This window comes from Hemitrygon akajei, chromosome 22, assembly GCF_048418815.1.
Source record: "Hemitrygon akajei chromosome 22, sHemAka1.3, whole genome shotgun sequence".
Classification (NCBI taxonomy): domain Eukaryota; kingdom Metazoa; phylum Chordata; class Chondrichthyes; order Myliobatiformes; family Dasyatidae; genus Hemitrygon; species Hemitrygon akajei.
Genome location: NC_133145.1, coordinates 58,253,600 through 58,320,689, shown reverse-complemented (window position 1 = coordinate 58,320,689; position 67,090 = coordinate 58,253,600). Strand labels below are relative to the sequence as shown.

Sequence of the window (67,090 nt, the reverse complement as noted above, 5' to 3'; positions counted from 1 at the left end):
ACACAGAATGGAAGTTGGCAGCTCATTGTTAATGAACTGCTGGCCACTGAATGCCAATGCTGTAATAAAAAAAAAATCATTTAAAGTGCTGCGGAGTTTTCCTGCTCAGTGCAATGGTTGGTCCATGCAGCTGTCAAAAAATAATAGAGGGAACGCTGCTTCAATGTCAACCTCTGTCTGATAATTCTTTTGTAAAGCAGCTTGGAGCATTTTACCAGAAGTTGAAGTTGTTATGAATACTGTTACATGTACAGGACCATGCTTTGTATATTTATAAATGAATAAAGTTATACATTTTGTTACAAAGGGTTGTGAAAGTTGACTTGTTTCGTTGGCGGTGCATGGTTTCTAAGTGGTTCCCATCAAGCCCACATTGCTGTGAATAACTGGGACTGAGTGTACGTGCAAAATCTCTATATAATTACCCTCCATTTTGCTGACAAAACCGCTCTACTTTAATGGGGAGAAGTAGCTGTAGTTTCTGCCACTAGTTCTGTTGCCGCAGTGTTTTAAACACACTCTGATCTCTGACTAAAGGCAGTTAGTGTAATGCTTTACAGCACCAGTGGCCTGAGTTCAATTCCCGTTGATGTCTGTAAGGAGTTTGTATGTTCTCCACGTGACCGGGCGGGTATCCTCGGGTGCTCGTTTCCTCCTGAATACATTTTAAAGTTGTTTGGGTAGTAAGTTGTGGGCATGCAATATTGGGGCTGGATGGGCTGCCCCCCAGCACAATCCTCAGACCGTGCTGGCCATTGACACAAACGCTGTGTTTCACTGTATGCTTCGATGTACGTGAGACAAATCAACCTTCAGTCGTTAAACTGATATTGTTTGCTGCAGAATTAGCTATTTCCCATCAGCCAGGGAAAGTAGCCGAGCCCATTGAATGGGTTTGTGTTGTCCAAAACCTCCCTGTAATTAGCATCTTGCTACGCATCTGACAACTCAAAATTGTCTGCTGAGAAGGATGTTCCTCATTATGTCTGTGTCCCTTGTAATGACGATTGTGGTAATAAATCTCAGGTTTATTATTTCTCTCTATAGCGCCTGTGCAATAATCTTTGCAGGTTCTAAAGCAAGCAGCCTCCATCCAGGTCAATCTCTCTGCATAATTACAATACATCAGCGCTGATAGAATTATAAATCCACTCAGCATCCTCCCTCGTACTATGCCCAAGTCCTGTTCCTGCTCCCTACTCATGAGGCTTCTTTTGACAAAGCACCCATCACCTCCTCCCACCCCCATGGTGCCTCTCCTCCATGCTCCAGTCCAAATTTACAGCAAATTCAGATATTCATTACATGTGCACGGAAACATACAGTGACGAGTGTCGTTAGTGTTAACAACCAGCGTAAGCTAAGGATGTGCAGGGGGCAGCCTGCGAGGTACCGTCAGACATGATGGTATTTGCTGCTCCGGCTTCCCTTCCGGCAGGGAGTTTTAAACTGCCACGCTATCGTGGTTGACCCTCCAGGAAGACCACTACCTCGTCGTGGCCTGGAGGCTTGCGTGCCTCCGTGACCCGGTGAGCGATGCTGGCTGGAGTCAGGGCCTTGTGCTTTGGCTCCTGGTAGGGTCTCTTTCAATATTTTTATTAGTATTATATAAATTGCATGGATATAAATACAAAGTTCATAAGGATACAAGCAATACGAGTTGCATTTAAATCACCGTATCCCATACTCCAAATCAGTCATGTAGAAACAAAGATTGAATTATGAAATGAAATAAAGTAGAATGATTGTATTTTATTTAAAAAAATCTACCCCCATGACCAAAAAGAAAAGAGAAAAAAATACTTTACCATATAATATAATAATGATGGCTCAGAACCATACTCAATAACAGTTCAAAGATTATGACGATAACTCAGAAAGGGTCCCCCTAACATTAGAAAATCGTGTTTAGAATCAGAAATCAAACAACGAACCTTCTCTAGATCGAGGCACAGCATAACTTCAGATAGCCTTTGAACATGAGTGGGCGGGGCAGTCTCCTTCCACTTGAGCAAGATCGCCCTCCTGGCCATAGGGGACATAAAGGCCAAAACCCGCAAATTAGGCGGCTTCAGTTTTGAAATACTATCCTCAACAATACCAGACCTGGTGGGGTCACCCATGGCAAACAGGTCAAAGGGTAGAGGCCAGACTAAGAGTGGTTTCTCCCCTCACTTCCTCAAGATTCGGGGGCTTAGCTTAGGGCTCAAAACCCTGAATGGTCAAAATAAGGTTACAGAAAGGGCAATGAAGAATCTTCTACACCGGTGTGTGACGGTAAGGACAGACGGAGATGGAGCACCCTCACTGCTGCCAGTGAGTAAACGATGGTTATATTACAGCTCGGGGCGTGGCGGAGTCCACAGTTCAATTCCGGCACTGTTCTGTAAGGAGTCTCTGTGGAATGCATGGATTTCCCCCGGGTGCTCAGGTTTCCTCCCACAGTCCAAAGGCGTACCGGGTAGGTTAATTGTCCCTTGGTTAGGTTAGAGCTGATCGGGTTTGCTGGGGTTTGATGAGGCAGCGTGGCTCAGAGGGCTGTAAAGGCCTACTCTGTGCTCCATCAATAAAATAAATAAGTAAAATCATTTGGGTGTAAAGAATTTCCTCTCATCAATGAACCTAAAACCGCCTTCCCTCACTAACTCAGTTCCCTTCCACCAACCCTCTCCTCCAGCCTCCCCACTGACAAGTCCCCAGCCCAGCTGCCTGAAGCCCTCCCCCCCACCCAGCGCAGGAATGTCGCGCAATTCTGAAGCAAGCCTCAAACTCCAGGACTTGGAGGCGGACGCTGATTCCGCACAAGTGACAAGGGTTATGCGGGGCGATGCCGAAGATGGAGGTGGCCTGACTAGGGGCGCTAACGAGGGGAGTTAAAGCCGGCAGATCGCTGTGGCAGCCGCGGACGTGACAGTGCCTATGAGGTAAGCTCTTGGCAGGCAGCAGAGAGTCCTGGAATGGAACTGGAATGCGGTCCTCCATAATCCTCACTTGGCCAGTGGCCCTGCTAATGGACAGTTCACTTCTAACATGTGAAACCATCGTCTTTGTGGGACAAGGGTTCCCGGTTTGGTCTAAGCTCAGGAATTGTAGCGGTCACCGAGGTGAGTAACTGACTTATTGTTCTCACTTGTATCAAACAGTGAAAACTGGTGTTTAAGTGCAATCGAGAGATCACTTCCATACTGAAGAATATTGACATAGTGTGAAGAATAACAGAATGCGGAAAATAGAACATAGAACTTGGTGGTGCGAGTCCTGAGGCTCCTGTACCTTCTACCTGATGGCAGCAGTGAGAGGACGGCCTGGGTGGTGAGCACCTTTGATGGTGGATGTTGCTTTTCCACATAGATGTGCTCAATGCTTTGGGAGGGCTTTACTCTGGATGTACTGGGCCAAATCCACTACCTCTTCCGCTCAAAGGCATTGGTGCTCCCATACCAGGCCATAAAGCAATCAGTGCTGGATGTCCAGCATCTGCAGAATCTCTTCTGGAAATATTCCCCTGGTCATGAAGTTTCAATCTGTGCCTTAAACAATCACCAGTATCTTAACGAGCAGAGAATCAGAATCAGATTTATCATCACTGACATATGTCATGAAATTTGTTGCTTTGTACAGTCGGATACATAAATAGTGAGGTAGTGTTCATGCACCATTCAGAAATCTGAGGGTGGAGGAGAAGAAGCTGTTCCTAAATAATTGACTGTGGGTCTTCAGACTCCTGAATTTGGATCTGGACAACCATTTAAGGGAGAGATGAGAGTCAATTTCTTCAGCCAGAGGGTGGGTTGTTGATATACTGTTGTTTAGTTGAGTCTGACTCTTCAGGACCTCAAGGTCCATAGGGTTTTCTTGGGCAAGATACTTTGCCAGGCCTTTCTCCTGCGCAGATACTGGTTGGGACCCGGCTGGGCTTGAACTCAGGACCGTCTGCCTTGAAAGCCAGTGCTGATGCCACTACACCACCAGCCAGCCCAGAGAGTGGTCAAGTCAAGTCAAGTCAAGTCACTTTTATTGTCATTTCGACCGTAACTGCTGGTACAGTACATAGTAAAAATGAGATGTTTTTCAGGACCATGGTGTTACATGACACATTACAAAAACTAGACTGAACTACGTAAAAAAAAACAGAGAAAAAAACACACAACAACTACACTGGACTACAGACCTACCCAGGACTGCATAAAGTGCACAAAACAGTGCAGGCATTACAATAAATAATAAACAGGACAATAGGGCAAAGTGTCAGTCCAGGCTCTGGGTATTGAGGAGTCTGATAGCTTGGGGGAAGAAACTGTTACATAGTCTGGTCGTGAGAGCCCGAATGCTTTGGTGCCTTTTCCCAGATGGCAGGAGGAAGAAGAGTTTGTATGAGGGGTGCATAGGGTCTTCATAATGCTGTTTGCTTTGCGGATGCAGCGTGTAGTGTAAATGTCCGTGATGGCGGGAAGAAACACCTCGATCATCTTCTCAGCTGACCTCACTATACGCTGCAGGGTCTTGCGATCCGAGATGGTGCAATTTCCGAACCGGGCAGTGATGCAGCTGCTCAGGATGGTCTCGATACAACCCCTGTAGAATGTGATGAGGATGGGGGGGTGGGAGATGGACTTTCCTCAGCCTTCGCAGAAAGTAGAGACGCTGCTGGGCTTTCTTTGCTATGGAGCTGGTGTTGAGGGACCAGGTGAGATTCTCCGCCAGGTGAACACCAAGAAATCTGGTGCTTTTAACAATCTCTACCGAGGATCTGTGGAACTCCTTCCCCAAGAGGGCTGTGGAGTTTCAGTTGCTTAGTGCACACAGGACAATGATGAGTGGATTTTTAGATAGCAAGGGAATCAACGTAGACAGTGTTGGTGCAGGACGGTGTTACTGAGGTAGAGGGAAGCAGGTGCCAGAGGCTGAAAGACCTGCATCTGATGAAAGGTTGCAATTGAACGGGATCATGTTAATAGACTTGGGCAATCTGGCAGGCAAATGGGTAACGAGCTCTGACTGAGAGATTGCACTCGATCTTAAGCGGTTGCCGTGTTTGTGGGTAAACAGCTATCAAAGACCAGTGAGTTTGCATTGTTGACTCAATCAGCAACAGCAGTGTCAGTGCCTGCCACACTTCCAACGCCTAGCCACGTGAGTCGTTGCCACCAGATACAAGTCAGAATGGTGGGGCAAAAGCAGAATGCCGCAGATGCTGGAACCCTGAAATAAAAATAGGAAATTCTGGAGATATTCCCCAGGTCACGAAACATCTGCGCAGAGAGAAAAAGGCCTGCGATTGTTTATTAAATTGTCAGAGTCAGGTTTATTATCACTGACATGTGGCAAAATGAGTCCTGATGTAGGGTCTCAGCCTGTTAATTCCTCTCCATAGACACTGCCTGGTCTGGTGAGTTCCCCTAGAGCATTTTGTGTGTGTTGCTGTGGATTTCCAGCAGCAGCAGAATCTTTTATGTTGATGTTGTAAAATGTCTTGTTTAGCAGCAGCAGTACCATGCTAGAAATAAAAATTACTATAAATTACAATAAGAATATATATATGTATACCTCTACCAATTGCTCCTCATTCTTCTGTGCTCCAAGGAATAAAGACCGAACCTATTCCTATAACTCAGGCCCTTAATTTCCAGCAATGTCCTTGTAATTAATTAATTAATTATGTTTAAACTACGGTAACTCTTACGAATTACACTGTATTGATGCCACAAAACAACCAATAAGTTAATTTCACGACATATGACAATGATAATATTCTGATTCTGAGATATCTAAGCTCCCCTCCTCCCCTGATATATTTATTTTTTTCCCCCTCCTCTTTTTTTTCTCTCTCTCTGCCCATCACTCTGCCTGCTCTCCATCTCCCTCCGATGCTCCCCTCCCCTTTTCTTTCTCCCTCGGCCTCCCGTCCCATGATCCTTTCCCTTCTCCAGCTCTGTATCCCTTTCACCAATCACCTTTCCAGCTCTCAGCTTCATCCCACCCCCTCCGGTCTTCTCCTATCATTTCCCATTTCCCCCTCCCCCTCCTACTTTCAAATCTCTTACTATCTTTCCTTTCAGTTAGTCCTGGCGAAGGGTCTCGGCCCGAAACATCGACAGTGCTTCTCCCTATAGAGGCTGCCTGGCCTGCTGTGTTCCACCAGCATTTTGTGTGTGTTACAAAAGACAAACTGCACAAACAAAATTAACCTGAGAATGTGAATCCTTGAAAGTGAATCTGCAGGTCGTGGAATCGGTTCAGATCAGAGCTGTGGCAAGTGATGTTATCCACTTGGGTTTGGGAGCCTGATGGTTGTAGGGTAATAACTTTCTGCCTTGGTGGTGTGGGACCTAAGGCTCCTGTTCTGCCTACGTGATGGTAACAGTGAGCGGTGTCTGACAGCCAGTATCTTGCCTGTCAGGCCCTTGAAGAAAATTGTAAATTTTAATGAGATCACCTCTCATCCTTCTAAATTTTACAGAACACAGTCTCGGTTCACTCGGTCTCTTGTAGTACAACAACCCCACCTGCAGAAGTTCCTTAAAGACGGACCGGCTCTGAGGATCCTGAAAGCGGAACAATTAGCTGGTGACCGAGTTCAGGGGAGCGGAGAAACAAGTGAAGCTGGCTGGAAGGGCTGGCGACAGCTGCATACTGGCTGTACAGAGGCGCCCGTGGAATGCGCTGCACTCCCATCGTTAAACCAGCCCCTGCGAGCCACTAGGCAACGGGCTGTTTGCTGTGACAACGTTGCATCACCGTAGCGCTGGATGCAGCTGCTTGTCCAGTAGGCCCGCCACTCCCAGCGACTGACACGCGGAACTCTCTCTCTCATTACCAGACGCCTGAAATAGACCGAGCCACGCAGGGAGAGAGACCTTCCTTTCTGAATCATTACTTCACTGGTGTATATTTTGCCTTGGGAGAGAGGGCACCTCTTCCCCTCCGTCCTCCTGTCAGAAGGGGGGAGGCAATGGAAGTGATGGGACACATCGTGCCTTAAAAGGTGTGGTACTCCCCTGATCTCGTTTCAGGTTGGAGTTCAATGGGCACCCTTGACCCCTGGGGGGGGGGTGGGGTGGATTTTCTCCCATTGGGATGAGGCCCTGCAACCCAGGTCTGACCCTGATATTTATAGACATATTTTCCAGTTGAATTCATTGGATAGCAGCCCTGTCTGGGTCTCTTATTTTGGTCTTTCCCAGGTGGTGGCACTGAGGCCAAATGTGCTCAGGCCAGGCTGAGGGTCAGCAGGCTAACTTCTTCCCCCCCCCCACCCCCACCCACGCCAGTCATCCGGAGAGTTCTTGCCTCTGTCCATCATCCTGAGAGCACCTTGACTGCAGAATGCAGGAAATCAGAAACACAGCAGGTCAGGCAGCATCTGCGGAAGGAGAAACAATATGGAGGGTTGCAGACCTGAACATTCACCGTTTCTCTTTCCCTGGATGCTGCCTGACCTGGTGACTGATTTACCCAGTCCATCACTGCATCCTCCCCACCACTGAGCACCACCCAGGGCATGCTCTCTTCTCGCTGCTGCCATCAGGAAGGTGGTTGGGAGCATTAGGTGCCTCACCACCAGGTTATTACCCCTCAACCAACAGGATCTTGAGCCAGAGGGGATAACTACACTCAACTTCACTTGCCCCATCACTGAACTGTCCCCACAATCTATGGACTCAGTTTGAAGGATTCTTCATCTCATGTTCCTGATATTTATTGCTTATTTATTATTTATTTTTGTATTTGCACAACTTGTTGTCTTCTGCACACTGGTTATTTGTCCATCCTGTTGGGTGACGTCTTTCACTGACTCCATTGTGTTTCTTGGATTTGTTGTGAATGAATCTCAGGGTTGTAAATGGTGACACATATGTACTGTGATAATAAATTTACTTTAAACATTGACGAGCTTTTTCCTCCTGTTTTCTATTTTTAATCCTGTGCCTCCCCCTGCCCTTTCAGGGAACGAGACAGCCGGTGCCTGAACTCAGACAGAGCTGGAGAGCTCTTGGAATGACCCACCATCGAGGAGCCCCAACAAGCAGGCCGTACTGTCCTCTCGCAGCCACCGTCAGGCAGGAGCTGCAGAAGTCCCACACCGCCACGTTCACGGACAGCTACTTCCTTCAACTATTCAGTTCCTGAGCGACCCCAATCCCTGCCTCAGTGCAGCAGCACCATGACCGCTTTGCACTTTAATGGACGTAGTTTGTTCGAATCAGGTTCACTCTTGTAAGTTTTGTGTTTAAGTTATGTTTCTTGGGAATGCTACTCATCAAGTCAAGTTTATTGCCATTTAACTACACACATGTATATAAGGTATATATGATAATCATGTATATTGAAATGATGCAATGTTTCTCTGAACCAGGGTGTAAATCACAGTCGTACACATAACATATAATAACTTATGAAAGTAAGAATGAAATCTACCGATAGGTTACACATAAATAAATAAACTAAAGTGCATAAACTAAATATTGGAAGGAACAGAACAGATTAACCAGTGACACTTTGAATGCGATGTGGCAGGGAGTTCAGAAGCCTAATGGCCTGAGGGAAGAAACTGACTGTTCTTGTTTTCATGCATTGGAGAATCCTGCCTGATGGTAGAAAGGCAAAGGGGTCCCTATGGCCTTTAATTCTAGTCTCAATCGCTTGAAGGAAAAAAATTAGCATAGAATGGAAACTTTAATTTTACTTCACAGGATTTAAAAAATCTTTTGTGATGCTGTAAAACAGATTCCATAAATGCTAGGTAAACAATCATTAGTCTATGAATCAAGAGGCCTGTGTGTATCCTCCATTTTTAGATAAAAAAGGTATCTGAACCAGTTCCCTGACCCACAACTATTGCTGACAGCAAAGATTGAACATCCCTGTACTTTAGACAGAGGATGAGCTCCTCCTGCTGGGCGTGAGCTGTAAGTGCAGAGACAGCACAGAGCAGAACACCAACAGCCATACCACTTCACATTAGGCCACTGTTTATTTTTCATGCAATCCACACACAAAGGCAGAGCTTTTTCCCCCTAAATGCAGAATAAAACAGTTGCAGAGTATGTCAGAATTGAAGTTTCTGTGACAGGCCAATATGTCAGTGGTGCACAGCTCTCAAAAGTGCGTGTTCAAATCCTACTCGTGACAGCTGAGCGCAATAATCCAGGTGAACAGTTCAGTATTGGCATTGGAAATGGTTTATTATTGTCACATGTACCAAGAGACAGCGAAAAGTTTGCCTTGCATTCTGTTCAATCATCATCATTACGTGCCATGTCGTATGACATCATCATTACGTGCCGTGTCGTATGACATGGGCGATCACGGTCTTGACCATGATTACTCTTGGCAAATTTTTCTACAGAAGTGGTTTGCCATTGCCTTCTTCTGGGCAGTGTCTTTACAAGACAGGTGACCCCAGCCATTATCAATACTCTTCAGAGATTGTCTTCCTGGTGTCAGTGGTCACATAATCGGGACGTGATATGTACTGGCTGCTCATACGACCGTCCATCACCTGCTCCCACTGCTTCACATGACCCCCATCAGGGTGCTAAGCAAGCACTACACCTTGTCCATGGGTGACCTGCAGGCTAGTGGAGGGAAGGAGCACTTTACACCTCCTGTGGTAGAGATGCATCTCCACCCCACCATCTCAGCTGTTTATTCAGATCAATTCATTACACAGTGTATTGAGGTAGAACTAGATAAGATAATGAAGTGTAACAGCTACAGAGAAAGTGTGGTGCAGGTGGACAATAAAGTCTAAGACCATACTGAGGTAGACTGTGAGAGCAAGAGTCCATCTTATCGCACATTTAAAGAGTCTGATAACAGTGTCACGGAAGCTGGCCCTGGGCCCGGCAGGACGAGCTTTCAGGCTTTTGTATCCTCTGCTTGATGGGAGAGGGGAGAAGAGGGAGTGTCTGGGGTGGGTGGGGTATTTGATTATGTTGGCTACGTTACTGAGGAGGCGAGAAGCGTCCCACAGAGGGGAGGTTGTGCGCTGTGATGTGCTCAGCTGTGTGTGCACCGATCTTTAGTTTCAGAGCAGTGGCCGTACCGAGCAGTTACTCGCCCACACAGAATGCTTTCTATGATACTTCGATAAAAACTGGTAAGATTCGAAGGAGATATGCTGAGTTTCTTTAGCCCCCCCCAATGGAGTAGAGGCATTGGCGGGGCTTTCTTGGCTGAGACATCCCTGTGGTTGGACCAGGGCGGGCTGTTGTTGATATTCACAGCCTGAAGCTCTCCACACTCTCAACTCCGACCGCATTGATGTAGACAGCAGCACGTGCTCCACCTCCCTTCCTGAAGCGAGTGCTTCATTGCCATTGAGGGAAAGGCTGTTGCCATGACACCATGTCCCATGACTCTCCACATCCCTTTCCTGTATTCTGGCTCTTCGTTATTGGAGATGTGGCCCACTAGGGTGGATTCATCGGCAAACTTGTAAATGGAGTGAGAGCAGTATCTGGCCACCCAGTGTTGAGTGTACGGGGAGCAGAGCAGGGTGCTGCGGATGCAACCTTGTGAAGCACCGGTGTTTAGAATAATCGTGCTGGAGGTGTTTCTGCCATCATTACTAATTACTAATCACAGTCTGTTGGTCAGGAAGTCAAGGATCCAATTGCAGAGGACGTTGTTAACTCCTGGGGCCTGGAGTCTGGTGATAAACTATGTAACTTTGGGAACAGTAGTTACTACCGGATCTTTGTGAATTAACAGTCCATCATTAACGTAAAGTCAGTTAATTAAATGATCTGCACTTTAAAATTCTTAAGGCAAACTCCTAACTTACGATGGCGCAGATATATAATCCACACTTTGCTAATCTCATATTGACACTGCCAGGATTGTACTGATTACCTGTAAGTGGCCACATGCTGACACCAAAGGCCATCCCGGATTACTCTCTTTGCTGGGGAGGAGGACGACTGGTGATTTGCTAGAGGTGTACAAGACGATAAGTGGCATAGATCAAATGGACAGCCCGAGACTTTTTCCCAGGGCAGAGATGGCTAATACAGAGGCATAGCTGCAAGGTGTTTGGAGGAAAGTATGGGGGGGGGGGGGGGGGGACATTTGCTTCCATGTTCCAAATACGTGCTGGGAGGTTAATTGCTCATGGTGTGGTGGTTATCACACCGCGTTGCATTGCCAGCATTCACTGATCAGGGCTCAATTCCCGCTGATGTCCGTACGGAGTTTGCACGTTCTCCCCACGACCACGTGGGTTTCCTCCGACATTCCAAGGATATATGGTTAGGGTTAGTGAGCTCTGGGCATGCTATGTTGGCACCAGGAGCTTGGTGACACTTGCCCCAGCACAATCCTTGGTGATTTGATCAGATGCACAGGCTGCCTTTCGTTGTGTATATCTATGTACTGTACATGCGATGAGCAAAGCTGCGTTATCGTCTCCTGGTGTATCTTGCTGGCAGGGGAATCAGGTGGGGTAGAGAGGGTGGGAATGTGAGAGAGATTACAGGGAAAAGAGTGGGTGTGTGGGAAGAACCATTAGAGAATCAACAGCCAAGTCACCTTATAGATCAGAAGAAAATATGAATGTAGAAGATTGTTTGGCTAATGGCAGAGTAGGCATATTTGGGTCTTCCTCCTGATGTCAGATTGATGCCAGGGCCTCAAATAATTTTATAAATGAGCAACACACATGAAATGTTGAAGGAACTCATCAAATCAGGCAGCATCAATGGAGTTGACAATTCTGGACAAGACCCTTCATCAGGACTGGAAAGAAAGGGAGAGGGAGCCAGAATCAGAAGGTGGGGTTAAATGACATGGACGAGGGCACCCAAGTGTTGTCTGAGGTGTGAGGTGTGAGGTGCCAACAGCAAAGGTATTTACAGTAGCTAAGTTACAGGAGTGCACAAAGATCTGATAAATGGAGTTTCATGTGGAAAATGGTGGAATTGTTTATTGGGCAGGGGAAAAATGTGGAAAAAAAACCTTGCCTAAATCACAAGCAAAAGAAAATCTGCAGATGCTGGAAGTCCGAGCAACACACACAACATGCTGGAGGAACTCAGCAGGCCAGGCAGCACTTCTATGGAAAAGAGTACAGTCGATGTTTCGGGCCGAGATATTTCATCGGGATCCTGGTGAAGGGTTTCGGCCTGAAACGTCAACTGTACTCTTTTCCATAGATGTTGCCTGGCCTGCTGGGTTCCTCCAGCATTTCGTGTGTGTTGCTTGAAAAACTTGCCTAAGTGGGGAGAGATTGCAGCCTCTGAGACCCAGAGGAAACGTGTGCTGGGGTGCCTAATTCCGAAAAGGCCAGACTAGGTACACCATGTAATTAGGAAAGCAAGCAGGTGTTACTTTCCTGCAAGGGGAACTTCTAAAGAATAGTTTTATTTGTCACACATACATTGAAACAAACAGTGAACTGTGCTGTTTGAATCAATGGCCATCACATTCTGAGGGCGTGTTGGGGCAACCAGCAAGTGTCACCAGGCTTCTGGTGTCAACATACCCTGTCTGAAACTTACTAACCCTAACCCCCACGTCTTTGGATTGTGGTTGGAATCCAGTAGCTCTGGGAGGAAACACACGCAGTCACTGAGAACAATACAAAGTCGGGAACTGAATCCTAATTGCTGGCGCTGCAAAGCGACGTGCTCACCACTACCCTACCATGCCATATCTTAACGCAAAAGTGGAGAGGTTGTGCTTCACTTATACAGGGCATTTGCGAGGCCTCTTTCGGAGCACTGTGCAGAATGTTACTCTTAGGCTATTTTAAGGAAGTATGTTAATGTGTTGAAATTAGATCTGAGAATATATGCAAATCTATTACCTGGAATGGGTGGTTTGTCTTACAAAGGAAGGTTGGACAGATTAGTAACCACTAGAGTTTAGAAGAATGGGAGGGGACTTGATTCAAGATTGTTTGATGTTATTTCCTGAAATGTAAGGAGAATGAAATAGTTGTTCTTCTGGATCCATTGCAGCACAAACCATCCCCCCCACAAAAGATAAAGAACACAATAATAATAATTAAAGTAAACAGACTACAAACATAAGTTGGTAAGATAGCTCATGTACATTGACTGTATGTCCATAAAGTGACACTAGACTGTATGGGAAATAATAAAGTCTTGATGGAGTTAGTGGGTGGAGGTGTTGATCAGTCTTACTGCTTGGGGAAAGTGACTGTTTTTGAGTCTGGTGTGGAATCTACGTAGCCTCCTCTCTGATGGGAGTGCGACAATCAGTTCTTGAGCAGGGTACGTGAGATCCTTCATGATGTTACTGGCCCTTTTCCAGCACCTTTCTGTATACACGCCCTTGATGGCAGGTGAGCTGGTGCCGGTGTTGTGTTGGGCATTTTTGACCACCCGTTAGAGAGCCTCCCCATCCGCTGCCTGGAAGTTTCCGTACCAAGCAGTGACACGGCTCGTTAGGATGCTCTCCATTGTCGTTTAACTATATACGTGTACTCCGTCAAATGAGACATTTCTCCGAACCAGGGGATAGTACACACAACACACATAACATGTAATAACTTATGAAAGTAAGGATGAAATCTACAGATAGATTAATAAATAAAGTGCATAAATTAAATATTGTAAGGTACAGAACAGATTCACCAGTGCCACTTTGAATGCGATGCGGCAGGGAGTTCAGAAGCCTAGTGGCCCGATGGAAGAAACTGTTTTCCGTCCTGACTACTCTTGTCTTTATGCATCAGAGTCTCCTGCCTGATGGCAGAAAGGCAAAGCTGGATGGCTGGGAGGAATCCTTAATAATACCAAATGCCCTGCATACCCAGCACTCCTGATAAATGTCCCCAATGGACGGTAGGGAGACCCCTCTGATCCTCTCAGCTGTTCTCACCATCCTTTGTAGGGACTTCTGGTCCAATGCTCGGCTGCTCCCAGACCAGCTGGAGACGCATCTTGTCAGGACACTCTCAATGGTGCTCCTATAAAATGCAGTTAAGATGGGGGGTGGGGAGCCTCACTCTCCTCAATCTCTTTAGGAAGTGAAGGTACTGCTGTGCCTTCTTGTTCAGGGAAGTGATATTAAGGGACCAGATGACGCCATCTGTGATATGACTCCCAGGAATTTGGTGCACTTAACTCTCCCTACGGAGGAACCACGTATTCGCAGAGGGGGATGGTTTGTCTGCACCTTCCTGAAGTCCACAATCATTGTATCACTATCTGGTATGGAGGGGTCACTGCACAGGATTGGAAAAAGCTTCATCATGGGCACTAGCCTCTCCAGCATCCAGACGATGCCTCACAAAGGCAGCATCCATCATTAAGAACCCATCACCCAGGTCATGCCCTGTTCTCATTGCTACCATCAAGGAGCCTGAAGACACACATTCAATGTTTCGGGAACAGCTTCCTCTCCTCTGCCATCAGATTTCTGAATGGACAATATATCAATGTTATACCACCTCGCTTTCTTTTAGCACTACTTATGCAATTAAATTTTTCTATACTGCATATTTTTATTGTATTTTAGTTTTTTTATTTTTATGTATTGCAATTTCACGACAAATGCCAGTGATATTAAACCTGATTCTGAATTCCCTTCTCATATTTCCACACTTCCTCATTCCTACTCCCTCATCCCCTCCCTTATTATCAGCCAGCTCTCAATTCCCACCCCTCATCTATGCCCTCCCCTATCCTATCAATCCCATTCCTCATCTTATGCCCTCCCCTATCCTATCAATCCCGTCCCTCATTTTATGCCCTCCCCTATCCTATCAATCCCGTTCCTCATCTATGCCCTCCCCATCCTATCAATCCCGTCCCTCATCTTATGCCTTCCCATATCCTCATCTATTCCCTCATGTCATATCCGCCACTATCCTCATCTCCATCCCTCACTTCATGCCCTCCCCTCCTCCGCCTCTGCTCGTACCTCCTCAGCTGACGGAAGTCTCTCTCGGGTGCGCGCGGGATGCGGCGGCGATGACGTCACAGCCAATGGGCGGGGCGCTCACGGGAGCGCGCTTCAGCGCCGCCGCGACGGCCTGAGGGAGCGCGCACGGCTCGGGGAGAGTAGCGGAGCCGGAGCGGCCGCGATGACCAGGTGGGTCCCGGGTCGGAGGGCCGCGCCCCGATGTCCGGTCGACGGTCCGCTTCATCCCAACCCGCTGCCGGGCGGATGACGGGAGTCTGACACCCGCGCAGCGGCGACTCCCTCCCGAGGCGCTGCCCGGACTCGGACCCGGGCCTGGAGCCGCCCCTTCCCCCGGCACCGGTCCGAACCCCTCAGTTCCGCCGGCCTCGGCTCCTCTTCGTCGGCCGCTCCTCCTCCGTTTGATACCTCCTATTGTTACTGGGGCGACTCCTCTATCAGCGCTGCGCCTCGCCGTTGGACACCTGATCCACTTCTCCCCCTCTCTGCCCTTCTGCCCTTCCCCCTTCCCCTGCCCTTCCCCCTTTCCCTCCCCTTCCCCCTTCCCCTTCCCCCTTCCCCTGCCCTTCCCCCTTCCCCTTCCCCCTCCCCTTCCCCTCCCCTTTCCCCTCCCCTTCCCCTCCCCTTTCCCCTTCCCCTTTCCCCTTCCCCTTTCCCCTTCCCCTTCCCCCTCCCCTTCCCCCTTCCCCTTCCCCTTCCCCCTCCCCTTCCCCTTCCCCCTCCCCTTCCCCTTCCCCTTCCCCTTCCCCCTCCCCTTCCCCTTCCCCCCTTCCCCTTCCCCCCTTCCCCTTCCCATTCCCCTTCCCCCCTTCCCCTCCCCCTTCCCCCTCCCTCTTCCCTCCCCCTCCCTTCTCCCCTTCCCTCCCTTCTCCCTTTCCCTCCCCATCCCCCTTCCTCCCTCCCTCCGTCCCCCTCCTTCCCCCATTCCCCTCTCTCCCCTTCCCCTTTCCTCCCTCCCCCTCCAACTTTTGTTCTCAATATTCACCCAATTCATTTCTTGGATTTTAAGCTTTGAAGTACAGTTTTGTGTTCCAGTATATTTCAAGTGTTTTTTCTTTTTTCTGAACCAAAGCACCTTTGACTATTGCTTTGTTCTGTCTGCTGTGTATGGTCCTCAGCTATTCCATCTGCCTTTAATTTAGGTGGGAATGTTGCAGGAATTGTGTTTACGCACATGGTGATTAGAATACAGCGTGCCTTGCTGAATTGTATCATGGAGGCCAGAGAAAGCTTTTAATGATAATAAAAAAGTGTTTTTCTGAGAATGATGTTCTAAGCAAATCATTAAAGCAAATGGGTGGAACTGGTGTGAGAAATGAGCTGCTGGAGGAACTCAGCAGGTTGAGCAGCATTTCTGGGGAGAAACGAATTGTCAATACTTTGGGCTTGGCCTCTGCATCAGGACTGAGGGTGACGGGACAAAGTGGAGATGGGGAGGGGTGAGGCAGGGGTGACCAAGATGGATGGACCAAGTCAGGTTGAATTGTAACAGGCAGAATGAGCAAGGGAGGGCACAGAAACTATTAGCTTCATTTGTCACCTGTACATCAAAACATGGAGATGTGTCGTTTTCATCATGGTCTGAGATGTGCTAGTGGCAACCCTGCAAGTGTGACCGCCTCCTGAAACACTTCCAGGTAACTCTTGCACACTGTTGAAGCTCAGATTCCAGCTCATCAGCTTTGAGCCCGAGTTCGTCAAGCCGCCAGCATTGGCTCCAGATATGCTCACCGTGAACCACAGTCGGGTCCGCCAGCTCCTACGTCCTTCATGTCAACTGATCTTGAATCCCAGCTTTATTTAATTTGGTGCCTATTTATTTAACAGCTATTTAAAACAACTTGCCCATTCTTACATGCTATTCATCGGTGCCTCTTGAGCCAAAGCCTTAGATATTCACTCTTACACTGGCCCACTCACACATTGGTCGCTCCATATTATCTTACATTCTATTTATAGACTGAGTTGCCCCAAACACACATTAAAAAAAAGCTCCTAGAGCCCATGATGGAGCTGGCTGTGTCTACAACCCTCTAGCTTTTTTTGATCCTGTGCATTGGAGCCTCCTTACCAGTGATTCAACAAGTCAGAATACTCTCCACAGTACGTCTGTAGACATTTGCTAGGATCTTTGCTGATATTACCAAATCTCCTCGAACTCCTGATGCCTTCTTTATAATTGCGTTAATATGTTGGGATCAAGACAGATCCTCAGAGATGTTGACATCCAGGAACTAGAAGCTGTTCACGCTTTCCATTGCTGATACTTCGGTGAGGACTGCTGTGCATTCTCCCGATTTCCTCTTCCTGAAATCCACAATCAACTGGAAAACTGTTTAAAGCTGCTTTAGGAGTATTTTTTAAAACCAGATTTACTATCACTGACATAGCCGTGAAGTTTGTTGTCTTGTTTAGTAGTACAATACCAGACTAAAATGTCTGTGGTAACGAGTGCAAAGATGAATGTGAGATGGTGTTCATGGATCCTTTAGAAATCTGATGGCAGAGGAAGAGAAACTGCTTTTTGGGCTCCTGAACATTCTCCTTGATGAGAGCATGTCTCAGATGGGGTGATGCTCTTCAATGATGGATGCTGGCTTCTTGAGGCACTATCTCTGGCAGGAAGGGTTGTGAATGTGATGTAACTGGCTGAGTCTTTAACCACTTCTCATTCCATCCATGGGAGGTTCCATAGCAGCCTGTGATTTAACCAGTCAGAATGCGCTCTGCTGTACGTCTGTAGAAATTCGTGAAGTACCAAAGCTCCTGAATCTCCTGATGAAGTAATAGCTGCTGATTCCCTTCTTTGTGATTGCATTGATACGTAGGGCCCAGGATAGTTCCTTCGAGATATTGATCCCTGGTAACTTAAAGCTGCTCACGTTTTCTACCACTGACCCCTCCATGACTTTTCCAAATTAGAATCCATCAAATTTAACAGTCAGCTTTTGCTTTGACAGCTGCTAAATTGGAGCATTTTGACCAGTCGTAATTTTGGAATAGGTTTATTATTGTCACATGCACTGAGGTAAAGTGAAAAGTTTATGGTTTATACCGTGTATTGAAATCAAACGTGGTGCAGTACAAGATAAAATAATAACAATGCAGAATAAAGTGTAACAATTACAGAAAAAGTGCAGTGCAGGTAAACAACAAGGTGCAAGATCATAATGAGATAGATTTTGTGGTCGAGTCCATTTTATTGTAATGAATAGGCCAGTAAAGCTTCAATGAACATCGCTGCATAATGGAGTGAATGATATCAGAATTAGGTTTAAATTTGCAGGTATATGTTGTGAAATGTGTTATTGTAATACATAATAAAAGCTGTAAATTGCAGTAAGAAGTGTGTGCATGTATGAATAAGTGAGTGAGTATAGATAAGTGGTGCAAAAAAAGGAAATAAGGAAATTTAAAAAAAGGAAATAAAAAAGTAATGAGGCAGTGTTCATGGGTTCAATGTCCATTCAGAAATCGGATGGCAGAAGCTGTTCCTGAATCATTTGAGTGTGTGTCTTCAGGCTCCTGTACCACCTCCCTGATGGTGACAGTGAGAAGAGGGCACAGCCTAGATGATGGGGGTCCTCGATGATGGATGCTGCTTTCTTGCAACAGCCCTTTGTAGACGTGTTCAGCGATGGAGAGGTCTTTGTGATAGACTTGGCTATATCCACTACTTGTTGTAGGATTTTCAGGCTGCATCTATGGAGGGGGATTAACCAGTTGATGTTTTGGGCCGAGACCCTTCACCAGGACTAGAAAGGAAGGGGCAAAAACCAGAGTAATAAGATGAAGAGTCTCAGCCCAAAAGGTCAACCGTTTATTCCCCTCCATAGATGCTGCCTGACTTGCTGAGTTCCTCCAGCATTTTGTGTGTGTTGCTTAAAACATGTCATTAATTTATGAGGGCCTCAAAGGTGAGGTTAAACTTGAAGAAGCTCTCTGGGGTGCTCAAACCTATGTGGAAATGCCATTTAACCAACTGCTTCAAATGTGTACGTGCTTCAGTATAAACTTTAACAGATTTGCAATCTCCCAGCCTGTGTGCCAAGCAACCTGTGGAGCCGAAAGCTGATTTTTCAAGAGTTGATACTTGTTACTTCTGCTTTTAATTAAATATCACAGAGGGTTTAAAAGTACTTTTGACTCAACGTATTTTCTCTTCACATTGTACCCGCTTGCCTTTGATTGTGCTAGGTTGGCTCTAGGCTTGTACGTTAAAGGTCCTTCAGTCTGATCGGCCAGGGAGATGGTGCTGGGCCTGTTCTCAGGGCCATGATGCTTTGTGGAGGGTTGCTGTGTTGGCAAGTGTACGCCTTAATGGTTGGTCAATTTAGCACTGCTCAGCTGCAAGCTTGGATAGTACAAAGAACATACACTCAGTGGCCACTTTATTAGGAACATCCGTACAACCTGTGCACCTCATTAATGCAAATATCTAATCAGCCAATCACATGGCAGCAACTCATTGTGTAAAATCATATAGACATGGTCAAGAGGTCCAACTGTTGTCCAGATCAAACATCAGAATGTGGAAGGCATGTGATCTAAGTGACTTTGACCGTGATATGACTGTTGGTGCCAGATGGGGTGGTTTGAGTATCTCAGAAACTGCTGGGATTTTTCACGTACAACAGTCTCTAAGAGTTTAGAGCGAATGGTGGGAAAAACAGAAAACATCCAGTGAGTGGCAGTTGAAAGAAGCTGCAGAGGGTTGTAAATTTAGTCAGCTCCAACTTGGGTACTAGCCTACAAAGTGCCCAGGACATCTTCAAGGGGGCGGTGTCTCAGAAAGGCAGCATCCATTATTAAACACCCAGGGCATGCCCTTTTCTCACTGTTACCATCAGGTAGGAGGTACAGAAGCCTGAAGGCACACACTCAGCGATTCAGGTGTGCAGAAGAGTATCTCTGAATGCATGATACATCGAACCTTGAGGGAAGAAAATAAATTCACCGCCATTTATCCAAAATGGACAAGAATTAAAACAAGAAAATAGAAACTGAATACACTACAAACACTCCACAGGTGGGTTAGCATCTGTTAAGAGAGAGTTAAAGCTTCACATTTGTGACCCTGGAAGTGTGTTTCAAAATTTGATCTTTAGTTGTCTGAATGAAAGTTTTGGTTTACAATTGGAGCGGATGCCTAGATGGGACTATTTGTTTCTCTTTATTTTTGATGCCCGCTGAAGTTTATAGTCGTTTAACAGTACCTCGGATTTATGAACCTAATCAGACTTGGAAGTGGATTGGTGCCATTGAATAAGGAAGGGGCCCTGCAGATGTGTGACCTTCACCTGATTGAGAACGTAACACTGTACATAGACTGTTTCTCTGTTGAGCTGTTATACTATTTGAGGAGCTTGGGGTAAATACTGTAAATGGGTGAATGTAGAGAATTGTAATTGAATATTGCTGTCTGTGAGTAAATTCCAATCCACTGAAGGCTGCTTTATGCACTGTCGTCATGGTGATGGGGAACAGGTTGTGTCAGTGTGTGATTGCAGAATGAATATTGGAAGCTTTATGTGATGTATTTGATGTGAATTCCTCATCAGAAGGGCCAGTTCATTTTGGAATCAATTTTGATGCCTATTTCTAAGCTAAACTTCAAACTAACAAATCCAAAATCAGGCAGATTGCACCATCTTAACATCAATAAATCGCCACTAGTGTAAATCTGTAATGTACCTCCTCCCAGCTTGTTTGTAATTACCAAATGCTCGACAATGGTAAAGATTGTTCCAAAGTGCTGCTTAAGACTGTAAATGAGCCATTTTGATCCTAAAGGTTTGAGTTTAAAGCCGTGGATTTATTGCAAGCTTAAAGCTGCTTTGTCAGAGTCTGGGAGACTTTTCACCCACACTACCTACTGCAACTCATTTGCATAGAAAAGTTCTATTTAAAACTGGGAGATGACATTTCCTGCACAATACCAGTGACACACTTGTTGCAGGTAGCTATACCGTTTTGCCATTTTGTATTTAAAATGGTTTTATTCATGTGCAATGTGTCACGATATTTCAATTTTCTGATTCATAATCACAGGAACTTTCCAACTCAGAGAGTATGGCAACTTTGTTCAGGCGTACTTGACATGTTAGAAACTTGAGTTAGCTGAACCATAATTTAGATGATTGATTGTTGGATGATTTCATAATTAAATCAAAAGTCCTTGAGATCAGATGATTCTTTTAATTTACTGCCTAAACGTGATCCTAATCTCTGTCTCAGCTCACCTGCATCAAGAATTGTTTATAATGGCAAACGAAACAATGGACCCCGGTCTCCGACGAACACCGCACCACAGGAGATGTATACACCAGCACATGAGGAAAACGTCAGATTTATACATGAAGGTATGTTGAGTTTGGTGTGGCTGCCATCTTACTTTCAATAAGGACCATCGTTATTGCAAGCTTATGTGGGAGTTTGTTTCCCATATTCTACCTTTTGCACTTGGAAGAGAAAACTCCAGGTGATCTTGCTGTTGCAGCTGTTTGAGGTACGAAGCTTCACCCTTATGGAATTCTCAGAGTGCTGCCCAGAAACTTGAGTAACACAGAGAGAGTGCTGGAGGAACTGTCCCCATGCTGCATATCTAAATAAATAGATAGTCTCAGTCAGGCAGCTTCCGTGGAGAGGAATAAACAGTCAATGTTGCAGGCTGAGACCGTTCATCATGAGTGGAAAGGAAGGGGGCAGAAGCCAGAATGAGAATGTAGGGGAAAAAGTACAAGCTAGTGATAGGTGAGGGGATTCTTCTATGATCCACTGTCCCCTCCTGTTAGATTCCTTCTTCCACCTAACATCTTGCAGCCCATTACTTCGTTCCCTTTCCCCCACCCACATGTCTCCCCTCTTACCTTCTCTCACCTCTCAGCTTGTGCTCCACCCCCCACCTTTTTCTGGCTTCTGTCCCCTTCCTTTCCGGTCCTGATGAAGAGTCTTGGCCTGAAATGACGACCGTTTATTCCCCTCCACCGATGCTGCCTGACCTGCTGAATTCCTCCCAGCATTTTGTGCGTGTTGCTCAAGATTTCCAGCGTCTGTAGAATCGCCTGTGTTTATGTGTGCCCAAAAATTTGAAACGCCCAATAAAATTCGCTCCCCACTTCCTAAACCATGAGCCTGGTGTGTCCGAGGAAACGCTGGCAGACAGAGTGTGGCACCACTGCACTCTGAGAGCTCCTTCCACGTGTCCTCGGACTGCGGAGGACACGGCAAAGGAGGGCGCTTGGCTGTGACTACCGGCGCCATCTATGCATCTATGTTGAGATCTTACTCTCCAAAACTAAAAATTGACAAAACCCTTTGTTTCTTTTACATGAGCATTGTGCATCCCCCAAGTCCAGTGCTGGTCTCAGCTATTAAATAATAAGGCTGGGCACTTATTTCAAAAGGCGATAGCTCAAAAAGCTGGCATCTGTCTTTAAGGACCACCTTCATCCAAGACATGCCCTCTTCTCATTGCTGCCATCAGAGAGGAGGTAAAGGAGTCTGAAAGAACACACTCGACGTTTCAGGAACAGCTTCTTCCCCTCTGCCATCAGATTTCTGAATGAACGTTGAACCCATGAACTCTACCTCAGTATTTTTATATTTTTTGCTCTTTGTGCACCACTCTAATTTTTATAGAACAATTTAAAAAGTGTAAATTGCAGTTAGAAATATATATATATTTCTTATTGCAATTTATAGTTTTTAAATTGCCTTGCAATGTACTTCTGCCACAAAACAACTTGCAGTACTGTTCAAAAGTGTTAGGCACATATATATATATAGAGAGAGAGAGAGAGAGCTAGGCTCTTGCACAGTGTGTGGAGCGGAGAGCAAGTTTGTAAATCTGATAGGAGCAAAGGATGTTGGGAATGGCAAGGGATGTGGGACAAGTGGCAGAACAGGAGCGCCAGGGTGGGGGGGGGGGGGGTGCGGACACACCCAGCCCTGAGACACCAGACAAGGTCATTTGATTCCAAACAGTTGGTTTCTTGATCATTACAGAATGTCTCTCTGGTGCTTTTTGCTCCCTTCCCCTCTCCCTGCTCCTTCCCACTCTCAGTCCACAGTGGAGACCCATATCAAAATCAGGTTTATTATCACTCGCACGTGCTATGAAATTTGTTATTTTTTGCAGCAACTGTACAGAGGAATACATAAAGTTACTACAGTACTGTGCAAACGTTTTAGGCGCTCTATGTATGTGCATAAGATTTTTTGCACAGTACTGTATTTCATGGCATATGCCAGTGATACTAAACCTGATTCTAATACTAAACGGAGAGGAAAACACCCCAAAGGAGCGCATCTCCACTTATCACACGGGATTCAGTGGGAAAGTGGGTTTGAATTACAGAAAATTTTCAAGAAACTCAACCTCTCCAACATTCCCTGTATTGCTTTTTTAGCGCTGCGCAGACCAACCATGCCCTGAGCAGGAAATTTTTACACAGCCTGAAAACTGAGTAGCACTTTAAATATTTTTTTAATAATATGCATACTGTGAATATTTAGAATGAAAATTGAAAATCACATACTTTTGATTTTATTTATTGAAGGGTGTAATGAAGTACAGTACAACAAAGAAACTCCTTCACGTTTGGTAAACTTTTTTCTAGCAGCATGCAATTCCAGCAGCGCGGCAACAAATGCTGTGTGCGCGGGAGTATTTCAATTACAGTGTGGCCGCGCACTGCACAACTTAGAGGGAACAGTGCCCCTCTGTAACGTGGTGTCGCCTGTATGTTAGCATGAGTTGTTCAATAACTGTCGATGTTGCAGGAAAAACAGGCTCTTTAAAAGGACTGCCTGTGATTCATCCTGCTGTCAGTGCAGGGAATTTTTGATGCTTTAGTTCAGTTCCTGCAGTAATCTCTCCGGCATTCTTTACTTCATAAATGCTTGAGTAACAACAGCTGAATTTGACTTTACCATGGTAACCCTTGGTTAGGCTATTGAGCAAAAGGAAAACCCGAGTTTGGGAGTGGTTTCTGATCAGGTACTTGACACGCATGGGACTGTGCCCCATTGTGTGGTGTTGAAGAGAAAGGAGGGTGAGGAGGCACAGGCAGATCAGGAAGTGTTGCCCTTCCTGTGACTGCTCACACCAGTGCAGTTAATAGTTTACTAAAGATACTGCTTTCAGTTAAAATGCTTTCTCTTATCTGATACATTTGAGAATGATTCTTGGCTGACTCTCAGCTGCAATAGTTCCCAGCTATCAAGTCGAGCAGTTCATTTGAGCCCCAGTTTAAGGTGATTCCCAAAGTACAGGGCTAGCTTTGTTCTTCATTTCTGGTAAAGAAATTTGGATTAACTACAGACATTGGATCAAAATCTAAACTTGTAATTTTGGCACTAAATGCTCAGGTTCCTGTGCTCTTGGAACCTGCAGAGCGATAACCTGCGGTTTCATCAGAAGCATCCGTATTGAGACATTGCTTTGCTCTGAGTCTAACCTGCTTCTCTTCGTAGATACATATCAAAAGTATATGTAAACACAAAATAGGACAGGATGTGCATTGTGTACAGAGAACTGTTTCACTTGTGGATTTTTATCTGTCCTTTGATAGCTTTTTGGATAATCCTGTTCTGTGTTTTAGTTGCTGGATCTCAAGAGGTCTGCTTAGTCTTTAAATGACTTCTGTGTGTGGACTGCAGCATCGTAACTTGATTCAGTAGTCTTGTAGTGGAGAACTGTGAGGTTACACAGACCATGCTTGTTTAAGGCCATTAGGAATTTGTGGTTAAACTCCGGTGCATCCTGCCTTAAAGCAGTGTTGTCTCGTACAGGAACTGTTAATACACACATTGACAAATGTGCTATTACATTCCTCTGATTTATTTCTGTTCACAGCAGCTATTAGAGATTTATAGCCTTGGAGAATGGATCTGAGGCCCTGAAGGAAGCCCCCCCCCCCCCAACCCCAGCTGGGGGTTGTTTAATATTGATGTGAGACGGATGGCAGTTGTGGCTTCTCAAAAAAAGTTTAAATGTCAAGCAAAAAAAAAATCTAAACGTAATCTGAAGGGGAGAGCTTCCTGTTCAAAAGTAGAAGGGTTACACTGAGAGAAGCTGTAACTTGCTGAAGCTTTGTATGATCAGTGAGTTCAGAATCAGGTTTAATATCACTGGCATATGTCCTGAAATTTGTTAACTTTGCAGCAGCAATACAATGCAATGTATGATAATAGAGAAAACGCTGTGAAATGTATGTGTGTATGAAATAGTTAAATTAAAATGAATGGTGCAGAAATTGAAATAAAAAATAGAGTTCATGACTTCAATGACCATGCAGAGATCAGATGGCAGAGGGGAAGAGGCTGTTCCTGAATCGTTGAGTGTGTGTGCCTTCAGGCTTCTGTACCCCCTTTCTGATGGTAACAATGAGAAGAGGGCACCTTTGGGTGGTGGGTGTCCTCATGGATGCCACCTTTTTGAGGCACCACTCCTTGATGATGTCTTGGGTACTACGGAGGCTTGAACCGGTGATGGAGCTGACTAATTTAACAACTCTTCAATCCTGTGCATTACCTCCCCACCCGCTGCCATACAAAACAGTGATGCACCCAGTCAGAATGCACTCCGCGGTACATCTGCAGAAATTCTCAAGTTTTTTTAGGTGACTTGTCAAACTTGTTTAAACTCCTAATGAAGTATAGCCGCTGTCTTGCTTCCTTTATAGCCGCATCGACATGTTGGGACCTTGGAAATTGTAACACCCAGGAACTTAAAATTGCTCACTCTCCCCACTTCTGATCCCTCTATAAGGACTGGTGTGTGTTCCTTTGGGAAGGTTAAGTGAGCTAGGGCTTTTCTGTTTGGAGTGAGGGTGATGAGAGGTGACTTGACTGAGTGTACAGGGTGATAAGAACCAGACGCTCTTTCTCAGGGCAGAGACGGCTAATACAAGAGGACATCAGTTCAAGTTACACAAAAATACAACTGCGGATGCTGTTGGTCAAAGAATACGTACACGACGCTGGAAGAACTCAGCAGGTCAGGCAGCATCCGTGAGAAAAGAGTAGCCAACGTTTCGGGCCGAGACCCTTCATCAGGAATGGGGGGGGGGGGGTGGGGAAGAGAGGGCCAAAGCCCAGTAATAGAGATTGGGGAGGGGGAAGGGCTAGAGGCGCCAGGTGGAGAACCAATCAGAGGAAGGATAAAGGGGGGTGGGGATAAGCATGAAAGAACTGTAGAGATAAAGGAGCAGAAAGTTGAAAGGGGAGAGGGGCAGAAAGGGACCTAGGGGAGGGGGAGGGAATTACTGGAAATTGGAGAATTCAATGTTCATACCACCAGGCTGGAGGCTACCCAGACGGTAGATGAGGTGTTGCTCCTCCAACCTGAGTTTGGCCTCATCATGGCAGTAGAGGAGGCCATGTATGGACGTATCCGAATGGGAATGAGAGGCAGAGTTGAAGTGGGTGGCAACTGGGAGGTCCTGTCTATTGTGATGGATGGAGCGTAGGTTCTCGATGAAGCGGTCCCCCAATCTGCGTCGGGTCTCGCCGATGTAGAGGAGGCCGCACCGGGAGCACCGGATGCAATAGACGACTCCAGCAGACTCGCAGGTGAAGTGTTGCCTCACCTGGAAGGACTGTCTGGGCCCGGAATGGTGGTAAGGGGGGAGGTGTGGGGACAGGTGTAGCATTTGTGCTTACAGGGATAAGTGCCGAGTGGGAGTTCTGTGGTGAGGGATGTGTGGACCAGGTAGTCGCAGAGGGGAAAGATGTGCTGGGTGGTGGGGTCTTGTTGAAGGTGGCAGAAGTTGCGGAGGATAATATGTTGGATCCGGAGGCTGGTGGGGTGGTAGATGAGGACAAGGGGAACCCTGTCCCTGTTGTGGTGACGGGAGGATGGGTTAAGGGCTGAAGTGTGGGAGGTGGAGGACATGCGGGTGAGGGCATCTTTGATGACGCCAGAAGGGAAACCACGATCCTGAAAGAAAGAGTACATTTGAGAAGTCCTGGAACAGAAAGCCTCATCCTGGGAGCAGATGCGGCAGAGACGGAGGAACTGGGAATAGGGAATGGCATTTTTGCATTGGGCAGGGTGGGAAGAGGTATAGTCAAGATAGTTATGGGAGTCAGTGGGTTTGTAGAAGATGTCAGTGGATAGTCTGTCTCCGGAGATGGAGACTGAGAGATCAAGAAAGGGGAGAGAAGATGGACCAAGTGAATTTAAGGGCTGGGTGAAAGTTAGAAGCAAAGTTGATGAAATTGACGAGCTCAGCATGGGTGCAGGAAGCAGCACCAATGTAGTCGTCGATTTAGCGGAGGAAAAGTTGGGGAATGGAGCATAGACTGTTCCACATAACCCACAAAGAGGCAGGCATAGCTGGGGCCCATGCGAGTGCCCATGGCTACACCCTTGATCTGGAGAAAGTGGGAAGAACCAAAGGAGAAGTTATTGAGAGTTAGAACAAGCTCCGCCAACCGGAGAAGTGTGGTGGTGCTGGGGAACTGGTGGGGTCTGTTATCCAAAAAGTAGCAGAGGGCTTTGAGGCCTTCTTGATGTGGGATGGAGGTGTATAAGGATTGAACATCCATGGTAAAAATGAAGCGGTTGGGGCCGGGGAATTGGAAGTTATTGAAGAGGTGAAGGGCATGGGATGTATCCTGGATGTAGGTGGGGAGAGTCTGAACTATGGGGGATAAAATGGAGTCCAAGTAGGCAGACACAAGTTTGGTGGGGCAGGAGCAGGCTGAAACTATCGGTCTGCCAGGACAGTCAGGCTTGTGGATCTTGGGGAGGAGGTAAAACCGAGCTGTGTGAGGTGTGGGAATTATGAGTTTTTTGGAGTTAGTTGGAGGAATGTTGAGGGGAGCTATCAGAGGTAAGTTTTAATGTAGAATGGTTGGTGTCTGAAATGCACTGCCAGGGATTGAGGTAGAGTTAGATATATTAGGCATATGGAGGTAAGTAACATGGAGGGATATGGGCTGCATAGTGGGGAGAGTTAGATTGATCATGGAGCGGGTTAGAAAATTGGCATAACATGAAGGGCCTGTGCTGTTCTATGAAACTGTAGCCTCTGAGACAGCATAAATCCTGAGCCAAGTGGGATTTTTTGGTGACAGATTTTTCTAATAACCATGGAGTGAAATTAGCCTCAATTCATTTTCAGTTGATTTAAGGTAAATAGAAATAACTGTGAAAGTTACGCTATGACTAGAACTAAAGGTTCACACCTTTAGTTTAATCACAAACAAGAGAAAATCTGCAGATGCTGGAAATCCAAGCAACATACAAAATGCTGGAGGAACTCAACAGGCTAAGCAGCATCTATGGAAAAGAGTCGACGTTTTGGACTGAGACCCTTCAGCAGGACATGTCAGTCCACGGGCTCCTCTACTGTCACAATGAGGCCACACTGAGGCTAGAGGAGCAACACCTTATATTCCATCTGGATAGCCTCCAACCTGATGTCATGAACATTGATTTCTCAAACTTCTGGTAATGACCCCCTACCGTTCACCATTCCCCATCCTCTTTTCCCTCTCTCACCTTGCCTGCCCATCACCTCCCTCTGGTTCTCCTCTCCTATCAGGTTCCCCCTTCTCCAGCTCTGTATTTCTCTCACCAATCAACTTCCCAGCTCTTTACTTTACACCCCCTCCCCAAGGTTTCACCTCTCACCTTGCGTTTCTTCCTCCCCTCCCTTAACCTTCTAACTCTTGACTCATTTTTTTCTCTCCAGTCCTGCTGAAGGGTCTCAGCCTGAAACATCAACTGTTTACTCTTTGCCAAAGATGCTGCCTGGCCTGCTGAGTCCCTCCAGCGTTTTGTGTGTGTTGCACCTTTAGTTTTGTCAGATTACCACTTGTGAGACAAGTATTGCTGACATTGTAGCTTGAAATATTGATCTACACTGATAAGAGCGAGTAAGAGCACTGATAGGAAAGGAGAAGAGCCTGAGGCCTGCAGAGCCAGAGAGTAATGCAGAGTGGAAACGGGTCCTTTGCTCCATGCCGACTTTGATAGATACTTTATTACAGTGTCACAGTAGCATTACAAGTGCACAGATATGCAAATATTAGAAGAGAAGTAAGAAAGAAAAATAAGTTACCTCAAACAGTCCAACAGGAGGGGGTCATCGCTTCCCGGCTCAGGTTGACTCATCATAGAGCCTGCTGGCCCGGGATAAGAATGACCCCTAGTCTGGTACAGCCTCTGGTAATGTATGCATTGGTCCCATTGGCTTCCCACCTGCATGACGTGTGGTTCTTGTTTGCAGCTTGGCAGTGTGTGGAGCGAGAGCTGAGGACCCAAATGTCAGGGAGTGAACGCGGACCTGTCCAGTACGTCGAGAAGAATCCCAATCCAAATTTGAACAGTAAGTAATGCCGGGTTGGCAAGCTGGGGTCCAAATCCGCCGGAACAGCTTCAAAATCTCCCCTATAAACTACTCGCCTTTCAATTGCCAATTACTTTTACAAGTGTTGTTATTCTCCCTTTGAGGGAAATCAGTTGCCAGGCGCAACGAGCGAGCTGCTGGAGGAGCTCCTGCGTGTTGTCCAGCATCGACGGGTGGAGGAGGGCAGAGTGGAATTGTTGGCCTTTCAGGCAGAAACCCTGCATCAGGTGGGACGGTAGCACAGAGCTGACTGCGGCTCAGTTCCTGCCGCTGTCCTTGTGTAAGGAGTCTGTACGTTCTCCCCCACGTGGCGTGAGTTTCCTCCCACATTCCTGGTTAGGGTTAGCGAGTTGTGGGCATGTTATAATGGTGCTGGGCAAGTGGCAGCTCTTTGGTCTGCCCAGCACAACGCCTGCTAATTTGGTTTGCCGCAAACAATGCATCTCACTAAGTTTTGATCTTTCTTGTGACAAATAAAGCTAATGTTCTGGTTGTATAAAAATTCCACTTCCCCCTCCCCACTGATGCTGTTTGACCCACCTTAGTTCCTTCAGCAGATTGTTATTCAACATCCCAGCATCTGCAGTCTCTTATGCCGCTAAGTTTCAAAGTTTTAGCTGTAGTCCAACAATGATTATTATTCAAGCTTCAGACTACATCTCAACACCAGGAATTTCCTGAAGCAAAGGGCTGGTTCCTTCTGTTAGATTCCCACATGAATACATCTGGACCAGTTTGGCTTCATGGAAAGAGCAGCTGGCCACTGATGAAAGCTATTTTTAATTGTATTTGCCCTTGTATTTCGGGTGGATGGTTCTAAGATGCTGTGCACAGTGATGAGCTCAATTGCAGTCATTGCTTTGTGGCAAATTTGTTTTAAAAGAACCCCACCCTGTTAGGATGGCTGAGTGTGCGTGGTCAACACTGAGGATCACACCCCTGCTGCAGAGAGACGGATTCTTTGCGGATTTGTCGAGTTCTCTGAAGAACATTAAACACTGAGACTGTATAGTCCAGCGGTATCTGCAGATCTGTGATCTTTTGGGCAAGTAAGCTCGCCTTTTCTCTTCACACAGTCTCTGAATGAATTTCCCACCTTGGGTTCTGCAGTTCCATCTGTTTGACAACTGATCGGACCACCGGCTGCAAAGCTCACAATTGCACGCTGCTTGCCAGCATACTTATAGATTTCGGCTGCTATCTGTAAGGAGTTTGTATGTTCTCCCTGTGACCACGTGGGTTTCCTCTGGGTGCTCAGGTTTCCTCTCACAGTCCAAAGATGTACGGGTCGGGGTTAGTAAGTTGTGGGTGCTGGAAGGACGGCAACATTTGTGGACTGCCCCCAGCACGTCTTGGACTGTTTTGGTCTTCGATGCAAACAATCCATTTCACTGTACGTTTTGATGTATGTGTGACAAATAAAATTAATCTTTTATCTTTGAATTCTAGCTGCAAGTTCTTTAGTCCTTTGTGGTAATAAGCTGTGCTTCAAAGCTGGTCAAAGTCAACAGCATGCATGCTGGTAAGCAGTATGTAATTGTGGGCTTCTCAGCAGTTGGCCCGGAGGCTCTTAGGTGGTCTAATCAGTTGTAAACAGCTGGAACTGAGGAACACAATGTGGGAAATTTATTCAGACCCTTTGGAATATGTGAAAAGAAAAACCATGAGCTGTGGTAGTTAGCTTGCCCAAAAGATCACAGCCAGTTTTGCATATTTGCAGATACTGCCTGAACAATATAGCCTAGTGCTTTCCAAATGCTTTTTACATCTGTCATACAGAGATGGTTTGAAGATAAAAACATTGTGAAAACACAAACACTTTTCCTTCAGGCTTTCTGAACTATTCAATATCCTGTTGTCATAATTTACTCAACTTAATAGATGGGTGACAATGTAAAGCTTTTTCAATGTATTGTTCGATTTCACTGGCACTAGTTAAAAATCAGGCAATCTCCTTACTTCCCTTGGACAAGAAAACTTTGCTGTTATGCCTGGGTGCATAGTGTGATCCCAGCCTGGCAGTATCCACGTGTGTGCTTTCCAATAATCACAAGAGATTCTACAGATGCTGGAACTTTAAATACAAATTCAAGTTTATTGTCATTGAAATATATACATGTACACCACCAAACGAGGCAGCATTCCTCCAGCCCAAGGTGCACAACACAGTACATATAACTCACACACAGTGTTACCACAAAAAATTAATAAATAATAAAGTACGTACCAGAAGACTGACATTTAGCACAAGGTGGATTTGCGACACAAGTTAAAAAGTAAACAGTATGATGCTTCTGGCGCTTGATACGTGATGAGACCTTGGTGGCAAGGGCATTCAGTAGTCGTGATTCACATTTCGGGCCAAGCCCTGAAGAAGTCTCAACCTGTAATGTCTGTCTGTTCCCCTCGGCAGACGATGCCTGACCTCCTGAGTTCCTCTAGCATTCTCTGTGTGTTGCTCAAGATTATAATCGCTGTTTCTTTGCTAAAGTAAATGATCTTCCGATATTTCATTGGTTTACCCACTACTCCAAGCTATTAATTTAGCAGCACTTTCAGGAGATAAGGGTGTTTATAAGATGGTGGATTTTTTTGTTATGGGCTTATCAGTCGATCTAAATTTGCTTATTGGCTGGCTTCCAAATAGGACCTTTAAAGAGCAACCTGTGTAACCAAAACAGCAAGTGAAGCAATCGGTGTAAATCCGAAACAGAAACTTAAAGACTTGGTTTTGCAATTTTTTCCGCCCTCCATTTGTCTGTCATTGTCTTCTCTGAATACTTGTTACCATTCCCTTTCCTGCGCACACAGCTGCCGCTTTCTCAATGGATCTGCATCCCCCAGTCTCTATATTCAGTCTGTGGGCAGGGACAAGTGGGTGTCAGGGGAAATCCGGGAGGTAGTGTGGGAGGAGCCTCAGCCCTCCAGCTTGCCCAACAGGTTTGAGAGTTTGCCCCCTGAGCAAATGGGAGTGGGAGCTGTAGGAAGGATGAGCAACCTATCTGTAGCACTGTGGTTCAGGGAGGCATTCAAGGGGTGAGAGAGAAGAGAAATGTAGTTGGTATAGTCAGGGGAATAGAGACAGTTCTCTGGCTTGAGAATCCCGGAGGTCGTGCTGTCTGACTGGGTTCGGGATATCTCATCTGACCTGCAGAGGAATTTGGAGTGGGGGGGGGGGGCGCGCAGATCCATTTGTTGTGGCCCATGTGGGTACTAATGATGTAGGTAGAACAAGGAAGGAGATTCATCTGAGGGAATTTGGGCAGCTGGGGACTAAATTAAAATGCAGAACCAAAAAGATGATAATCTCAGGACTGTTACCTGAACCACAAGCAAATTGGCACAAGATAGAGAGCTAAATGCGTGACTCAAGTTTGGTGTGGGAGAAGTCTGAATTCAACGGACCGGCCGGTATTGGGAAGGAAAGAGTTGTGATGGGACGGGCTCATGTGAACCATGCAAGGATCAGGATCCTGGTGAATCATGTGAATAGCGCTTTAAACCACATGGGTGGGTTCAACAGCGTGAAAAAGTATGGATAATGTGAAAGGGAAGGAGAATGCAGGAGAGGTTACTGATGTCTCCAGATTAGAAAGATGTAAAAATTTACCTTCAGGTAATATGCAAACAGATACGAGAATAGTGCTGGTGAATACAAGACTGAAGGTGTTATATTTGAATATACATATACAAAACAAGGAAGATGAGCCTGTTGTACAATTAGAAATTTGCAAGTGTGATTTGGATATCAGAGTGGAGGCTGAAAGAAGATCACAGCTGGCAGCTAAATATCCCATCCAAAAGACATGAGGGGTTGCTCTCTTGGTAAAAAATAAGAAATTAAATTCTTAGTAAGAAGTGACAGAAGATCAGTAAATGTAGAATCCTTGTTGGTAGAGTAACACGTTCAAAACGCTGGAGGAGCTCAGCAGATCAGGGAGCGTCTATGGAAAAGAATAAACAATAAATGTTTTTGGGCTGAGACCCTTCACCAGGACAGGAAAGAAAGGGGGAAGAAGCCAGAATAAGAAGACGGGAGGAGGGGAAGATGTGCAAGCTAAAAGGTGATTGGTGAAGCCAGGTGGGTAGGGGCGGGGGATGAAGTGGCAGCTGGGAGGTAATGGGCTGGATGAGGAGGAAACTGATAGAAGAGGGTAGGCCATGGGTTAAAGGGAGGGAGGAGGGACACCAGGGGGGAGACGATAGCCAGATAAAGAGAAGAGGTAAGAGGGGATTCAGATTGGGAATGGAAGAAGGGAGAAGGTTGGTGGAAAAAAAATGCCGGAAAATAGAGATCAATGTTCATGCCATCAGTTGATTGAGAACGTGGAATAGGCCCTCCCGACCCTTCGAGCCGTGTTGCCTACCAATGCCCTGATTTAATCCAAGCCTAATCACAAGACAATTTACAATGACCAATTAACCTACCAACTGGTATGTCTTAAACTGTGGGAGGAAACTGGAGCGCACAGAGGAGGTTGAACTAAATATGAGATGTTACTCCTCCACCCTGAGAGTGTCCTCATTGTGGCAGTAAAGGAGCCAAGGACTAACATAGATTCATAGAAAAGTGCAGCTCGTAAACAGGCCCTTTGGCCCATCTAGTCCATCCTGAAATCATTTTACCAGGACCATAGCCTCCCTACCATCAATGTACCTGTCCAAACTTCTCCTGAATGTTGAAATTGAACCTGCATCCACTCTCATGACCCTCAGTGAAGAAGTTTCCCCTCACGTTCCCCCTAGACTTTTCATCTTTCAACCTTAACCTGTGACCTCTGATTGTAGTCCCACCCACTCTCAGTGGAAAAGCCTACTTGCATTTATCCTGCCTATACCCATCATAATTTTGTATACCTCTAACAAGTCTTCTCACAATCTTCTACGTTCTAAGGGATGAAGTCCTAACCTACTCAATCTTTCCTTATAACTCGGGATCTCTAGACCCAGCAACATCCTTGTAAATTTTCTCTGTATTTTTTCAACCTTATTTACATTTTTCCTGTAGGTAGATGACCAAAACTACGCACAATACTCCAAATTAGGCCCCATCAATGTCTTATACAACTTCAACATAACATCCCATCTCCTGAGCTCAGTACGTTGATTTATGAAGCTATTGCGCCGAAAGCTTTCTTTATGACCCCATCTACCTGTGTTGCCACTTTCAATGAATTATGGGCCTGCATTCACAGATCCGTTTGTTCTACCAAGCTCCTTAGTGCCATGGTGCTTACTGTGCAAGACCTTCCCTGGTTGGATCTACCAAAGTGCAACGCTTCACTCTTGTCTGCATTAAATTCCATTTATTAGCCCATTTTTTTTCCAGCTGACCCGGATCCCTCTGCAATCCATGATAGCTTTCCTTGCTGTTCACGACACACCCAATCTTGGTGTGATCTTCAAATTTGCTGATCCAGTTAACCACATTATCAACTAGATCGTTGATATAGATGACAAACAGCAATGGACCCAGCACTGATCCCTACAGTGCTCCACTCGTCACAGACCTCCAATCAGAGAGGCAACCATCTACTGCCACGCTCTAGCTTCTCCCACAAAGCCCATGTGTAACCTAATTTACTACCTCATCCTGAATGCCAAGCCACTGACCCTTCTTGACCAGCCTCCCATGCAGTACCTTGTCAAATGCTTTGCTAAAATCCATGTAGACAATATCCACTGCCTTGCCTTCATCAACTTTCCTGGTAACTTCCTCGAAAAACTCTGTAAGATTGGTTAGACACAAAATAAGTGTATTGTTGTTACTGGTGTTGAGGAACCCAGAGATTTTGCAGAAGGACTTGGACAGATTGGGAGAATAGGCAAAGAATTGGCAGATGGAATATGGTGTAAGTACTGTATGGCCATGCACTTTGGTAGAAGGAATAAAGGCCTGAACAATTTTCTTGATAGTCTGTGCCTTTATTTTTTAAATGGGGAGAGAATTCAGAAATCCAAAGTTTAAAGTGACTTGGGAGTCCTCGTGCAGGATTCCTTAAAAGTTAACTTGCGGGTTGAGTCAGTGGGGAAGGCAAGTGCAATGTTAGCATTCTTTTCAAGAGGAATTTTTAAAATAGCAAGAATATAATGCTGAGGTGTGGTAAGGCATTGGTCAGACCGTATTGTGTTCAGTTTTGGGCCCCTTATCTAAGGCAAGGTGTGCTGTTTGAGGGGGTCCAAAGGAGGTATGGGCGAATGATCTGGGAATGAAAGGGTTAAGACTTGAGGATCATTTGGTGTCTGATCTTCTACTCACTGGAGTTTAGAAGGATGAGGGGGATCTCATTGAAACCTACTGAATATTGAAAGGGTTCGATAGAGTGAAGAGAATGCTTCTGATCGTGGGTGAGTTCAGGACCAGAGGACACAGCCTCAGAATAGAGGGATGACCCTTTAGAGCAGATGAAGAATTTCTTTATTCTGCTGAATCTGTGGAATTCATTGCATGTCAAGGCCAAGTCATTGGGTATATTTAAAATGGACATTGATGGGTTCTCGATTTGTATGGCATCAAAGGTTACGGGGAGAAGGCAAGAGAATGGGGCAATAAATAGGAGAAGACAATAAATCAGTCTTGATTGAATGGTGTGGCAGACTCGATGGGCTGAATGGCCTAATTCTGTTCCTATGTCTCATGGCCTTATTTGGTTTTCAGATTTCACACCTGTCGATCTGAGCGACCTACGGAAAAGGAGCTTGTCAGATGCTAAGAAATCTTAAAGGGATATTGTTGGCTGTGTTTGATCTTTCCTTCAACATACCGCTGGAGCTTCCGTTTTGAAGTACGTTTTCTTTCATCTTTGATTTGGAGAGGAATCCGGAACTGCCCACTCTCTTCCAGAAGAACGGACTGCCTGTCAGTTCCTTCCGTCCAACCAACGCAAGGATGCATGCGTTCAGCATGTCAACACAAGTTCGTCAACGGTGCTAATTTTGACTGATTTTTGCCCATCTCTTTCTCCACCATTGCTATCAAGAACTATGCTCCATTTGATAAATTAAGGTCACGACTCACTCCTGTGTTTAAGAAGAGTATAATGCCCCTGGGAGGTACGTCTAAAATGTGCACACGGGGATCGGGGTGTGTGGTTTCCCCAGCTGCCAGCTGGCTCTCCTGAATTGTCCTGCTTAGAGGTGGTGGGGTTGGAGGTTGGAAGTGTCAGTCCAGAAACCTTAATGACTAAAATTGGTTTATTTAAAAAAAGTTCCTATCTGCACAGTTCAAAGTTGGCATCGGACTTGGCAACGGGTAAAACATACTGACTGATATGCACAGAACTGGAACTAATGTGGGGGAATAAAAGCCTGACTTAACTGACATGACTGAAAGCAGTGATGGGATTGTAACCTGCTTTTGTCGTACAGGCCACAAGTTCGAGTCATCTTTGTGTTTCAGAGATTACTTTCAAATTAGTCTTAATTTAAAGAGAAATCATAGTGGAGTTTGGTGGGGGGTGGTGGTGAGGGAGAGGAAGAGGGGCTTGAGTACAGCTGTGGGGAGGGTAACCTTGTGTGTGTTTTTTTTTGTAAACTTTTGTATTTCTACACTCCTCAACACATGACCAACATTGTTAGGGTGGCCGTGTGGAAACGTAGACGTGTCAGTGATGGCTCACCATGCCTGATACCTGATAACATCCCTTCCTGTCGTCCGCCATTGTGCGTTACCCAGGTATCACCAATTACACAGCAGGGCTTCCACGGACTCCTACAGGTGGGTTTGAATGCCCTCTATCATAAATATTCCAATGGAAAGTGGGCACTTGACTGCCTGGAAACGTGGGCAACTCTTAGGTGTCCTCTAGTTTCTGAGCGGTTTATGGCTCACTTTCCTGCAGTGCAACTTTTTTTATCAGAAGCTTCCAAAGTAAATTTTTTAACCCCTTCAGCTGCACCCTGGACACTAAAAAGGTGTGCGCTGTAAATTGTTTTTAACGTTGGCAATCTTGTCTAAGTGAAGAGTAACATGTTGAAAAGCTAATCTGTACTCCACTGTAATACGGACACATCCTTTTCGAACTGAAAGAATGGTGTTTGTTAGAAGAACTGTATAATTTAGCAATCTTCCTGATGTATAAGTGAGGGGGGGTATTGTAAATAAAACGTGACTTCATTTATGAGTCTGTCTGTTCAGAGTAAATTGATTATCAAAGTATATGCATGTCACCATATACTAACCTGAGATTCACTTTCTTGTGGACATTCAGTAGAACAAAGGAATACAATAGGATCACTGAAAAACTACCGACAACGACTGACACACATTGTGCCGTGTTGGATGACGTGGGCGATCATGGTCTCGTGACCATGATTGATCTTGGCAACTTTTTCTGCAGAAGTGGTTTGCCATTGCCTTCCGGGCAGTGTCTTTACAAAGACGGGTGACCCCAGCCATTATCAATACTCCAGAGATTGTCTGCCTGGCGTCAGTGGTTGTGTAACCAGGACTTGACGTACCGGCTGCTGGTACGTCCATCCACCACCTGCTCCCATGGCTTCACGTGACCCTGATCGGGGGCTACACCTTGCCCACTGCAGGCTAGTGGAGGGACGGAACACCTTACACCTTCACTGATAGAGACGTACCTACACCCCGCCACCCTATATAAATGGTAAATAAATGATACTGAATACCTGAGTCCTTGAGGGTGAGTCTGCAGGTGGTGGAATCAGTTCGGTGTTGCGGTGAGTGAAGTTATCCACGCGGGTTCGGGATGGTCGAGGGGTAATAACTGTTCCTGAACCTGAGGCTCCTGTACCTCCTTCCCCTGGCAGCAGTGAGAAGAGAGCATGGCCTGGATGATATTGGGTCATTGATGCAGCACTTGTAACTCTGCTCAGAGGGGCTGTGTACACGTTGTTAAAACGGTGATTGGGATGAAGGATCAGGTAATCCTGGTGAAGGTGGTCCGTGGTCAAGCAGCATCTGTGGGTGGAGGGGAAGGGTTCATCAGGGATTTGTGTCCTCAGGCACAGTTTAGAAGTGAAACATTAACAGTTCCTTCCCCCACCACCCCCGAACAGAAGCTGTTCCACAAACGCAAGGTGCTTTACTGCTCACTCTCACTCTGATGACAATGGAAAAAAGAGAGGAGAGGATGCCAGAACAAGGTGGGTGGAGAGGGAGGAGTACCAGCTGGCCGCTGATAGGTGAGAAGGAAAGTGGCCGGGTAACTTTGGGTAATTACTCCACCACCCCACTTCCCCCTTCCATTCAGGTTACCATCTCATCCCCTCTCACATCCTCCTGATTCCCCTCCTTCCCTTTCTCCCATGGTCCACAATCCTCTCCTGTTTGATTCCTTCTTCAGTCCTTTACTGTTTCTGCCTATCACCTCCCAGCTTCTCAATTCATCCCCCCTCACTTGGTTTCACCTATCACCTGCTATTTTGTACCCCTTCCCCTACCCCCACCCCCACTTTTTTATTCTGGCTTCTTTCCAGTCCTGATGAAGGGTCTCGGCCCAATCAGGCCCAATCAGAATCAATTGAGTTCCTCCAACATTTTGTGTGTGTTGCACAAGATTTCCTGCATCTAAAGAATCTCTTCTGTTTAGGGCAATATGAAAGCGGCTTCTACAGAAGAAATTCAGCTGAGCAGTTTCACCGTTTCATCTCTTCTCACATCCTTCTGGTCCCCTTACAGGAAGGATATTAATAAGGTTGAAAGAGTGCAGAGGTGGTTTACAAGGATGTTGCCAGGACTTGAGAATCTGAGTTACAGAGAAAGGTTGAATAGGTTAGGACTTTATTCCCTAGAGCATAGAAGAATGAGGGGAGATTTGATAGAGGTATATAAAATTATGATGGGTATAGATAGAGTGAATGCAAGAGGGATTTTTCCACTGAGGTTAGGGGAGAAAAAAGCCAGAGTTTAAAGGGAACATTGGATGGGGGGGGGGGGGGCTTCTTCACACAGTGGGAGTGTGGAATGAGCTGCCAGATGAAATGGTAAATGCGGGCTCACTTTTAACATTTAAGAAAAACTTGGACAGGTAAGTGGATGAGGGGTGTATGGAGGGATATGGTCCAGGTGCAGGTCAGTGGGACTAGGCAGAAAAATGGTTCGGCACAGCCAAGAAGGGCCAAAAGGCTTGTTTCTGTGCTGTAACATTCTATGGTAATAAAAAAACGGCTCCATGATAATATAAGTACATATTTTAATGTCACATTTTCTGCATAATCCCAACTTGGTTTACAGATTAGACAAAATCACTAAACGAAGTTTTACATACACCCTTGGAGGCTGACCGGGTGTGGGGGGCAGGGGTGCTATCTCCCTGAAATGAGTTTTTGCAGGGTGGGATGTCTGCTAAAGGTTAATTTGCGGGTTGAGTCGATGGTGAGGAAGGCAAATGCGACAGAGTATAAAAGCAAAGATATGACATTGAGGCTTTATAAAGCACTGGTGAGGTCTCACTTGGAGCAGTTTTCGGCCCCTTATCCAAGAAAGGATGCACTGACATTGGAGAGGGTTCAAAGGAGGTTCATGAGAATGATTCTGGAATTGAAAGGCTTGTTAGATGAAGAGTGTTTGATGGTTCTGGGCCTCCATCACTGGAATTCAGAGGAGTGAGTGGCCTCAGTGACCTCATTGAAACCTATTGCATGTTCTTTCTTTTTACAATATTTTTATTCAGAAGTAAAAAAAAATTACAGAACTTGTGTACATTCATATATTGTAATAAAATTGATCAAAATGTTATAGCATAACACATAAAGGTATACCACTCTAATCAAAAATTTAAAGATAGGTCATACATCATAAAATAAATTTTTTATATAAAAAAAAGTCAACCCCCTACCAACTACCAAAGAAAAAAGCTGATGGATGACAATGGATAATTAGAAAAAAAATCATATTCACTTAAGAAGAGAAGATAAAAATATACATAAAAGTCTGTGCACTGTTAAACTTTATAAATTGGAAAAGTAATTTAGGAAAGGTCCCCAAATATCATAAAAAGATTGTTTTGAATTTAAGACTGAAACCTTTTGTTTCATAATTTAAAACCTTTTGTTAATGGTTCTATTACCGGTATCTATAACTTGTTGATTGATTCTAGACAAGACTTTATAAATAAAATAAAAAAAGCTTGGGAGGATGACCTAAATTGTCAGATTTCTGATGATAGATGGAATAAAATTCTTATACCGGTTAATAAATCATCTTTCTGTGCTCGTCATTCTCTTCTACAATTTAAAGTGGTTCATAGAGCTTACATTTCTAAACAGAAGCTCTCCGGTTTTTACCCGAATGTTTCTGCACTTTGTAATAAATGCAACTCTGCTGATGCCTCTTTAATTCATATGTTTTGGTTTTGCCCTACAATTGAAAAGTTTTGGCGGGAAGTATTTCACACCTTCTCTCAACTTTTTAGGGTCCAATTTGACCCAAATCCCCTTACTGCCTTGTTTGGTATTATTGCAAATGAAGATATAACTTTAAATACTCCTAACCCACAGGTTTTAGTTTTTACCTCTCTTTTAGCAAGAAGAGCAATCTTGCTTAAATGGAAGGAGTCTACCCCTCCTACACATCGTCAATGGCTACGTGACATTATGTCGTTTTTAAATTTAGAAAGACCTATTGCATGTTGAAAGGCCTTGACAGAGTGGATGTGGAGAAGTTTCCTATGGATGGAGGAGTCCAAGACCAGAGGACACAGCCTCAGCATAGAGGGGCATCCTTTTAGAAAAAAAACTGACGAGGAGTTCCTTTAGCCACAGAGAGTGGTAAATCCATGGAATTTGTTTCCACAGGTGGCTGTGGAGGCCAGGTAATTGAGCATACTTAAGGCAGAGGTTGAGAGTTTCTCGAATCAGGTTTAATATTACTAACACACAGACAGACATACTTTATTGATCCAGAGGGAAATTGGGTTTCGTTACAGTCGCACCAACCAAGAATAGTGTAGAAATATAGCAATATAAAACCATAAATAATTAAGTAATAATAAGTAAAATTATTCCAAGTGGAAATAAGTCCAGGACCAGCCTATTGGCTCAGGGTGTCTGACACTCCGAGGGAGGAGCTGTAAAGTTTGATGGCCACAGGTAGGAATGACTTCCTATGACGCTCAGTGTTGCATCTCGGTGGAATGAGTCTCTGGCTGAACGTACTCCTGTGCCTAACCAGTACATTATGGAGTGGATGGGAGACATTGTCCAAGATGGCATGCAACTTGGACAGCATCCTCTTTTCAGACACCACCGTCAGAGAGTCCAGTTCCACCCCCACAACATCACTGGCCTTACGAATGAGTTTGTTGATTCTGTTAGTGTCTGCTACCCTCAGCCTGCTGCCCCAGCACACAACAGCAAACATGATAGCACTGGCCACCACAGCCTCATAGAACATCCTCAGCATCGTCCGGCAGATGTTAAAGGACCTCAGTCTCCTCAGGAAATAGAGACGGCTCTGACTCTTTTTGTAGACAGCCTCAGTGTTCTTTGACCAGTCCAGTTTATTGTCCATTCGTATCCCCAGGTATTTGTAATCCTCCACCATGTCCACACTGACCCCTTGGATGGAAACAGACTAAGCCTGCACTGCTCCCTGTTACTATTGATGGTGAGGACATGGATGTGGTGAGGACCTACAAGTACCTGGGGGTGCACCTGGATGACAGACTTGAGTGGAACACTGAGACAGAGGCTGTGTACATGAAGGGCCAGAGTCATCTCTACTTTCCGAGGTGACAGGTCCTTTGGAGTATGCAACCCTCTCCTTCACGTGTTCTACCAGTCTGTCGTCACCAGTACGGGTGTGCTGGGGCAGTGTCATCAACACGGGTGATGCCAACAGCCTCAAGAAACTGATTAGAAAGGCTGTCTCTGTTATAGGAGTCAAACTGGACACACTGGAGGCTGTGGTAGAATAAAGGGCCCTACGGAAAATCCTGTCAATTCTGGACAATGTTTCTCACCATCTGCGTGCTACCTTGGCTGAACAGAGGAGCACTTTTAGTAATAAACTAAGACAACTGTGCTGCTCCAAAGAGCGTTGTATGAGGTCATTCTTACCCTCAGCCATCAGGCTCTATAATGAGTCACCTATAGCTGGGGGAGTGATGATCCCACTCCTGTTAGAATGCTTGAGCTAACATTTTTATTCTTTTTTACTTCTCTTCTAATATTTGTGCATCTGTGCACTTGTGATGCTACTGTGACACTGTAATGTCCTTTGGGATCAATAAAGTATCTATTTATCTCTCTTTTCTTTACTACCATCGAGCAGGAGGTTCAGGAGCCTGAAGGCACATAGTCAACTTTTTCAGAAAGCTTTTTTCCCTCTGCCGTCCGATTTCTGAATGAACATCACCTGGCTATTTTGTTCTCTTTTTGCGCTTTATTTGTTGTTTCTTATTGCAACTTTCAGCAGTCTTTCTGGCTTGAAGTGTACTGCTGTCACAAAACAGCAAGTTACACCCAGTGGCCACCTTACTTAGGTACAGCAGTGAAACCCAGTGTGGTCTTCTGCCGCTGTAGCCCGTCCGCTGTTAGGTTCAACGTGTTCAGAGGTTCTCTTCTGCGCACCTCTGTTGTAACACGTGGTTATTTGAGATACTGTCAGCTTGAACCTCTCTGCTCACTCTCTGACCTCTCTCATTAACGAGGCACTTCTTCCCCCACACAACTGCCGCTCACTGGTTGTCTTTTGTTTTCCACACCATTCTCTGTAAATTCTAGAGACCGCTGTGCATGAAAATCCCAGGAAGTCACCAGTAACCAACTCACCTGGTACCAACAACCATTCCACGGTCAAATCAATTCCTTGCCCGTTCTGATGTCTGGTTTAAACAACAGCTGAACCTCTTGACCATGTCTGCATGCTTTTGTGCATTGCATTGCTGCCACGTGATTGGCTGATTAGATATTTGCATTAACATATGGGTGTCCAGGTGTACCTAGTAAAGAGACTACTGATTGTATAAAATTGATGATAATCCTAATTCAGATTCAGATGGCTGACACAAGCCTCTTCCTCTTCTCTCAATGTAAGCTCCCTTTTAGTTCACGCGCCCCCATCTTCTTCTTGTTACGCCCATCAGCCCTACTGGGGCATCGGGTGGCTACAGCGCCTTGCCAGCGTTCTCGATCCTGGACCAGTCTGTCAAGTTGTCCCCAGGCCCATCTCTGAAGATCCTCCTCCTCCCAGAGACGAGGTCTGTGGAGTTTCTTTTGGCTTTTCTGCATCTCTGGGTTTTTACGGGATGCGGTTGCTAGCCCCGTGCCCCACCCTCTTCCTTTCACATTTGGGCTTGGGACTGTCCATGGTGGAGATTTCCATCCCATCCAATCCAGAATTCCGAAACAAGTTGGTGTTGCCTTATCGTTTAATCTAATTTCTCACTATTTATTTTTCATGAACACTTACATGAAACATGAAGTTGGGGGGAGGGGGTCTAGAATAATAATGTTGAGGATGTAAGCAAGGATGTAGTGTTGAGGCTTTATAAGGCACTGGGGAGGCCTCACTTGGAGTATCGTGAGCAGTTTTGTGCCTCTTATTTAAGAAAGGATGTGCTGACATAGGAGAAAGTTCAAAGGGGGTTTTTGAAAATGATTCTGGGATTGAATGGCTTATCATATGAGGAGCATTTGATGGCTCTGGGCCTGTACTCACTGGAATTCAGAAGAATGAGGGGTGACCTCATTGAAACCTATCGAATGGTGAAAGGCCTTGATAGGGTGGATGTTTCCTCTGGAGGGAGAGTCTATGACCAGAGGATACAGCCTCAGAATATAAAGTGCATCCTTTTAGAATGAAGATGTGGAGGAATTTCTTTAGCCAGAGAGTGGTGAATCTGTGGAATTCATTGCCACGGGCAGCTGTGGAGGTCAAGTCTTTATGTATATTTAAGGCAGAGGTTCATAGATTATTGATTGGTCGGGGCATGAGAAGGCAGGAGACTGGGGCTGAGAGAGAAAATTGGATCAGCCATGATGAAATGGCAGAGCAGACTCGATGGGCCAAATGGTCTATTTCTGCTTCTTTGTCTTATGGAAAGAAACAGTTGTTTACAGGTGACAAATATAAATTGCTCTGAAATGCATAGATTGTACATAATTATGTTTTCTCTCCCAAGGTCAGCTGTGCATATGCTAGTCACTGAATGTTATTACAAAAACAACAGAATTAGATTGCAAGATGGCAAGTTGCTGGTAGTTGTATACTTTATCATTATTATTAAATCTCTACTTTAATTGGAAAAGTTTCTTTCACTTCCACATGAAGTTTAGCTTGAAGCTATTTAACTGGATGCAGGGAGTGCTCCTAATGCAAAGGTTTTAATTAGGTTGGTTTTTGTCCAGGTGACAATGCATATTATTTAAAACACATTTATTTTATTCTACACTGTGATCAAAGTAATTTTTTTCTGCAATGAAACAATCATTAATTTGTTCTTAATTTCGTTTAAACAATGCCAGCCACAGGAAAGCTGTGATCACGTTGTAAAACTGAAAAGGTTGTTGACTTGAATGAAGCGACTTTTAATTGAAATGGCAAACTTTGATTTCAAGTAAGTATTGAATAGGCAAAATGAAAGCGTGACTTTGGTGATTGTGCTTCTTAATGTAATTAACCATCAAGGACTGATGATGGAATTTTAACTTTTGCAACTGAAGTTGAACTGTCCCCTCCTTAAAGCCAAATCCAAACTAAGTGCAAGTTTGAACAATGGTTCTCTTCAAACATTTGGCCCTGGCGCTGGAACTTCAGATGTCTCATTCCATCTGCGGAGGATGCTTTCACAAATGAGAATGCCAAGGAGCACAGGAACAAAACAAAACACAGACTCTTCACAACTCAGCTACGCAGTATTACTCTTATTTGCTCATTTGTTTCAAAGTACATATATGTCACCGTACCCTATCCTGAGATTCATTTTCTTGCAGAACAGAAACAATTGGAAAAACTTAACACAAAGGCTGACAAACAACTAACGTGCAGAAGATGAACTGCAAATACAATGAAATAATGATGATAAATAATATTGAGACCATGAGTAATAGACTCCTTCAAAGTGAGTCCATAGGTTGTCAGTCTCTGTTTATGTATAGTTTATTGTAATATTTCTATTGTATTTCTTTTTTCCTGCAAGAGAGTGAATCTCCAGGTGATATATACATACTTGTATAATAAAGTTCTTCTGAATTGTAAGAGGGGAAACATACTCAGAGGGTCAGGCGGTATCTGTGGTGGGAGATGGACCGCTGATGTTTTGCATTGAGACTTTTTCTCGGGACAGAGATGATTGTCATAGAAAACCCCAGCAAAGGTTAAGACCTAGCTGTGATTTCCAGTGTCCCCGATTTTCCAAACTGTAATAATAAATGTAATGGTAAATGCAAACCAACAGAACAGTACAAAGGTTCAGAGTAAATTTATTATCAAAGGACACATATGTCACCATATACAATCCTGAGATTCACTTTTTTTGTGGGTGTTCACAGTAAGTCCAAAAAACGCAATAAAGCAGTGGAAGACCGCACCCAACAGGATGGACAAGCAACCAATGTGCAAAATAATAATAACAAACAAATAAACAATGAATATCGAGGACACGAGGTGAAGAGTCTTTGAAAGTGAGTCTACAGGTTGTGAGAACAGTTCAGTGTTGAGGTGAGTGAAGTTAACCCCTCTGGTTCAAGAGCCTGATGGTTGAGGGAGTAACAACTGCTCCTGAACCTGATGGTGAGAGTCCTGAGGCTCCTGTACTGCATCCTTGAACTTGTACAGATCAAGAATTCTTGAATTTTCAGTCTACCTCGTGGCTTGCACTCTAGTTGCTAACCCGCACGGTAACTAACTCCATGTTCTTTATTCTGTTCTCTTTTTTATCTGCCACCACAGCACAGTTACGTTTATATGACATGATCTGACCTTAAGGTATACAAACAGCAGTTTTTAAAAATTGTACGCTGGTACGTATGACAACAATAAACCAATCCCAATAGATTTGAAAATCTTACAACATCAATTCAGACACTTTAGCCCAACTGAGTCCACACCGACCGTTGGACACCAAGAGGTTGTTGCAACGTCGTTCAGCCTATCTCACCCTAGGCATCTGACTAGCCTCCCCACCATCTTCAAAAGGTAATGCCTCAAGAAGGCAGCATCCATCATTAAGGATCTTCACCACCCTGGACAAACCCTCTTCTCATTACTACCATCATGGAGGAAATACAGGAGCCTGAAGACCAACACTCAGTGTTCCAAGAACAGCTTCTCCTCCTCCCCCATCAGATATCTGAACAGTCCATGAACACCACCTTACTATTCGTCTGTTTTTAAGTTTCACTAATTTCCATGTCTGATGAATTAATCTGAATCTGTATATGCTCACTGGCCACTTTAATAGGTACACCTGCTCGTTAATGCAAATATTTAATCAGCCAATTATGTGGCAGCAACTCAATGCATAAAAGCATTCAGACACGGTCAAGAGGTTCAGTTGTTGTTCAGACCAAACATCAGAATAGAGAAGAAATTTGATCTAAGTGACTTTGACCGCGTTGTTGGTGCCAGATGGGGTGGTTTGAGTATCTCAGAAAATGCTGATTCCCTGGGATTTTCACTCACAACCGTCTCTAGAGTTTACAGAGAATGGTGCGAGAAACAAAAATGAATATCCAGTGAGTGGCAGTTCTGTGAGTGAAAATGCCTTGTTAATGAGAGAGATCAGAGGAGAATGACCAGATGGGTTCAAGCTGACAGGAAGGTGAAACAGCCACACATTACAACAGAGGTGTGCAGAAGAGCATCTCTGAACACACAACATGTTGAACCCTGAAGTGGGTGAGCTACAGCAGCAGGAGTTCAAAGTTTGAGGTAAATTTATTATCAAAGTACATAAATGTCACCATGTACTACCCTGAGATTCATTTTCTTGCAGGCATTCACAGTAATTAGAAAGAAACATAATAGAATCAATTGAAAAACACACACGACAGAAATGGACAAACAGTCAATGTGCAAAAGACAACAAACTGCAAATACTAAAAAAAGAAAAGAGTAGTAATAATAAATATCAAAAACATAAGTTATGTAGTCCCTGAATAGGTCCATAGGTTGTGGAATCATATCATTGTTGGGGTGATTGAAGTTATTCTGTCTAATGGTTGGAGGGCAATAACGGAATAAACCTGGAGTTGTGGACTTGAGCCTCCGATATCTCCTTCCTGATGGCAAAGAGAGCATGGCCTGGCTTGTGGGGGTCCTTCATTATGGAGGCTGCTTTCTTGCGACAGTGCTGCTTGTGAATATGCTTAGTGGTGGGGAGGGCTTTACCTGTGATGGACTGGGTTGTATCCAGTACTTTTTGTAGGATTTTCCATTCAAGGCCATTGGTGTTTCTATGCCAGGCCTTGATACAACCAGTCGGTGTACTCTCCACTGTGCATCTATAGAAGTTTGACAAAGTTTTCGATGACGTAGTGAGGCGTGACGTGTGACATGGCGGCATGATGACGTTTGCCATTCATGTACTTTTCTTTATATAATCTGTAATGAATTATGTTACCCAAATATTACTGAAATGTTAAATACACAACACTCCTCCCAGCTTAGCTATAAACTCAACTCAACTCAAATATGTAACATATTGCACTCTTGGTACAACTGCTATACACACATCCAGAGCTCAGTAAATTTTAAATTGTTCTGTTCACACCTAAAGACATGGAGGATTGTTTACTCTTGTGGATTAACATCCTTCCTGACCAGGGTGAGACTTGTGGCTGTGGAACGATCAGGTCCTGGGTCCTCCTCCGTGATGGCTGTAGGAGCTGACTCTGAGACTGCAGGACATGGTTCTGGCAGCTCTGAATACCGTTCTTCTGGACGTGTTGGCATTCAGGATGGTGCAGGGCAAGCTGCTTGATCTGCCGATCTATCCCAGACAAAGATCCGAGCCAAGGCTTTCATTTTGACCATGCCTAGACGACCGGCATGTAGCTCCTCCAACGTTCTCGCTCTTGGCTTGGATGGCACAACAACTCTCAATCCCCACGTAAGGCAACCTCCGTCAAGGGTAAGTTCATCCCAACACAGGTAAAAATGGGGGAGGCTAGAGTTTCTGCTGCATTTTCCAGTTGTGTGGGTTACCATGTAGACCTGAGACTGTGTGGGGTCTTTTCTGGTTCCCCATCTCTGCCGTAATAGGGAATCTTTTGATTTGCAGGAGGGAGAATTCGTCATGAGCAGTACAAACTTTTTGTTAAATTTTCAGGTATTTCCTTTTACAAGGGTAGAAGGACAATCCATCAGCATTTCCATGATTAATCGTCCTCTTGAATTTGATCTTGTGATTGTGACCGCCAAGAATCAGAGCCCATCTCTGCATTCCTGCTGCTGCTGTTAGTGGAACACCCTTCGTATTGAAAATGGACACCAGTGGTTGATGATCAGTAAGTGAGGGCAAACTCTCTCCCGTACAAGAACTAGTTGAAACGTTTTACAGCCCAAACCAGACTCGAGGCTTCTCTGTCAATCTGAGCACAATTTTTCTCTGCCACAGTAAGAGAACATGATACAAAGGCTATGGGCATTCACTTCCATCACTCATAACGTGACATGACTGCACCTGTACCATAAGCCGAGGCATCATAGGTAAGTTTCACTGGATGATGTGAATCATAATGTGTGAGTACAGTGTCTGACGTCATCATTTCCTTTGCCCTTTGGAAAGCCACCTCACTCTGCTTTACCCATTGCCATTTCTTCCTGATCCGTCGTAATGAGTTCAAAGGCTGCAGTGCAGTCGCCAGGTTTGGCAGGAACTTGTAATAGTAATTGACAAATCCTAGAAAGGTTTGCAACTGTGACACGTCCTTTGGCCTTGGGGTATCCACCACTGCTTGAATTTTCTCAGCACACTTGTGCATCAATGGAGTGACCACAGTAAGTGATGCTTGGTTTAAAGAACTCACACTCGTTGCATCATGCTCTGAGCCCATAATCTTCTAATCTTTTTAACACTGTCTTGAGATTTTGGAGATGTTCTTTGTCATCCTTACGGGTAACAAAGATGTCATCCAGAATACTATGTACCGGGGTAACCTTGTAACACCTGGTCCATGGCTTTCTGCCAGAGTGCAGGTGCAGATGCTACTCCAAAAATAAGCCTATTAAAGCCATAAAGCCCTTTTGACTCTTCTGCCAGCTCCATCTGTAGTTAGTTCTCAACTAAGTCCACTTTGCTGAAGTGTTTTCCTCCAGAAAGGTTCTCAAAGATCTCCTCGATCCTGGGCAGAAGTTATTGACCTACTTTCTGCACTGAGTTGATGGTGACCTTAAAATCGCCAGAGATCCTGACAGACCCATGCTTCTTGGCTACTGGGACCATCGGTGTTGCCCACGGGCTCCACTCAACCTTAGCAAGAATTCCTATAGCCTCCATGTGATCTAGCTAACTGGCTACTTTATCACAGAGGAACTCAGCAGGCCAGGCAGCATTTATGGAAAAGAGTAAACAGTCGCTGTTGTGGGCCGAGACCCTTCATCAGTCCTGATTAAGGTTCTCATCCCAAAAGATTCTCTTTTTCATAGATGCTGCCTGGCCTGCTGAGTTCCTCCAGCATTTTGTGTGTGTTTGCCAATATATTTATAATATTACTGAAATATCATTGAAATATTAAATATAAAATCTCCTGGACCTGATGGGTTCCCTGTAGAATTTTATAAATCATTTTCCTCACTTCTTTCTCCTCAGTTACTTTCAGTATTATCTGACTCGTTTAAATACGGCAAATTGCCACCCTCTTTCAATGAGGCATCTATTATTCTTTTAAAAAAGGGCAAAGACCCAACAGAGTGTTCCTTGTACAGGCCGATCTCTCTGCTCAATGTTGATGTAAAGATCTTAGCTAAAGTGTTGGCTCATAGATTAGAAACCGTTATTCCCTCCATTATCTCTGATGACCAAACAGGCTTTATTAAAAACCGTCTCCCTTTTTTTAACATTCGGCGTCTATTCAATATTTTATACTCAGCTCCAACTGGGACTCCTGAATGTGTTATTTCCCTCGATGCGGAGAAAGCATTTGATCGTATAGAGTGGAACTACCTTTTTGCAGTCTTAGAAAAATTTGACCTCGGCCAAAGTTTCATCTCTTGGATCCAATTGCTGTACCTGTGTCCTGCTGCTTCTGTTTTAACTAAATCTCAGAAATCCCAAGTATTTAATCTCAAACGTGGCACCCGTCAGGGATACCCCTTAAGTCCCTTTCTCTTTGATTTGGCTATAGAACCTCTGGCGATAGCATTTCGAAACTGTCCTGAATTGACCGGGATTTGGAGAGGGGGTGTTGAGCATAAAGTTTCTCTCTATGCTGATGACTTATTACTCTTTCTCTCAAATCCGTCTACATCCTTACCTCTAATGTTTTCACTTCTTGACCAGTTTAGCCAGATCTCTGGCTATAAACTTAATTTACATAAGAGTGAACTTTTCCCAATAAATAAAGAAGCACAAGAACTAATATTTCGTGATCTCCCTTTTAAAGTAGTCCATAATCAATTTACTTATCTTGGAATTACAGTCACAAGGAAGTTTAAAGATCTCTTTCGTGAAAACTTTGTCAACCTTTCATATGCTATAAAACAGAGTCTGGTACAATGGTCACCTCTATCTATGTCTTTGGTAGGTCGTATTAATGTTGTTAAAATGTATGTTCTCCCCAAATTTTTATACTTATTTCAATCTATCCCAATTTTTATTCCTAAATCTTTTTTTGATTCCATAGACTCTATTATTTTGTCATATCTGTGGCAGAATAAGCGCTCTAGAATTAATAAAATCCACCTCCAAAAATCTAAAAAAAGAGGGTGGCATGACTTTACCTAACTTTCGCTTATATTATTGGGCAGCTAATATATGCTGTGCTACCTTCTGGTCTTTCTTCCACGGCCAACCCGAGTGCCCTAACTGGGTGGCAATGGAGTTGAGCTCCACTAAAGAATTATCTATATCTGCACTTCTTGGCTCTGCACTCCCTAGCAGTCTGCCCAGATCAATAGCTAATCTTCTTGTTAGACACACTTTGTGTATATGGGCTCAGTTTAGGAAATGCTATGGTTTCCAGGGGTTTTCCGTTTCTAGCCCTGTCGCACACAATCACCTTTTTTTACCTACTACGTACGATTCAGCATTCCATGTTAATATAGGAAGGGCATTAGACATTTTGAAGATCTCTTCATTGATAATCGCTTCGCTTCTTTTCAGCAGCTCTCTGTTAAGTTCAACCTGCCTAACGCTCACTTTTTCAGATATCTCCAAATCTGACACTTTATTGCTCCTTTAATTCCTAACTTTCCTGAAATGCCTGCGAAAAATGCTATGGACCTATTTCTTTCCATTAATCCACTAGGTAAAGGTTTAATATCAATTATCCGAGATAAACTAGCAGCCTTACGACGGGCCCCTGTGGATAAAATTAAAATGGCCTGGGAGCAGGATTTAAATATCTCCTTATCCGAGGAGAGCTGGGACTCAGTTCTCAAATCGGTTAACTCAACCTCTCTTTGTGCTTGCCATTGCCTTTTACAGTTTAAGATTGTTTATAGAGCCCATATGTCTAAATCTAAACTATCTCGATTCTACCCTGGCATTAGTCCGCTCTGTGATAAATGCAAGAGGGGCGAGGCCTCTCTCATCCATATGTACTGGCTCTGTCCTAGCTTGGAGAAATTCTGGAAAGATGTCTTCACTACATTATCGGGTATTCTGAATCAGCACCTAGAACCAAACCCCTTAATTGCTCTGTTCGGTTTTTGGGGCGAGACAGATTTATGTCTGGGTCCAACCAAATGCCGAATACTATCCTTTGCCTCTCTCCTGGCGAGACGCTTGATCCTCCTTAGATGGAGAGATGTTGCCCCACCCACTCATGCGCAATGGCTTAACGACATTATGGCCTGCTTGGACCTCGAAAAAATTCATTATTCGGTTCTTAATTCGGATCTAAAGTTCCATAAGGTCTGGGGACCTTTTATCGAGTACTTTCATAACCTTCCTCTTGACAGAGCTCCCTTTTTTTCTGGTAGTAGGCATTATTATCCTCTGCTGCTGTGTATTCACAGTCTGGGAGTTTGACTGTCCTGACCTATACTCTTTATACTGTGTTGTGGTCGGTCTGGAGTTGTTGTTGTTCTTTATCTTGTGTCTTGGGGCTTGGGGAGGACACTAAGCTTACTTGTCTTTAATTTAGGTGCTTTTTTGTTAAATTCTCTTCCTTTGTAGCATATTGTTATTGTACTCTTAATTTTGCACTGTATTAATGCTCCTCATTGGGATTTGGGGTTTTTAATTTGTAAAATGTTTTGAAAAACTAATTAAAAAAATTAAAAAAAAAGAAATATTAAACATAGAACAGTGGTCAACAAAGAACATTCTGATGTATTCATCTTCATTATCCAGATGTTCCAGAATTGAGTGAGGAGCCAATGAAAGAGCATCTGATGTATTCATCTTCATTGTCCAGATGCTTCAGAGTTGAGTGAGGAGCCAATGAAAGAGCATCTGATGTATTCATCTTCATTGTCCAGATGCTCCAGAGTTGAGTGAGGAGCCAATGAAAGAGCATCTGATGTATTCATCTTCATTGTCCAGATGCTCCAGAGTTGAGTGAGGAGCCAATGAAAGAGCATCTGATGTATTCATCTTCATTGTCCAGATGCTCCAGAGTTGAGTGAGGAGCCAATGAAAGAGCATCTGATGTATTCATCTTCATTGTCCAGATGCTCCAGAGTTGAGTGAGGAGCCAATGAAAGAGCATCTGATGTATTCATCTTCATTGTCCAGATGCTTCAGAGTTGAGGGAGGAGCCAATGAAAGAGCATCTGATGTATTCATCTTCATTGTCCAGATGCTTCAGAGTTGAGGGAGGAGCCAATGAAAGAGCATCTGATGTATTCATCTTCATTGTCCAGATGCTCCAGAGTTGAGTGAGGAGCCAATGAAAGAGCATCTGATGTATTCATCTTCATTGTCCAGATGCTTCAGAGTTGAGGGAGGAGCCAATGAAAGAGCATCTGATGTATTCATCTTCATTGTCCAGATGCTTCAGAGTTGAGGGAGGAGCCAATGAAAGAGCATCTGATGTATTCATCTTCATTGTCCAGATGCTTCAGAGTTGAGGGAGGAGCCAATGAAAGAGCATCTGATGTATTCATCTTCATTGTCCAGATGCTTCAGAGTTGAGGGAGGAGCCAATGAAAGAGCATCTGATGTATTCATCTTCATTGTCCAGATGCTTCAGAGTTGAGGGAGGAGCCAATGAAAGAGCATCTGATGTCGACTGTGGGCAAGTTGGAGCAGATCTGAATTGCTCCTCAGTCAGGAGTTGATATACTTTGGCACCGGCCTCTCAAAGCACTTGATCACAGTGGCTGTAAGTGCTTCTATGCAATAGCCATTGAGGTAGTTCCTCATTCTTCTTAGGCACCGGTACAATTGAAGCCTGCTAAAGCAGCTGGGTGCCTCGGTCTGTTGAAGCGAGAGATTAAAGGAATGGATGAGCACAACATTGGCCTTCAGTGCTCGGCCAGTACCCCGTCTAGTTCAGATTCTTTCCATGGGTTCAACCTCCTGAACAATACTCTCATGTCCACCCTACGAACACACACTGAGTGGCCACTTTATTACATACAGAAGGTACCTAACAAAGACGTACAAAAAAGCTGGATGAACTCAGCAGGTCGGGCAGCATCCGTTGAAAGAAGCTCCCCACCTTCTTTATAGGGCCCCTGCCCCCTCCTTCTTTAGTCCTGACGAAGGGTCTCGGCCCGAAACGTTGACTGCTTCTTTCAACGGATGCTGCCCGACCTGCTGAGTTCATCCAGCTTGTTTGTACGTGTTGATTTGACCACAGCATCTGCAGTGCACTTTGTGTGTACCTAACAAAGGGCCTCTAACCAAATGAGAACTTCAGCTCTTGTAGTGATTCCTGGTGGCCACAATGTGGCAGCAGTGACACACTGCTGCAGACAGAGCTTCTGACTGAATGTTTCTGGCCAAGTCCAGTCACTGGGGCAGTAATAGAGGACGGAGAGCTGTGTTAGGGGCAAGATGGGGAGACTGGCCCTCCCAAAATCGGTTGCTGAGGAGTCATTGGCTAGTGTTCAGCTGTCAGAAGGAGTTCTTTGACAGGGTGAGGAGGTGAAGTGATCAGGACACCCACTTGCCATCCAGAACTTCATATCAGAGTAATGTTCAGAAGTTCTCCCCTTGGCATGGGCTTCCTGATCTCTTTCCCTGTTGGAGCAGGAATTCAGGACACAGAGTACAGGAGTTGGGACATTATGTTGCCGTTGTACGAGTCACTCAGGAGGCCGTGCCCAACCTGTTATTAGAAAAGACATGGTTTCGTAGGGAAGAGTGCAGAAAAGATTTACGAGGATGTGGCCAGGTCTAGGTATCCTGAGATATAGGGAGAGGTCGGCTAGGCTGGGTCTTTATTTCCTGGAACATAAGAGAATGAGAGGCAATCTTATAGAAATGTTTATAACTATGAGGCATAAATAAGATGGGTGGTAACAGTTGTTTACCCAGGGTAGAGGAGTCTGCCTAACCACTCGAGCCAGGACAGTGAAGGTGGTTCAGGAAGCGCTGTGGAATCTCAAACTGCCCCTCTCTGCGAGACTGTCACCGAAAATGACAAACCTCTGTGGTTGAAAGGTTTGTATTTGGCAATGTGGCTGCGAGTATATGGAGCTGCATGAAATGATCACCCACTTTTATCTGGATTTATATGATTGGCTCCCTCCTGAACCTGGATGTATATCATTGGCTCTCTTCTTTCCCTTGATCTATTTCATTGGCTCTCCTGCCCCCCCACCCCGGGTTTCTACATTTACATTATTGGTTCCTTCCTGTCCCTGTGTTTGTATCATTGGCTCGCTCTTTACCCTGGATTTACATCATTAGCTCCCTCCTGTCCCTACACCATTGGGATGATGGCTGGAATCTGGGAATTAGGGTTAAAACACCCACTGTCTGTGTTTATGTTTTTGTTTAAACACACACTCTTTCTTCCACCCTTACTCAGATTCCATAGTCCTACAGCAGGGAGGTGCCCTTTGGCCAACTCTTGGTCCATTCCAAACCAGGCCCATTTCCCCATGTTTGGTCCAGGTTCCTCTGAACCAGGCGTTCCCAACCTGGGGTCCACGGGCCCCCTGGTTAATGGTAAGGGTCCATGACATTTAAAAAAAAGGTTAGGAATTCCTGCTGTAAGTGTCTGTTAAACACGGGAGCTGCACCATGTCCTACTGTCACTGTGTGGGATTCCCGTGGGCGCCCAGTTCCTCCCACATCCTACAGACGTCTGGGTTGGTGGGTTGGCTGGCAGCTGTAAAGTGTGGGCAGGAGAGTGGTGGAGTCTGGAGGGGTGAGTAGGAGGGGATATGGGGAGAGTGGTAGGATCTGGAGGGGTGAGTAGGAGGGGATGTGGGGAGAGTGGGTGGGTGCATAGGCGGGAGAGTGGTAGGATCTGGAGGGGCGAGTAGGAGGGGATGTGGGGAGAGTGGTAGGATCTGGAGGGGTGAGTAGGAGGGGATGTGGGGAGAGTGGGTGGGTGCATAGGCGGGAGAGTGGTAGGATCTGGAGGGGCGAGTAGGAGGGGATGTGGGGAGAGTGGTGGAGTCTGGAGGGGCGAGTAGGAGGGAATGTGGGGAGAGTGGTGGAGTCTGGAGGGGTGAGTAGGAGGGAATGTGGGGAGAGTGGTAGGATCTGGAGGGGTGAGTAGGAGGGAATGTGGGGAGAGTGGGTGGGTGCATAGGCGGGAGAGTGGTAGGATCTGGAGGGGCGAGTAGGAGGGGATGTGGGGAGAGTGGGTGGGTGCATAGGCGGGAGAGTGGTAGGATCTGGAGGGGCGAGTAGGAGGGGATGTGTGGAGAGTGGTAGGATCTGGAGGGGCGAGTAGGAGGGAATGTGGGGAGAGTGGTAGGATCTGGAGGGGTGAGTAGGAGGGAATGTGGGGAGAGTGGGTGGGTGCATAGGCGGGAGAGTGGTAGGATCTGGAGGGGCGAGTAGGAGGGAATGTGGGGAGAGTGGGTGGGTGCATAGGCAGGAGAGTGGTGGGATCTGGAGGGGTGAGTAGGAGGGGATGTGGGGAGAGTGGGTGGGTGCATAGGCGGGAGAGTGGTAGGATCTGGAGGGGTGAGTAGGAGGGAATGTGGGGAGAGTGGGTGGGTGCATAGGCGGGAGAGTGGTAGAATCTGGAGGGGCGAGTAGGAGGGAATGTGGGGAGAGTGGTAGGATCTGGAGGGGTGAGTAGGAGGGAATGTGGGGAGAGTGGGTGGGTGCATAGGCGGGAGAGTGGTAGGATCTGGAGGGGCGAGTAGGAGGGAATGTGGGGAGAGTGGTAGGATCTGGAGGGGCGAGTAGGAGGGAATGTGGGGAGAGTGGGTGGGTGCATAGGCGGGAGAGTGGTAGGATCTGGAGGGGCGAGTAGGAGGGAATGTGGAGAGAGTGGTAGGATCTGGAGGGGCGAGTAGGAGGGAATGTGGGGAGAGTGGGTGGGTGCATAGGCGGGAGAGTGGTAGGATCTGGAGGGGCGAGTAGGAGGGAATGTGGGGAGAGTGGTAGGATCTGGAGGGGCGAGTAGGAGGGGATGTGGGGAGAGTGGGTGGCTGACAATAAGCACGTGCCCGTCGGGCTGAAGAGCCTCTCTCTATGCTCCGTAACTCTGTGGATCTCAAAGGAACAGAGTTAACCTCGATAACCATCCTGCAGAGCAGGGGGGGGGGGAACCAGGGGCAGAACGGGGAGGGGTAACGCTGTCTGACTGCGAGATATCGCTGTACGAGGGGTGATTGATACGTTTGTGGCCTAAGGTAGAAGGAGATGAGTTATTAACTTCAAACTTTTTGCATAATCACTCAAAGAGTTGAACTGCACGTGCATGTAACCAGAGCTATGGCATCTCCTTCTACCATAGGCCACGAACTTATCAATCACCCATCTGTGGACACTTTCTGGAGGTCCAAGATCCGTATGCTCCACGACCGCTGGACTGAGTGTGTAAATGTAGGAGGGGACTATGTTGAAAAATAAATGTGCTAGGTTTTTTAAAATTGACTCCTTCTAATTTAGGCCACGAACTTATCAATCATCCCTCGTAAGTATAAAGGTATCTCGGCTTGGAACAGCAGTTGCTCTAACCGTGACCTCTGAAACCGCAGAGAGTTGTGGATGTGGCTCAGTACACGATGGAAATCACCACCCCCCCCCCCCCCATGGACTCTGTCTCTACTCAGTAAAGAAGTCAGATAATCAAAGACCCCACCCACCCCGGACATTCCCTCCTCTCCCCTCTCCCATCGAGCAGAAGATAGAAAAGCCCGAAAGCTGGTCCCACCGGGCTCAGGGACAGATTCAATCCCCATTGTTTACAGACTCTAGAATGGACTCTTGAGTTCACAGTCTACCTCGTAATGATCTTGTACTTTATACTTTACCTGCAATGCACTTTATCTGTAGCTGCTGCACTTTATTCTGCATTCTCTTATCGTTTTACCTTATTCTACCTCGACGCACTGTGTAATGATTTGATCTGAGTAAACACTGTGCAAGACAAACTTTTCACTGTATGGGTGACAATAATGAACCAATATCTATACGTTCTCCGGTGACAATAACGAACCAATATCTATACGTTCTCTCACCACCCCCCTCCCTATCGATGCAGGCATCACCATTTGAGTTACAAGTTATAGCTGTCCGCCTCTCCCACACACACAGCTCACCCACCTCCCGCCTCACTCCACCATTTCAGCACCACTCGACTATACCAGCAGCGCTAAGGTTAGAGCGCGCATTCCGAGGATTCACTTGATGAAGAATGTCGGGCTTTGGGACCAAGTTTAGCCACTGTTGTATAGAGCTAGCACAGGTGCATGGGCCTGAATGGCCTCTTCCTAGGGAGGACTCATTGCGAAGGGTTTGAGGGGGCGCGAGAGGACCAGCTTGTGGAGAGACCCCAGGAGACCACCTTGAGCTTTGTTCTTGGATTCTGGGAGTCGCTTTGCCCATGAAAATTGGTGGAGGTGTGTGGGGGTTTGGGAGGGTCGGATTGGGAAGATTAGAGCATAGAACGGTACAGGCCCTTCACAGATGGGTGTAGGATTGGGAGAGCTCGTCACTACCCATTATTCTTCACAACAGTGTGTGTCCTCCGAGTATTTAATATTCCTTCTCCAGCTCTTTGCCTTTTCCACCTCCCACCTCCCAGCTTCTCACTCTATCCCCCCCTCTCCCCACCCACCTGGCTTCACCTATTCCAGCTTGTCCTCCTTCCCTCCCACCCACCTTCTTATTCGGGCTTCTTTCCGGTCCTGAAGGGTCTTGGCCCTGAATCATCGCCTCCACAGATGCCGCTGAGTTCCTCCAGCATTTCATGTGTGTTGCTCTGGGTCTGCAGCGTCTGCAGAAGCTCTCGTGTTTATTTAATACTTTATCTCGTTCTCTTCTCTGAGGTCGCTGGAGAATGCAGCCTCGTTATAAATAGCGGGTCTGATCGCTGTGACGCTGTGTTTTGTGGGATATGGTGTGTCTGTGACAGATACTCGGTAGATTTGTCTCACAAATCCTGAAATCCGTAACCAGGGAGTGGGGTATCCCTCCTACAAACTCATGGGAACTCTGCAAACGGATCGAGGAGCCACCTAGTCTACGCAGCAGAGTCCTAAATATAATTCTGCACAGAGGTTTGTCCTCTGAGAAGCAACGTTCATCTTTCTGGAGGAGATAAGGGCCCGATCTGGATGGGTTGCAGTTCGCCTGGTTTAGCAGTCGGGATGAACTTTTATATTTGCCAAATTTAGTCAGGAAAACAGTTTGGACCACAGAATCCTGCACCAGCCTGTACTCAGTGCTGGGCTTGTGTGGGAGAGGGACAGAGGCTTACTGGGACTTTAGTACAGAGAGATTGCGCCAAATGGCTGCGGGGATTGGAGTGGCGCAGTAACGCAGGGGTTAACACCACACTACAGCACAAGCCATCATACAGATGGCCTTCACAGTCGCCTGTGGGCAATGAATTCCACAGGTTCACTAACCTCTGACGGAAAAAATTCCTCCTCATCCCTGTGCTAAATGGACGTCCCTCTAGTCTGAGGCTGTGCCCTCTGGTCCTATACTCCCCCACCATAGGAAACATCCTCTCCACAGCTACTCTATCTTAACCTTTCAATACCTGACAAGTTTCAATGAGGTTCCCCCTCATTCTAAACTCCAGTGAGTTCTGGCCCAGAGTCCTCGTGCATTAACCTTTTCATTCCCAGGATCACTCTGGTAGACCTCCTCTGGACCTTCTTCAACCACAGCACGTCCTTCCTTAGATACCTGGCCCAAGAAAGCGATGTTTTTGGGTGAAAGGAGACCGTGTCTGCTCTCGGGCAGGTGAACTGTCCCATGACACTACCTCAGAAGGGAGTTCCCCTTAGTTCCTGACACATATTTTACCCTCCGTTGAATTTGTTCCAAAGCCACCTCAGTGTTGGTGGGATCTTACTGTGCACCTATTGGGTGCTCTGCCCTGTGACGTTCTCTGTGGTCTCCTGACGGGGTATGTGAGGGGTGCTATAGAAATGCAGGTCTTCTCCCTTCCCCACAAGATCAGCTGCTGTCCGAGTGAAGAACTCCTCAGCTGGGCACTCCCTTCCCTCTCCTCCTCCCCCCTCACCAGTGCAGTAACACGAGTCCGTTGCTAAGCCTGTTTGCATCTTAAACACGCCATGCGACCTGCGTGGAGATCGGGCCACGAGATAATGTTGGCACGTTCAGGTTCAAGTTTGCCCCAGGCCGGGGTAGAAACGAAAGCGAGGTTTCTGCGGCAGCCCGGCAGTACATTACGAGTTAAAAATGAAATCAGCATAAGTTTTGGGCAACATGAAAGTGTGATTACAGCGCCAACGACCTAGGTTCAATTCCGCCACGGCCTGTGCGCTGTGTACACGTTCTCCCGTGACCACGTGGGGATTCTCTGGGTGTCGTGGAGAGTCACAGAGTATTACAGCGCAGAAACAGGCCCTTCGCTCCATCTAGTCTGTGCTGAGCTATTAATCTGCCTAGTCAAATCAGCCCGCACCTGACCGTGGCCCTCTACACAAATGCATCCTGGGGTGCGTTGCTTTCCTCCCACCTTCCAAAGACGTACTGGTTCGTCGGTCTCAGGGGCGTAATTACGCAGTGCGGGCTCGTTTCTGTGCTGTATCTCTAAATAAAATAAAGATACAGAACTTACCCATGCATCACAGTTCACCTGCAGGAAACAAACTGCTGGAGGAACCGGTCGGGTCGAGCAGCGTCTATGGTGGCAGACCCAGTCACTGTTCCGGGTCGAGACCCCACACTGGCATCGGATGCGTCATTCCGGCGTCTGCAGCGGCGCCCGTCTCCGCTTCGCCGCTCACCCTGAGTATGCCGACCTGAAGTGTGGGCGTGGGGGGAGGGATTCCAGGACCCTGACCCAGCCACGGCCGTTTCTTTCCAAGTCCAGACGGTATTCGGTTTGGGGGGGGGGGGGGCAGCAGCTCCCAGCGGTGCTGCTGTTCCCCTGCTTTTGCTGACCTTGTAGAGGTGCTGCGTTTGCAGGGTGCTGCGTTTGCAGGGTGCTGCGTTTGTAGAGGTGCTGCGTTTGCAGGGTGCTGCGTTTGTAGAGGTGCTGCGTTTGCAGGGTGCTGCGTGACTTGCCGCAGCGCATCCTACACGGCTCTGCTGCCGGTGGAGTGAGTGGGCTGCTGTGTCCCTTCTAGCATCAAGCCTCAAAGTTTCAGTAAATTTCTTATCAAAGTACTTTATCTGTCACCATTACTAACTTGAGATTCATTTTCTAGCAGCCGCTCACAGTAGAACAAGGAAATGCAACAGAATCAGTGAAAAACTGCGCTCGAGGACTGACAACCATTGTGCAAAAGAAGACAAACTATTGCAAGTACAAAAAAAAGTAACAATGATTAATATGTAAATAAATAATATTGAGAACGTGAGTAGCAGAGACCTTGAAAGCGAGGCAATAGATTGTGGAGTCGGTTCGGAGGTGAGGTGAGTGAAGTTATCCTCGCAGGTCCGGGGGCCTGATGGTTGAAGGGTGGTGAGGGACGTAAGGCTCCTGTACCCCCTACCTGATGGTAGTGGCAAGTAGGGAGCATGGACTGGATGGTGGAGGCCCTTGATCATGGGTACTTCTTTCTTGTGGTTTATTTTGGCTGTGCTCAGTTGTAGGTGAGGGCTTTGCCTGTGATGGACTTAAGCTCTTAAGTGTTGTTGAAACTGCAGGGGCCTAAGCAAGGTTCATGAAGGCTGGTGACTATATCGGGGTTCTCTATCCCAAAGGATTGTGGGGGCCAGAACATTGCAGACGTCGAAAAAGGCCACGAACCATTTTGGAAACATCCGGAGATTAAGAGCTTGTGGGATAAGGGCACCGAAAAGGAAGGCCAGGGGTAGATGAGCGATGATCATATCAAGTAGCAGAGTGAGTCTGAGGGGCCGAGTGGCCTGTTCCTCCTCCTATATTCATTTTAATTCTGGTTACCCACACCTGCTGCACTGGATCCTCCCAGCCCTCTGTCCCTCTGTCGAGAGCGGGAGGAGCCGCTTCAGTGGGAATGTTGGGCAGGGATATTCAGGGACAGGAGCCCCGCTATATGGTGTGTGTGACCCTGACGTCGTGTACGCCAGTGGACCTCATTCATTCTGAGCCTCACCAGCCAGTTGGTCAGTGGAGGGTTCAGCAAAGTGTAGCTCATGGTTGCATGGGTGGTGTTGGATAGAGTCACAGGTCAGAGAGCAGCACAACAACACAGACACTGAACCTTGAGCTGGTCTAGTCCATGCCAAACTATCATGGTCAACCCACACCCAGACAGACCACAGCCCTCCACATCCCTCCCATCCATGTACTTACCCAAACTTCTCTTCAATGTTGCAGTCAAACCCACTTCCACTGGCAACTCATTCCACACCCTCATCACCCTCTGTGCAGTTCCCCCTCAGGTTCCCCTTAAAAATTTCACCTTTCACCTTAACCAATGATCACTAGTTCTAGTCTCACCCAACCTCAGTGGAAAAAGCCTTCTTGCATTTACCCATTATGACCTTGTATATCTCCATCAAATCTCCCCTCATTCTCCTACGCTCCAGGGAATAAAGTCCTAACCTATTCAATCTTTCCATATAACTCAGGTCCTCAAGTCCCAACAACATCCTTGTAAATTTTCTCTGTACTCTTTCAATCTTATTAATACCTTTCCTGTTGGTAGTAGCCGAAACTGTACACAATACTCTAAATTTGATCTTGTACAACTTCAATATAACATCTCATCTAATGTACTCAGTATTCTGATTTGCCAAAAGCTCTCTTTATGACCCTATCTACCTGTGACCCACTTCCAAGGAATTACGTATCTGAATACCCAGATTCCTCTGTTCTACCGCACTCCTCAGTGTCCCACTCTTCACCGTGTAATGTTGTATAATCGTTACAGCTATTTTATTAAGTGTTCATTATCATCATTATGTGTCATGTCGTACGATGTAGACAATCATGGTCTTTGACCGGGATTGTTCATGGCAAATTTTTCTACAGAAGTGGTTTGCCATTGCCTTCTTCTGGGCAGTGTCTTTACAAGACGGGTGACCCCAGCCATTACCAATACTCTTCAGAGACAGTCAGTGGTCCCAAAACTAGGACTTGTGATCTGCACCGGCTCCTCATACGACCATCCACCACCTGCTCCCATGGCTTCATGTCACCCTGATCGGGGGCTAAGCAGGTGCTAGCGGAGGGAAGGAGCACCTCACACTCTTCCTTTGGTGTATCTGCACCCCGCCGCAGTACAGGAACAAAACAGTGAAAAGAAAAATAAGCTGTGGTTGCCTCACGCTCAGACGAGAGATATCAATGTTCCCGAGATAACAATTTCCCGATGAAATAGCCTGATTCAAGTTGGCACGTCACTGCTGCTGAAGAATTGAGAGGCTTCCAAAATATACAGACTCAGCTCTACTATAATTGTAAGAAAATTTACTGATCTATCTATAGGTGCTTATATAAAAATTATAAATAAGCACAGGAAAGTTAGACTTCAAGAAAACCACTACAGAAATGAAAATTCTACACCCTAATCCAAAAGTACTGACTGCTGGGAGACTGATTTCCAGCCAGCCATCACCGGGCGTTTAAAAACGAGCCGCTGCCCGCTTGGCGGAGGTGGGCAGCGGGCTCCTGGTGACCATCCAGTGCCACAGTGCCAATTGTGAAGGATGAGGTGCACCTCCTCACCTTCCTTGCTGGAGCCCAAACCGGAGGCTTCGGTGGGTCAGGTGGCATTCCAGTAATGTTTGTAGACAAACACCAGTGTGTTGATTGCAAGAGTCCTGTTTGTGTTGCCCTCTCGAACTTTGATACAGATTGTATTTATGTCTACACAAAACCAGCAGACTTCAGTGTCAATCACAAGCAATCTCCATTCAAGGCCTTTCTCCAGAGCTCCCTCGTCTACCCCTCTCCACACCTGCAACGATCTGAAACTGATTCAGACCAGGTGCACGTTGCCAAGTGAGGTCGGGGCTCCCTCAGCCTGCTCTGACGTATACAGATGTCTCTCTAGTCAGATCCCTCAGCCTGCTCTGACGTATACAGATGTCTCTCTAGTCAGATCCCTCAGCCTGCTCTGACGTATACAGATGTCTCTCTAGTCAGATCCCTCAGCCTGCTCTGACGTATACAGATGTCTCTCTAGTCAGATCCCTCAGCCTGCTCTGACGTATACAGATGTCTCTCTAGTCAGATCCCTCAGCCTGCTCTGACGTATACAGATGTCTCTCTAGTCAGATCCCTCAGCCTGCTCTGATGTATACAGATGTCTCTCTAGTCAGATCCCTCAGCCTGCTCTGATGTATACAGATGTCTCTCTAGTCAGATCCCTCAGCCTGCTCTGACGTATACAGATGTCTCTCTAGTCAGATCCCTCAGCCTGCTCTGACGTATACAGATGTCTCTCTAGTCAGATCCCTCAGCCTGCTCTGACGTATACAGATGTCTCTCTAGTCAGATCCCTCAGCCTGCTCTGACGTATACAGATGTCTCTCTAGTCAGATCCCTCAGCCTGCTCTGACGTATACAGATGTCTCTCTAGTCAGATCCCTCAGCCTGCTCTGACGTATACAGATGTCTCTCTAGTCAGATCCCTCAGCCTGCTCTGATGTATACAGATGTCTCTCTAGTCAGATCCCTCAGCCTGCTCTGACGTATACAGATGTCTCTCTAGTCAGATCCCTCAGCCTGCTCTGATGTATACAGATGTCTCTCTAGTCAGATCCCTCAGCCTGCTCTGATGTATACAGATGTCTCTCTAGTCAGATCCCTCAGCCTGCTCTGACGTATACAGATGTCTCTCTAGTCAGATCAGGGTCAGGGATGAGTAACTATGCTGTGATTTACATTCCGAGCAGGGACAGTGTAGGTGTTGGTTCAGGAACAGTTACTACCCTTCAACCATCAGGCTCCTGAACCAGCATGGATAACTTCACTCGCCACAACTCTGAACTGATCCCACAGCCTGCAGACTCACTCTCAAGGCTCTACAACTCCTGTTCTCAGTGTTACTTTTACCTGCACCACTTGTCTTCCTTTGCCAATCATTTCAAAAGAATGATTGGCAACAGTTCTTCTGGTTTTAAGGAATACAATAGAACTATATGGAAAGCATTGACCATGAATGTAAGAATAAAAGAGATTGCATGGGTTATTCTTGTAAATATTTTTATGATGAAAGAAGTTTACTTAGATATAAAATTTGTCTTCTTTTGCACACTAGCTGTTTATGTGTAGATTTTCATAAATTCTATTGCTTTTCCTTATTTTACTCTGAATGCCTGCATCTCAAGGTGGTACTGTATACTGTATGATGACAAAAGTACACTTTGATAATAAATTTACTTTGACTTTGGCAATGGTGAACTGCTTGCTTATGTTTTGTGAATCCAAATCCTGAACCGGGTAGATGATGGGATTTGCACACATCCTTGGGTCATGGGTCAACAGAGCAACAGTGATGTCATCGGACCCTGACAAATCAAATCATGCTTATTATCATGCGTACAAGTACGGTGAGGTCAAAGTTCAAAGTTCAACGTGAAGTTACAGTGCCTATTCACCCCCCCCCCCAGAAGTTTTCATGTTTTATTGTTTTACAACATTAAATCACAGTGGATTTAATTTGGCTTTTTTTTGACTCTGATCAATAGAAAAAGACTCCTTCATGTCAAAGTGAAAGCAAATCTCTACAAGGTGATCTAAATTACTCTGCAAAGGGGCTTGGCAATCCTCATGCAGGATTCTCTAAGGGTTAACTTGCAGGATGAGTCGGAGGTAAGGAAGGCAAATGCAATGTTAGCATTCATTTCCAGAGATCTAGAATATAAAAGCAGGGATGTAATGCTGAGGATTTGTAAGGCACTGGTCAGACTGCACTTGGAACAGTTTTGGGCCCCTTATCCAATTTGCCTGATGGGCACAGCAGATGCCATCTCACTGGCCCTTCACTGGACTCTGGAACTCCTGGACGATGGAGATGCGTACATCAGGATGCTCTTCATTGACAGTAGCTCTGCTACCGTCCCCTCAAAACTAATCATTATGCTCAGAACCGATGCCTGCCTGTGTAACGGGATCCTTGATTTCCTTACTTCAGTTCGGATTTGCAACAGCATCTCCATCAGCTCCGGTGAACCACAAGGCTGTGCGCTCACACCCTGCCCTGCTCCCACTTTAGACTTGTGACTGGGAGGCCTCGTACAGCTCCAGTGCCATATCTGTTTGCCTACTGCAACATGGTCATAGGCCGAGTCGAAGGTGGTGATGAATCAGCATGTAGGAGGGAGATTGAAACTCTGGCTGAGTGGAGTCACAACAACCTCTCACTTAATGCCTGTGGGACCGAGGAGCTGGTTATTGACTTCAGGAGGAGGAGATCAGAGGTCCATGAGCCAGTCCTCGTCAGGGAATCGGAAGGTCAGTAGCTTTAAATTCCTTGGCCTCAACATATCAGAGGAACTATTCTAGGACAAGTATGATAGTGTCATCACAAAGGAGGCACAACAGCACCCCTGCTTACTCTGATGTTTGCATTAATTTGGCATGCTACCAAAAACCTAACAAACTTCTGCAGATGTACAGTGGAAAGTATCCTAACAAACTTCTGTAGATGTACAGTGGAAAGTATCCTAACACACTTCTGTAGATGTACAGTGGAAAGTATCCTAACAAACTTCTGTAGATGTACAGTGGAAAGTATCCACAGCCTGGTATGGAAACACCATTGGTTAGGAACAGAAAAGGCTGCAGAAAGTGGAGGACACAGCCTGTCCATCACAAGCAAAGCCCTCCCCACCACTGAGCACATTTACATGCTATGAGAAAGCAGCATCCATTATCAAGGACCCCCACCATCCAGGCCATGCTCTCTTCTCACTATACTACCAGGGGGCAGAAGGTACCTCGCCTCCAGACTCAGGAACAGTTATTTCCCAAAAACCATCAGGCTTCTGAACAGCCGAGATAATGTCAAACACCACGATTCTGAACTGGTCCTATGACCTACAGGCTCACTTTCAAGGATTTATGTTCTCAGTATTATTTTTTATTAGCACAGTTTAATTTCTTTTGTCTGTCTGTTTATGTGTATATTTTTTGGGTAAATTATATCGTATTTCTTTACTTCCCTGTAAATGCCTGAAAGAAAATGAATCTCGGGGTGGTATATGATAACATATATAATTGCCAGGGCAATTTGCTCCAGGAAACCAGAGAAC

General features: G+C 45.8%; 2 protein-coding genes across 2 annotated transcripts in view; both read left to right on the top strand.

The window, feature by feature from the left end:
* Positions 1 to 306, top strand: part of ppp1r27a (protein phosphatase 1, regulatory subunit 27a) — a 5,212-nt gene extending 4,906 nt beyond the window's left edge. The window contains exon 3 of the mRNA XM_073026353.1: positions 1 to 306. This exon is cut by the window's left edge and continues 981 nt beyond it. The gene's annotated coding sequence lies outside the window, so the exon portion shown is untranslated.
* A 14,592-nt stretch (positions 307 to 14,898) lies between these two features.
* Positions 14,899 to 37,378, top strand: mcrip1 (MAPK regulated corepressor interacting protein 1). Its single transcript, XM_073026350.1, has 4 exons — positions 14,899 to 15,063; positions 21,130 to 21,254; positions 29,136 to 29,234; positions 35,914 to 37,378. Exons 1-4 carry the CDS (start codon positions 15,056 to 15,058, stop codon positions 35,976 to 35,978), a joined length of 297 nt encoding a protein of 98 aa, XP_072882451.1. The 5' UTR covers positions 14,899 to 15,055; the 3' UTR covers positions 35,979 to 37,378.
* The last annotated feature ends 29,712 nt before the right edge of the window (positions 37,379 to 67,090 follow it).

Bases quoted from the DNA above. Each gene is read 5' to 3' on its own strand.
- mcrip1 (XM_073026350.1), top strand. The intron at 21,255-29,135 runs GTATGTTGAGTT...TCTTGTTTGCAG, and splicing joins CGTCAGATTTATACATGAAG to CTTGGCAGTGTGTGGAGCGA. The intron at 29,235-35,913 runs GTAAGTAATGCC...TTTGGTTTTCAG, and splicing joins TCCCAATCCAAATTTGAACA to ATTTCACACCTGTCGATCTG.